This window comes from Mytilus edulis, chromosome 2, assembly GCF_963676685.1.
Source record: "Mytilus edulis chromosome 2, xbMytEdul2.2, whole genome shotgun sequence".
NCBI lineage: Eukaryota > Metazoa > Mollusca > Bivalvia > Mytilida > Mytilidae > Mytilus > Mytilus edulis.
Genome location: NC_092345.1, coordinates 51,830,537 through 51,895,953, shown reverse-complemented (window position 1 = coordinate 51,895,953; position 65,417 = coordinate 51,830,537). Strand labels below are relative to the sequence as shown.

The following is a 65,417-nucleotide window of genomic DNA, read 5'->3' as shown; positions in this document are numbered from 1 at the left end:
TTTTGAAAAAGTAAGTTCATTTGGGTAATTTTCAGCAATATATTGTAGACAATTTTGGATAAATTAACGAAACGATATCAGTAAAGAAACGGTAAGACTTAGTGTTGTTGAAATTAGCAATTGAATGGAATTAAGACGGTTCTTTACTGAGTTTAGCCATAAACTATGATTCATAACAGTACAGGAACGAGTCTGCTATTATATAGGCGTAATTGTTGCACATACAATGTAGGAATACCTATAACCTGTGGACAAACTTTATGGCCAAAATGTTCATATTGTTGCCAAGGATAAAATGTACAACTATTATCAACTCGTCACACATCCAGTAAATATATTTAGCATAATTATTTACCTTTATCATTTGAGAAAAAGGCTTATTATGAGTAGCGGCAAATAAGTTTGCAAATAGATTTATCAAGCAACCATTCGATTAAATGGGATAACTTTTGTTTGATAAGATTGTGTTGTAGCGTAGCATAAAGAGTGGAACGGTAAAAACTGTCAACTGAATCAAAGTACCTTAAAAACGTGTAACGTGTCTAAAACATCCAAATAATTGGTCACACTCCAACAATGGGTTAATTCGAATTCCACTATTTTCATATGTTTTATTACGAAAATATATATTCTTTGGTAGTAATGTTAAGTAACTCGGTCAACTCACCAAAAAATTAGAGCCCGAGATGAAACAATATTTTACTGTTTTTGTTGTGTAGTTTAGGTAACTTAGAAGGGACCGTCAAATGTCCAGAGAAGGCCTTAAGCTGAGATGTGGTAGTGACTTGGTTATTTTGCCTTTTCCACTTGTTTCATTGTCAAATCAATTCTGTGGAAAAAATGAAAGAGTATAAATTAGATAGGCGACAACAGATTCAACGTACCCAATTCGACCGGACGTGGCTGCGTTTTTGTACATCCACCACATCCTAGTCGACGGACATCCTTTGCACTGAATCGTAAGCAGACATGAGATCGGACTTTTCTTTACTCGTGCAACCTTCGCAGTATTGACTTGTTTGCGTATAACACAAGCTTACAGTCATTTTACAAGGAAATAACAATCGAAATCATATGAAACTAGAGGCTCTAAAGAGCCTGTGTCGCTCACCTTGGGCTATGTGAATATTAAACAATCATGGACACAGATGGATTCATGACAAAATAGTGTTTTGGTGATGGTGATGTGTTTGTAGATCTTACTTTACTAAACATTCTTGCTGCCTACAATTATCTCTATCTATAACAGTACTTTCTGTGGAAAATGTTATTGAAAGTCTTCAAATTTTAAGGAAATTGTTAAAAATTGACTATGAAGGGCAATAACTCCTTAGGGGGTCAATTGACTATTTTGGTCATAGTGACTTGTTTTTAGTTCTTACTTTGCTGTTCATTGTTGCTGTTAACAGTTTATCTCTATCTATAATAATATTCAAGATAACAAAAAAAACAGCAAAATTTCCTCAAAATTACCAACCTAACAACCGATTATCCGATTCATCTGAAAATTCCAGGGCAGATAGATCGTGACCTAATCAACAATTTTACTTCCTGTCAGATTTGCTCTTAATGCTTTGGTTTTTGAGTTATAAGCCAAAAACTGCATTTTACTCCCATGTTCTATTTTTAGCCATGGCGGCCATCTTGGTTTGTTGGCCGAGTTACCGGACACATTTAATTAACTAGATACCCCAATTATGGCTAAGTTTGGTTAAATTTGGCCCAGTAGTTTCAGAGGAGAAGATTTTTCTAAAAGATTACTAAGATTTACGAAAAATGGTTAAAAATTGACTATAAAGGGCAATAACTCCTAAAGTGGTCAACTGACCATTTTGGTCATGTTGACTTATTTGTAGATCTTACTTTGCTGAACATTATTGCTGTTTACAGTTTATCTCTATCTATAATAATTTTCAAGATAATAACCAAAAACAGCACAATTTCCTTAAAATTACCATTTCAGGGGCAGTAACTCAACAACGGAATGTCTGATTCATCTGAAAATTTAAGGGCAGATAGATCTTGACCTGATAAACAATTGTTATCCTTGTCAGATTTGCTCTTAATGCTTTGGTTTTTGAGGTATAAGCCAAAAACTGCATTTTACCCCTATGTTCTATTTTTAGCCATGGCGGCCATCTTGGTTTGTTGGCCGAGTTACCGGACACATTTTTTAACTAGATACCCCAATTATGGCTAAGCTTGGTTAAATTTGGCCCAGTAGTTTCAGAGGAGAAGATTTTTCTAAAAGATTACTAAGATTTACGAATAATGGTTAAAAATTGACTATAAAGGGCAATAACTCCTAAAGTGGTCAACTGACCATTTTGGTCATGTTGACTTATTTGTAGATCTTACTTTGCTGAACATTATTGTTGTTTACAGTTTATCTCTATCTATAATAATATTCAAGATAATAACCAAAAACAGCAAAATTTCCTTAAAATTATCCATTCAGCGGCAGCAACCCAACAATTAGTTGTTCGATTCATCTGAAAATTTCAGGGCAGATAGATCTTGACCTGATGAACAATATTACCTCGTCAGATTTGCTCTAAATGCTTTGGTTTTTGAGTTATAAGCCAAAAACTGCATTTTACCCCTATGTTCTATTTTTAGCCATGGCGGCCATCTTGGTTGGTTGGCCGGGTCACGCCACACATTTTTAAACTAGATACCCCAATGATGATTGTGGCCAAGTTTGGATTAATTTGTCCCAGTAGTTTCAGAGGAGAAGATTTTTGTAAAAGATAACTAAGATTTACGAAAAATTGTTAAAAATGGACTAAAAAGGGCAATAACTCCTAAAGGGGTCAACTGACCATTTCAGTCGTGTTGACTTATTTGTAAATCTTACTTTGCTGAACATTATTGCTGTTTACAGTTTATCTCTATCTATAATAATATTCAAGATAATAACCAAAAACAGCAAAATTTCCTTAAAATTATCAATTCAGGGGCAGCAACCAAACAACAGGTTGTCCGATTCATCTGAAAATTTCAGGGCAGATAGATCTTGACCTGATAAACAATTTTACCCCATGTCAGATTTGCTCTAAATGCTTCGGTTTTTGAGTTACAAGCCAAAAACTGCATTTTACCCCTATGTTCTATTTTTAGCCATGGCGGCCATCTTGGTTGGTAGGCGGGGTCACGCCACACATTTTTTAAACTAGATACCCCAATGATGATTGTGGCCAAGTTTTGTTTAATTTGGCCCAGCAGTTTCAGAGGAGAAGATTTTTGTAAAAGTTAACGACGACGGACGACGACGGACGACGACGATGAAGGACGCCGGACGCAAAGTGATGGGAAAAGCTCACTTGGCCCTTCGGGCCAGGTGAGCTAAAAAAAGGGACTAGAGACAAAACAAAAAAATGGACAAGGTTACGTATACACTGCTGTAAATGAGTCAGAATACATATGGTAAAAAGTGCATTAGTACATATAAGCCTTAGCTTATTTTTCTCTTGTCAGTGTCATCGAGTGGATTTCTGTTTATACTATCATTTCTTCCTAATTATTTAATTGGTGTTTATCTGTAGGGATATCTTCTTTTAATTTCCTGTTATTCAAACATTTCTTTGGATAAAAAGATTGTTTGAAGATACATATTTGTCAACAATTCATTTGTTTAGTCGTTAATAGCCTTGTCACAAGACACATGTGTGTTATGTTTTGGTTACCGCAAATAATTCAGGATAAAGAGTGCGACTAGATATTTAGGATCATAGATACTTTAATAGGATAGGGTTTGGCGTATCTTAATTTTTCTCTAGTGCATAAATGTTTTTAAGCTGAATGACCGTATTTACTTTAAAGGTATGTCATTCAGAACGAAAATCTATGTTCAATGCAACTATTCATCATTCTCCTACGATGAAAAAAATTAGAAACATACAGAATAACATTTATTAAAGAAATTTGGAGTTGTCGTTGACACAGTATACTCACAGTAAAGCCATTACAAAAACTTTTTATAAAACGACAACGAATTGCTTTGACCATTGTTTCGAATTATTAAAAAAGGGGAATCATAACAATCTATAATATACTTAAAACAAAACAAGCTCATTCAAACTTCTTGGTATATAAAAATAAGGAGATGTGGTATGATTGCCATTAAAACAACTATCCACCAAAGTTCAAATAAAGTGACTGTAAGCAATTATAGGCAATCGTACAATTGCCTTCAACCCATACTGTATAACCGCCTGTTAAAGGCCCCGACACAAAAATAATGAAAATTCGATCGAGGAAAACTTGCGACACCACTGGGTCGATGTCACTGCTGGTGGACGTTTCGTCCCCGAGGGTATCACCAGCCCAGTAGTCAGCACTTCGGTGTTGACATGAATATCAATTATTTGGTCACATTTATAAATTTACTGGTTGCAAAAGTATAAATTATTCGAAAATACTAAGGCTGTTCTTATGCCAGGCATAGATTACCTCAGCCGTATTTGGTACAACTGTTTGGAATTTTGGGTTCTCAATGCTCTTCAACTTGTACTTGTTTGGCTTTCAAACTTTTTTTTATCTTAGCGTCACTGATGAGTCTTGTGTAGACGAAACGCGCGTCTAGCGTATAAAATTATAAGACAGGTACCTTTGATAACTTTTACGGTCTAAAGTATAACAACAAAAAATACGAAAAACAAATATGACAGACATGATCCAACGACAACCACTAAACTAGAGGCTCCTGACTTAGGACATGCACATAAAGAATGTGGCGGGATTAAACATGTTTGTGAGTGTTCAACCCTACCTCTTACCTGGGACAGTGGTGTAACAGTACAACTTAAGAAAAAAACTAGAAAAAAACGTTGCAAAATGTTTAACTCATCAAATGAATATAAATAGAAATGCATACCACAAAAACCCCAGAGTAAACGTGGATGGGTACCCAAAAACAAAAGACACTAAGTATAGATCTGAGAGTATTCCAAGTTACTGACAGCTAATAACAACTTTTGTTTATTTCGGTAGGCTGTATAATAAGATACATGTCATTGTGTACAATTGGAACATTTCCTTATTTTTACACATACGTATCTCTTCCTATTTTGATAATCTCAATGCTAGACTTTATCACTGAAAAGTTCTTGACGTACACTATATTGTAGTATATGGATAATATGTCTACTTATTGACTTCAATATGAAGTTTCGATTTAAGGTTTGTTTCTATGTCAGGTGTCTTTCTTATAGTTGAGTATATCCGTTTTTTTCTTCTTAGTCCTAAGTTGATTGACTATATATCTATGTGCTTATATTGCATAATGTCCTGACATCTATGTGCATAAAAACTACTATAAGAAATGGCACGTGCTTTCGATCGTGGGCGACTTATCTTATCCAGGGCGACAATCGGAGGTGTCCTACTGCACTTTTGATTTTTGTTATTGTCTAGAACACACGTCTTAGTTAATTATTAAGAATTTTACAATTATGTATTTAAGAATTATTCTCAGTCTACTAGTTATTGGAAATGTCGAATCAGGTAAGAGTTTAGCTTAACTGTATGAGAACTTATCTTAAACATTTTATTATCTATCTATACATGTATAAACATAGTTAACCATTGTTCCATTATAAATTTATTTCAGTACGAGGAATATGTAAATTATTCCACATTGACGGAACAATTAAAATTCAAATCTTGAAACATTCATTATAACTAATGCAAACATAGTCTAGTATATGAATATGACATTTGAAAAATGAGTATTGGTAACTTTGAGAAATGTTTGTTCATAGATAAAAGTATCAACATGGTTATTTCAATTAACTAATTCGCGGCTCGATCGAGCGGAAAACCAGTCGCCAATTTCAAGAAGCACTGTTATTTCTAAGTCTTACACCCATTTTCCACTCTTCATTGATTGATAAATAGTAGTTCTCGTTTTAATATAAAAGATACTACAACCTTGTTTGAAATTATGCAATCATTTGTCAGACTATTTTAAAAAACATGTTTTGCAGAGAAAAAATAATATTTATGATAAAAGCTCATTAATCGATTCACAAAGATGTGGAATTTGTCCATATTTTCAAACTTCGGGTAGTTGTACTTTGAAAATATAAAATTGAGAATGGAAATGGGGAATGTGTCAAAGAGACAACAACCCGACCATAGAGCGGACAATAGCAGAAGGTCACCAACATGTCTTCAATGACTACTTAGCAGGTTTTCCATTAATTTTCAAAAATGCGAAATGCTTTGATGTAAAGCAAATTAAGAGACAATGTGATATTTCACATATTTTGAATGCTTTCGAATTTCGGATTCAAGGAGTCCAAAAGAGTGATCTTAAATTAATTTCTTATCACTTCAGTTTTATTCGTTTACATACACTTCCCCAATTTAACAAAAAATTGGACACACCAAGTCAGTCGTTATTGTTGTATTTTTCAATGCACATTTGAAGTGTGATGGACTTCTATCATATAATTCCGCTCAAATCTATCGTCTTAAACTTGCAGTGAGGTGATAGCTTTAATATCATATTAAAGGCTTCTCTGTGATTTTGGGGTGAAGAACAGCAACAAAAGTTATGTCATTTAGCTTTGGATGTAACTCGAATAGTTCAAGGCCTTTCCGTGTCCGATTTTCTACCACACGATCAGCGGAATATAACGACTGAATTATTCGGGTTACTTTGGATGTTCATGATTGCGTATTTATTTGTGCCTTTTCTATTAAGAATTACTTTTCCATTAAAATAATCTCTACTATATTCATGCAAACACTACCGTGAAAGGATTGTTCGCTGTTGTATCTCATATTACTTTTTTTGTTAATGTTGAAAACTGTTGTATCATTTTAGCATACCGTAGGGTCTGTTATCATACAAACTGGTCGCAGTATAGAACCTCCGCTGGAAAATTCACACCAACAAACATAGGTCCGAACTTATGTACACATCTTATATACTCCTTTGCCAAATTACAGGGGAACAAACTACACTCGTTTGAATGGAATGATGAAAGTACTCCCTGGATGAAAGGAATGTAAGGCTTTTCACGTCATATTTTCAAGCAAACTGATCACTTGAAGTTATGCATATACTGTATGCATAATATTTACATTGAAATCAGAAATCACTGGCATACATCAAACAAAAATTAAGTGTATTATGATATTATGATCCAACAACTAAGGATTCAACTTCATCAGGCAAATTTTTCTTTGACCGATTTAAAATTGTAATGTATCGGTCATTCAGGTTCGTATGCTCTCTATGTTTTATAGTAATGGGTATATATTTTTTTGCTACAAGCATATCTGGTGAAAGTTATTTCAGAAACATGTAGTTTGCTCATAGACATTTTATTTTTATATGATTTTCTATTGAAACATACTATGATAATTGAGGTACATTTTGTCAATATAATTTGTATAAGCTATTATCACATAACGTATTCGTCATCTTCTTAACATAGGAAGTTTTTTGCGCATGTTGCTTTTGGCTGGAACATATTTAAAACACTTTATGTTGTTTTAGGTATGCTAAATTTAATGATTTAAAGACTCAGAACCCAAATTTAAAAACTCTTATTGCCGTTGGAGGGTGGACATTGGGTTCAAAACCGTTTAGCAAAATGGTTGCTACTGACGCAAACAGACGGGAATTCGTCAAAACAAGTATTGCATTTCTGAGAAAACATGATTTCGATGGTTTAGATATTGATTGGGAATATCCAACCAGACGAACTGGATCAACAGCAGCAGACAGGAACAACTACATCGAATTACTGAAGGTATATCTAGACTTTACCACTCATTTACATTATACACAAAAGATAATGTGGTGTGATTGCTAATGAGACAGTTCTTCACAAGAGACAAAATGACACAGAAATTAACAACTATAGGTCACCGTACGGCCTTCAACAATGAGCAAAGCCCATACCGCATAGTCAGCTGTAAAAAGCTAGTAATGACAAATGTAAAATAATTCAAACGAGAAAACTAACAGGCGTATTTATGTACATGTGTACAAAAGAATGAACGAAAAACAAATATGTAACACAGCAACAAACGACAATCACTGATTACAGGCTCCTGACTTGGGACAGGCACATACATACAGAATGTTTTTTTTTCTCCATATATCTATTTAATAACTTCTTCGATTTTTAAAAAAAGGGAAAAATGAAACGAGTCTTTAGATTGATAGATATTTTGTAGACTTTAAAGCAAGAATTTGACACAGAAACGAAAACGACTGGAAAACCAAGACTGATTTTGTCTGCTGCTGTTCCCGCAGGCAAAAGTAATATGGGTGGCTACAATATACCGGAGATGGCAAAGTGAGTAATATTATTTGAGGGAAGTATTGTCATATATTACCAGTTACCATGTTATTAAATCGAACGCCTTGTTTGGAAATGAGTATTGGATTCAAAGGACTTATACATGACAAAATGTGAAACACTTAATTATAAAACAACAACAAAAACAACAACAAAAACTGCATGATTTAAGACAAAACAAAAAACGATAACAAATATAGCAGGAAACAAAGACAAGCACTGAATAACAGGTTCCTGACTTGGAACAGGCCACACATATAGAATGTACGGACGTTAAACATGTCTTTTGATTAAGTTAAGCCATTCCGATTGATATTTTATAGTGTGTCTTTCTATGTCGTGATGTAACACTGTTTTTTCAGATAATGGTGAATGTTTGGTACCATCAAAACGTTTAAACCCGCTGCAATTGTTTGCACCTGTCATAAGTCAGGAATCTGATGTTCAGTAGTTGTCGTTTGTTGATATTGTTCATAAGTGTTTCTTGTTTCTCGTTTTTATATAGATTAGACCGTTGGTTTTCCCGTTTGAATGGTTTTACACTAGTTATATTTTTAGGCCGTTTATATCTTGCTGTTCGGTGTGAGTCAAAGCTCTGTGTTGAAGACCGAACCTTGACCTATAATAGTTTACTTTTATGAATTGAATAACAGGCTCCTGACTTGGAACAGACCACACATATAGAATGTAGGGACTTTAAACATGTCTTTTGATTGAGTTAAGCAATTCTGAATAATATGTTTTAGTGTGTCTTTCTATGTTGTGATGTTACACTATTTTTTTCATGTAAGGTTGAAGATTTTGTTCCATTAAAACGTTTAAACCCGCTGCAATTGTATGTACCTGTCATAAGTCAGGAATCTGATGTTCAGTAGTTGTCGTTTGTTGATATGGTTCATATGTTTCTTAATTTCGTTTTTTGTATAGATGAGATCGTTGGTTTTCCCGTTTGAATGGTTCTATACTTGTAATATTTTAGGCCCTTTATAGCCTGCTGTTCGGTGTGAGCCAAAGCTCGGTGTTGAAGGTGGTACCTTGATCTATAATGGTTTACTTTTATAAATTGTGACTTGGATTGAGAGCTGTCTATTTGGCACTCATACCACATCTTTCTATATCTATTGACAGTGAGTGCTCAATCAATCCTTTCTCCGACAAGAGACAGTGGTTTAACAACACAACATAAGAACGAATTGTAGAAAACAGATGGAAATGACATGCATCATAAGTTCGAAGTTTGTGTTATCAAACACACAAATTGACGCAATTGTTGATAATAAAAAAAAAGTTAACTATTTACGAACAGTTATTCATGAAATACGCCTATTTGGCAAGTTTAGTCTATGATATAACGCTTGTCAAGACGGACAAAGTTTCAATAACACGATGAACGCATAAAAGAATTTTGGATCCTGAATGCTCTTCAACTTTGTACTTGTTTTGCTTTTTACTATTTTGGTGAGCCAGCTAGCTACTGATGATTCTTATGTAGACGAAACGCGCGACAGTCGTATTAAATTATTAGCCTGGTACCTTTGATACCTAAATAAACGTCAATTTAGAATTCAGTCATTTGACTGTCATCAAGTGTAAAGATTATGTTCTTTTATCTGACAACTCGTACAGATAATATATCTACCAGACTTCCTACAACAAATTACGTCAGTCCTGATTAGAAAGTTTACTTCTAGGTCTTATGTACAACATACACAGAGAAATTATTTTCTTTTTTAATTTATTTAAGACGAGAAAAAAGCTTACCAAATTAAAATGATTTGTTTACCCAGATTGATTGCATGTCAAAAAGCCCAAGCTCACAACGTATAAAATAGCGAAAATACAAAGCACAAGCAAATGTGAATTTTGATATTACTCATACGAAAGGAAATAAAAGTTGTCCCCCTTCCTACAGAAAATCGGCGAATCAGACCTAGTGCTTGTAGAAAATTCCTTTGAGTTGATAAATAATGTTTTGAATTTTTAGCTCACCTTGCCCGAAGGGCCAAGTGAGGTTTTCTCATCACTTTGCGTCCGTCGTCCGTCGTCGTTAACTTTTACAAAAATCTTCTCCTCTGAAACTACTTTGCCAAATTCAACCAAACTTGGCCAAAATCATCATTAGGTTACATGTGTCCGGTAACCCGGCCATCAAATCAAGATGGCCGTTACGGCTAAAAATAGAACATAGGGGTAAAATGCAGTTTTTGGCTTATAACTCAAAAACCAAAGCATTTAGAGCAAATCTGACATGAGGTAAAATTGTTTATCAGGTCAAGATCTATCTGCCCTGACATTTGGGTTGTTGCCCCTGAATTGGTAATTTTAAGGAAATTTTGCTGTTTTTGGTTATTATTTGGAATATTATTATAGGTAGAGATAAACTGTAAACAGCAATAATGTTCAGCAAAGTAACATTTACAAATAAGTCAACATGACCGAAATGGTCCATCGACCCCCTAAGGAGTTATAATAATTGTCCTTTATAGTCAATTTTAAACAATTTTCATAAAATTTGTAAATTTTTATAACATTTTCCACTGAAACTACTGGGCCAAGTTCATTATAGATAGAGATAATTGTAAGCAACAAGACTGTTTAGTTAAGTAAGATGTACAAACACATCACCAAAACACAATTTTGTCATGAATCCATCTGCTTCCTTTGTTTAATATTCACATAGACCAAGGTGAGCGACACATGCTCTTTAGAGCCTCTAGTTAATATGAATCAGAAAAAGAAGAAAGTAACAGTTAGCCAAGTGAATGGTTTAGCTAGCTATAAAACCAGGTTCAATCCACCATTTTCTACATAAGGAAATGTCTGTACTAAGTCAGGAATATGACAGTTCGGTGTTTTACATTCCTTGATGTGTTTGAGCTTTCGATTTTGCTATTTGATTAGGGACTTTCCGATCCAAATATTTTCTCGTAGTTCAGTATTTTTGTGATTTTTTTAATTTTGAAGATATACCCAAAACATAACTAAAAGTAGAAATGGAGTCTACTGTTTGCAGGAAATTGGTCATTCATTTGACCTTGAAAAAATATTTGATTAACTAGTTTTTTTTTTTTTATTAATTCCACTATAAATCGACAATAAATCATAAACTGTAAATAAGAAAGTTGTATTTCTGTCATCCAGATATTTAGATATGGTCAATCTTATGACGTATGATTTACATGGTAGCTGGGAAACCAAAACTGGTCACCAAAGCGGTTTATTTAAACACAATGGAGAAACAGGAGATGCTGCAACGATGAACTTGGTAAGTTGACGTGCAGCTATGTACACGAGTTTAATACAAATGTATGTCGAACCGTGGTCTATCAAGCCGGGTATATATTGTGCAAGGCTACTATATCTCAGTAGAATGAGTTCGAATCCCGGCCAAGGAAGATAGACTCGAATCCCCATATGGAATTTACTGACCCCATACATATCGTATTAGGTCACTAGCACACCATGAAACGATTTTATCTTACCGGCTATCTTAACATTTGGTATAAAGACTAGCGGTCTATTAAAGGGATTAAGTCTTCAATACTTAGTATTAAGAATCTTCTACCATTTATAAAAAAAGAAGATGTGGTATGATTGCCAATGAGACAACTGTCCACAAGAGACCAAAATGACACAGACATTAACAACTATAGGTCACCGTAAGGCCTTCAACAATGAGGAAAGCCCATACCGCATAGTCAGCAATAAAAGGCCCCGATAAGACAATGTAAAACAATTCAAACGAGAAAACTAACGGCCTTATTTATATAAAAAAAAAATGAACGAAAAACAAATATGTAACACATAAACAAACGACAACCACTGAATTACAGGCTCCTGACTTGGGACAGGCACATACTTAAATAATGTGGCGGGGGTTAAACATGTTAGCGGGATCCCAACCCTCCCCCTAACCTGGGACAGTGGTATAACAGTACAACATCAATACGAACTATAAAAATCAGTTGAAAAAGGCTTAACTCATCAGATGGACAAACATACAAGTGGACTTGTACATCCCGACAAAAAAAAGACACTAGGAACAGATCTGAGAGTACTCGCAGTTATCCGATTTGTCCATATACAAAAAAACAAATGCCAACAATTACAACTTGTTAGTTTCAATTTTTTTTTATTAATTAATTTCAATCGTTCAATACAGGTATTGACATGTATTGACTGACCTAAAGGGCCCCGCTCCAGTCATGCTTCAATGATCCCCTACATAACCAACCAAATTTTTCAAACGAAAAGGGGGGCTCAGGCTAGTTACCCGGTACTCTAAATATCAGCTCTACAATCATGTAAAAAATGCAAATTTGCGGAAGCTTATTCTTTCGTTTCTTCGTCGGGATTCGAATTCATGTTATTGGGATATATACTTTGCTTGGGTTATATTCCAACAAATGCATAGACATTATTTAACATGTTTAACCATTATTTTATTTCGCATAGTTCAATGCATTGTAGTATGAAAGGAAACTATGTTGACTCATCAGTCCTGTGTCTGCAAACAGCATTTCAAACCTTTTACAAAAATGTGATATACAAATTGTTTATGAGGACATTGTACTTGCAATTGTGTCATTTTGCTTTTAAGCTAGCATGTGCTTTATATAAAATCAATAATTCAACCAAAATTTTAAAAACAAACACAGCTGCAATAATAAATGTATTATAAAATTGATGTTTTCTCAGGATTGGGCCGCTAATTATTGGGTCAACGGAGGTATGCCAGCATCTATGATAAATGTAGGGTTGGCTATGTATGGGAGAGGATTCACTCTACAAAACCCAGGCAATCATGATTTAGACTCAACTTCCAGAAGTCCAAGTAATGCTGGACCTTTCACTGGAGAAAAGGGTTTCATGGCATATTATGAGGTATTATACTTCTGCTATAGTTTAACATGTGTTTAGTAGTTGAATTTGTTCATGCTTAGTCGCATTATAGATAATGTTATTCATACAAGTTGCTCGACATTTTCTTCCGCTATATTTCTTTAAGGTAACTAATTCATATTTCATTTTCTAGATTTTGTTGTTTTCGAATTTAACATTAAAAATTCTAACACATAAAGTTACACAATGGAGGAGATTACATGGTAAAATCAATAGAGCAAAGTAGTTTTTTTTCGAAATTAATGATAACTTGGTTCGTTTGCAATTAGAACATTGATTGTACAACCTATTCGACATTGTAGTGTATATGAAATATTGAATCCTTTAACTTCAAAAATATGGTTTCAACGAAAATATTGTAATGCAAATAATCTAACTTGTTTTCTTTAATGTTAACAGGCCTCGTTGGCTTATCAACATTAATCACTAGCCTGTCAGCTCTGAGGGTAGTGAATTCGGACCCAATTCATGAATAAGCAATCATTGCCAGTTGTCTTTCTAGGGTGGACGGTTCTCCCTGGGTATCCCTGCAATCCTTAACCAATAAAAACAGGTAGCCATGATATAGCCATGGTCGAAAGTGGTAATAAACACTTACAAACAAACACACATCATTAGAGTTGCAATGAAATGATTAACGAAACTCAACTTTTCATAGTTTGTTCAGTTACAAGAAATTTTACCACTTTGAATAGCAAGAATCTGCTTTTTAAAAAAAATAATAACTAGCTTCATATAGAATCTACAACTTGCTGTTGCATTTCTATAGGCAGAAATAGTAAATGCACTGGTAAACAAAAGCTCATATTTAAACGTTTTGTAATTGAATTACGAATAATCTTTGTGTCATTTTGTTCAATAAGATTTGTGAACTATTGAAAACTGGTGGAACAAGACACTATCTTGCTGATCAAATGGTCCCCTATGTTGTGAAAGGATCACAATGGATTGGATATGAAGATGTTGATAGTATTAAAATAAAGGTATCTAAAATGGACGTTTAGTGTGACTCAAGAACTTAACATAAAAACACACAAAATGTGTTTTAATACACTAATTATTTACACCAGTAATTTATAGCTTGCTGTTCGGTGTGATCCAATGCTCCATGTTTAAGGCCGTACATTGACCTATAATGGTTTACTTACAATTTGAAATATTTTAAAATCATTGACGGAAACATTTTGGAGTAGGAAACTTTTTTGCCTTTCTCAAATTATGAGAGCCAATAATATACAGGCAAGATATTTCCATCCTTTCTGGAGAAAATTGAATGTTATCTTATTTAGTATGTTTAATTCATTTGTCTGAACATCATCACATGCTTTCTTTTTGTCAGCTTTTTCTTGATCTCTGAATTCAAATTAACTGACTAATCAGACAAACTTAGGGAAAAGTATGATAGAAATATCCATTACACTTACTCTTATGATTTTCTTTGAAACAGGTGCAGTACATCAAACAACATGGTTTTGGTGGAACTATGGTCTGGGCTCTAGATCTAGATGATTTCCATGGTAACTGTGGGCAAGGGAAATTTCCTTTGGTAAATGCAATAAAAGATGAACTTAAGAGAAGTGGAGGTCCTGTCATAAAGCCGTAAGTTAAAATCAATTCACTGCTTACTTTATTACTTTTTTACTTTACATCGAAAAAGAGGGGTATTGGTATTTCTAGTGTTTGGCACAGTTATAAGAGTTGACGAAATTTAATATAGAATCTGAATATTGGAAATTCTAAATGAAAAACTTAAAACGATTTTACAACAACTTTTCATAGTTAAGCCCCAAAAAGTCGAATATTATTTTGAAAGTGCAATACGCTGCTGTTGAGGGGAGATTTGATATAGATTATTTATCAAAACTATTCTTTTTATGTACATATAAGACGAAAATAAAACTGTTATGTTTGTTAAATTGTTTTGCTTTGTTATGATTATTTTCTCATTTGAATTATTCCATATTTGGCTATATGTTGGAGCTCTTAATCGCTGACTATACGATGTTGATTTTATTCATTGTTGTAATCCGTATGGCGAATCTGTTGGATAGTTGTCTACTTGGCACTGCAATGGGAGCCCGCTGTCAAGTATGCAACGGTTGTATTAACACAAAAAGCTAAGTTGAAGATAGTTTTGACAAGTCTTAAAGGGTTCCGTTGGTGTTGTATTGCAAGGTCTAATTCACGTGTTATCCGTCTCAAGCTAAGAGGATAAATTGAAGTTCACCTGAATATGGATTCAATGAGGTCGAATTATTCACTTGCAAGTGAATAATTCATAATCAATGTTTTTTAGCTTATTTTGACAAAACTGAACCATACATGATACTGGCTGCTAAAATCAAATCATTATTTCACTTTGCATTTCATTAAATGATTGAGCAAAACAATTTATTAGATTTTTTATATATCTCGTAGCTAGTGCCCCTTTAAAGAGCGCTCTCATTTCTAGTAGCTTTTTGTAAGCGTTGACCAGGGCGGGATTCGAATGAGTTCCACTCTTTTAAATGTAATTTATCTATTCATGTATTTAAAGAGTACAACAACAGTCTACACCCCAAGTGAGTTCACAGACTACAACTCAGCACTTGACAACAACAAGTACAACGCTCAAACCAAAAGTTATAAATACAACAAAAGGAGGTATGATTTGTGTAAGAATAATTTTGTATTCCTTATATGGTTTGCTTTAGTGGGTTAGTTCCCTATCATTTCTTTTTGTAAGAGCTGTCAGACATTTACAAATTGATGTTACTGGTCTTTCAATAACCATAACAATAACATTTAAAAAAAAATCATCATACAGAAAAAAATACAAACGATTCCCAGAAATTTATTTATTTGATTGAATGTTTTTTTATTCGATTTAACTGACACATCAATAATGATTATCTAATCTAAAGTTTAAAGTTGAACTGCAGTTGTTTCAGTGACGCATATTCCATATCTTTTAATATTAATTTATTACTGAATTATACCCTTAAATCAAATTGATTTTAAAAAAAACAGATACAGTTTATTTTTTTAAGAAAATGACAAACTTTTTATATTCTGTAATATGAAATGTAGTATTGACTTTTACAGTGCATTCTACTCGACAACTTGGAGTACCTGCCATATTCAGTTGTAAGGGAATGCGGGATGGATTTTATCCCAACCCATCATCTTGCGATTCTTATTATATTTGTGCTAGTGGTTCGCCATTTTTAGCCCATTGTGCAAGTGGTCTGCAGTACAACTCAAAGACCAGATATTGCGATTGGCCAAGGAACGCTAACTGTACAAACCCTTCGCAACCAAACCAACCGTCACAGACCGGTACTACAGCAAGCCCTTTAAACACGAATGGACCCACTAAACTTTTAGTGTTTTCAAATGCTCCAAATACAAACACGCCGTCTAATACTAATTCTCCAACAAAATTATTAGCGTTTACGAATAGTCCTTGGAAGACAAATTCACCTACAAGGAATCCTGTCGGTACAAATATGCCAACCAAGCTTTTAAATTACACACCTGCACCAACTACTGGTCCAACGTACCGACCTGCACCAACTAATGGTCCAACTTATGTACCCCCACCAACATCTACACCATCTCCTATTCAAACAAATGCTCCAACTAAACTATTAGTCTTTACCAACGCACCTGCTTTTACGAACGCACCGGTACAAACCAATGCACCCACGCAGTCACCAACAAATGCACCTGTTACCAGCTCTCCTAATTTTAATAGTAAGTATGGCAATAATGATATTTTTTCTGTATCCTCATAATAAATTCCCTCTCATCAAGTTATTTATGAATTTCATAGTCTTTAACACAAAACTATGCATTTGATGCGTCGTCTTCTGGCAAAATGATTATATGATCGGGAATTAGCAGAACATTATTTTTAAACGTAATTATGTTTCACAATATCGAAGTTTCAGCTTTCTTAAATTACAGAAGCTGTTATGAAGAAAAAAATACAAACACTTAAATAATGCTTTAAAATATGTGTAGGAATAAACATTTGAAAACTGACTCGTACTATAAGTTAAACAAATTGAAATTTCATCGAAATAAGCCTTTTATTACTACATACGTACCGATTATCAGGTTATCTGCATGTCGATATCGTAAAATATCAGCTGCGAGACATAATATGAAGCTTTTTGTCGAGTAAGGCCGGGTCAACGTATTTGACGTCACAAAGACATGATACGGAATAATATTTAAAGAGCTGAACAGAGTGATATAGACAGTGGGACGACCATTTATTACAATTATAGAATTAGAAATGACATACAGACTCCAACGACGGACATATTTCTATATGGCATATCGGTCTCTGATAAGTCGTAAGTCTTGGCAACATGTGAAGACAAACACAGAATTGTAATATGTGACAAATGCTTTAAAAGGGCTCCACCGAAAACAAAAACATACAAGAATATAACAGGATCATAATAATGAATTAAACAAATCATCAAATATGGTTGAGGGATGGGGCAACCACGGAAGATGAGTTTATGTTTACATAAACGATTAAAACAAAGATATGACTTGCCTTTGTAAACTTTACACAATAAATTATAACAATTGCTGACACCACCCACATAACATTTAAAAAACTAACTTGTCGAAGACTAGCCAAATCGCGAAACTGATTCAGAACTATTCGTTTACGAAAATGTACAACTGATGTTTTAACCGATTTGTCTACTGTAAAACAACCATTAAATGTTTTCTTCTGTAAAAACTTTGTAGCAAACTTTTGTCGTACTAAATCCGATGGATTATACAGTGATGCTAGTGACTGTGGATCGTACTACCAATGTTCCTTCGGACTTACCTTTCATGAACCGTGTGCTCCAGGAACAGCATTCAATCCAAAACAAGACGCATGCGATTATCCATTCAATGTTCCAGCATGTATGAACTACAGAGGATAAATTCATAGAATATCCGGAAGATTAACGCAAAATCATAAAATATTAATAAATCTTATAATCTAACACTGTTTAGTTCTTTGATTCAAACACACTCTAATATTCCGTCCTAAACCTGCCCCACCCTGTATGTGCCTGTGACAAGTCATGAGCCTATAGTTCGATAGTCGTCGTTTGTTAATGTCTGTTCAATTTTTGTTTCCTAAATTGTTTTATTAAAATTTAGGCCATTAGCTGGTTTTTTTTTCACTGTTGAAGGTCATGTTATTGCATACAACTGCATTCACCTACTTCATTTGAACTTTCATGGATATTGTCCCATTTGCAACCATACCACATCACCTTATGTTTGTGTCAATATAGAATGAACCAACTGAAAAGGATATGAATAGTGGTGTATTTCAATTAGTTGTCGAATTTCTATTGATTAATTTGATGTAACAAACTGAATAGGATATGAATAGTGGTATATTTCAATTAGTTGTCGAATTTCTATTGATGTAACAAATATGTTTTAATGGTAGTATCTTGTCCTCCTCGACTTAAAAAATAACATCAAATTTTGAATTTTCGTGTTGCGTTCAGCGAAATTATCAAAAACAGAGTACACTTAATGGCTGGAAAGGTAATCCAGGCCAAGGGGTGAGTGAAAAAATATTCTATTTTCTTATCATGGTCAGTATTACAAGTTACACCGCAAAATTGGCCTGACTGTATAATTTATATAAAAACGAACAACTTGGAACAGTTCGGGTTTTGGATGGTGATCGAGGAGAACAAGAAAGAACATTGCATCAATGTTACATGAATCAGTTATCATTAAAAATTACAATACGTTTTTGTATCTTTTAACAACTGACAGTTGAAGAATAGAATAAATAGATGTATTTCTAGGCACTTTATTCAAACAAACACGTATAAATTAGATGCATCTTACACGTCATTTGGACTTTTACAACTCTGGAAGGAATTTTCATTCTTCTAAGATCCTTCTTTGGTTTTTAAAATGTTTGTTTGAAATACACCCTGACTTAATTTATCACCTAGTTTCAATAAAATCAAAAAGTAACACGTTCAAGATCAAGATAGCTAAATATTATACCTATACACATAAGACCATTTACGTCCCTACATTCTATCGATACCTGTATTTTGGCATTGCACAAAATCCCTTTTTTTTCTAAATATCAATCACTTTTTTACACTTAATCTGTTATACGATATATTTGTTCTGATTGAAAGTCTTAGATACCAGATTGTTTTATCACTCGTCATTGACGTCGAAAAGTCATAAATCGATTGAGAGAAAACAAATCCAGGTTACAATCTGAAACCGAGGGAAACACGTTAACCATAAGAGGAAATTAACGAAACAGCAGCAACAGCAGGAACACTTACGTGAAACAAATATAAAATGTATACATACAAAGAAACAGACTTTTGTCAACGTACTTTTATTCGTGGGGAACCAATTTTGTTGTTTTCGAGGACTGCTTTCTTCAGGAATTTAAGTGTCAAATGAAATATAACATCTTTTGTCTAAATTAGAGACATATGTACAAATAAATCACCATGTATGTTTGACTACATGGATACGAGCATTGTTGATTATTTAATCTATAAAATGCACCTAATATTAGCAAACACACTATAAATATTATATGAAACTTTTGAGACGATTTATTCTATTTAATCCTGAAATAAACCTGAATTGTCGACTTTCAACCATTAATATCTTACCAAAGTTATAGTTCTGATCAATAAGAGTCAGATTGCTTGTGATGATCTGCCTGATGATATATTGAAGTGCTAAATATTCTCATACGGAAAACAAAATCATGTTGGGCTTTTTTTTTAATTTCAACAAAATATTAATTTCTACAATTCGAAGTACAATTGTAGTACTTGTTCATGTTACCTTTTTATTTAGTTTATGGCCAAATTAACACCATTGATGATTGTCTATCTGTTAATCTCACCAGACCCAAGCTGGCAGCCACATTTATTGGCCAATCAAGATAGCAGCCACTTTTTTTCCAGCAGCAAATTTTGACGATATGTCTAAAAAATAAAAAATAAAACTGCATGAGACTCAAACGTTCAAAAAATCGCTAAATCTTAGTTAAATATAATTTAACAGCGGAATTCGACAACTTCGCGGCTTGTACTGATTTTAAAAGCATTTCATTACGTTTTGAATATTTAGTGAAGCAAGCTGCCGGTTAGCTATTCGATATTTGATATTCAATATGCAACCGGCTGCTACAATGTAGCAGTCAGTTCAATATTAAAATTTAGTTGAAAATCATTAAAAAGTATGATTTTCATAGTTAACAGGAGTAAAAAATTACGCTGCAGTTAGTTTTATGACCCCTTCAAGCTGTCGTAAATTCTCGTTGTCTTGTCTACGAATATAAACCCTTATATATAAGTTGCAGATTTGTCTTTTAACACAGTAATATAGATTTTTATCAACAAAACGACATCAAAGATTCATCAAAGATCCAATTAAATATATAATATATAAAACTAAAACTAAAGCCGGCCACTCCAAAAACATTCAGAAATATCCATGGAAAGCGGAAAAAAAGAATAAATATATTGTGCAAACCTACCGGAGACCGCTCAGATGACGGTGAGACCCCCTGGTATTTCAATGTCCCAAATTCGACGATATTATAGACTCTGTAGTATATAAAATTTCCAACCATTTGTCTTCGTTCCGTTTCATTGATGATGTTGACATTAAATGGATTGAATCCCAACAAAAACTGAATGATTTCATCAGACATGCAAACAACGCCCACCATTCAATTAAATTTACGTATGAAATTTCCGACTCTAAGATATCTTTCGTAGACACAACCACATCTATAAAGGACGGTGTCATATCAACAGACCTCTACTGTAAACCCACAGATAAACATCAGTACCTTTCTCCCCAAAACTGTCACCCCAAACACTGTACGAAAAGTATCCCGTACAGTCAAGCTCTGAGAGTCAAGCAGATTTGCTCCTCTGAGGAGGCTGTCACGAAACGGTTTTTGACTAAACGAGGTTATAAGAAATTGGACATATATAAGGGGTTTGCGCGCGCCAACAATAACAGCCGCAATAACCTCTTACAGTACAAACGGAAGAGGCACTGCAAAATAGTCCCATTTGTTCTAACATACAATCCAGCCTTAACTAACCTTTCACGTTTGATCCGTGCCAATTGGCAAACTATTGCCTAACACCCTAAATTACCCAAGATCTTTCCCAATCCTCCTGTCTTAGCTTTTCGGAGACCAGCAAGTCTCAAAGACGTATTTGTTAGAGCAGACGTCTCATCAAATAAAAGCTGTTCAATTGCAGGAATGTGGTAACAGGCGCTGTCTGACTTGTCAACAAATACTTAATACTCAAACATGTACTTGCCACTCGGCTGGGTCTGTGTACACTATATTTTGCAATGTAACTTGCAAAACCCAGAATGTTGTATAACTCCTTCAGTGTCGATGTGGCATGCAGTATGTTGGCGAGACATAGCAGCCATTCAACAAACGCATGAATGGTCATCGAAGTGACCACACTTGCAAGCCCAACCTACCCGTATGTCGTCATTTGAGATCACCTGGGCACACACAAGCTGATCTCAAAAACCTTGCCATCACAATCATAGACCACAACGAAGGTTGGTCGAGGGTCGACAGAGTCGATCGGGAAAGATTTTGGATAAGAAAGTTACGGACAGTCTCCCCAGAGGGCATATATGAAAAAACATAGAATGAGTCCCTCATTTTCCTGTCTTCACTTATTTCCAGTAACTCCGGCTTTACAGTTCGAAATTCTTTTTAAAATACCAGTTTAAATTACAGGGCTTCATTCATTCGGGATGGATGTATAAGTACGTAGCCACGTTCAATTATTTTACCTCATTAGATCAAACTTATTTTTCTAATCGTTATTAGACTGCTATACGTTTGGGAGGCTTAAATATGTAGTTACTGTTGCAATTGCCCAACCGTTGTAAAATTTGAAATATTCTTCAAACTTGGATCGGTTAGGACATTTTTTGATTTTTTTGTTTGAGGACTGCCCTCAATGCAGTTATAACATCTAAACTGTCACAACCTTTGGAAATTTAAAATTGTCCAGTACACATCGAAAATAACTATTTACATTTGGCATATCTTTGTAACCTTTGAGCCGTGTTTGGAAATTTTAAAATTGTATCAGTGTCTGTGGTGTTCGCTTAAATTGTATAAACGAGATTTAGAAAAAGTTTCTCAGTTTGAATATTTTTACATAATTCATTTGACATCGTGCTATTATTGAATAAGGATATCAGTTATCCGAAATATCTAATATTTGTTCATTTTATAGTTATTCAATGGTGATGTTGTACCCTTTTTGACTTGCTATATAAAATTTGGTGTAGATACACTAGTGACTAAAAGGATTTTGGGGTATTGAAAATACGTAAATGGGCAACTTTGAATCTTGAGGTGGCCAGACGGGCCCGGATCCAAGAAAAATATTTAAGTGGGGAATAGCTTGGGTCAATACCTTTAAAATGAGCTAGGTTCGGTTCGGAACCTTGCCGTGGGGATATGCCAAGAAGTACCGAATGTGTGGTTAATATGGAAAATACGTAAATGGGCAACTTTGAACCATTGTGGTTGCCAGACGGAGCCGGATCCCAGAAAAATATTTAAGTGGAGAATAGCTGGGGTCAATACCTTTAAAATGAGCTAGGTCCGATTCGGAACTTTGCCGTGGGGATACTATTATGTTGAAGAGTATTGAATGTGTGTTTTTTATGAAAAATACGTAAATGGGCAACTTTGAACCTCTGTGGCGGCAACTTATTCAACGAGACATAGCTAAGGAACCTGTTATTAAGGTGAAAGATGGTAGAAAAGAACTACAGTGATCATTGAACCATTTGTTAATTCATTTTTAAGGCAAGTCGAAGTGCTTTACATACATTGATTAGTAAAATTTCAGATGCACAAAAATTAAAGTAGGCATCGAAGGTACAATACGTGCTTCTGTACAATATGGTACAGTTGGTAAAAACAAACTCAGCAACAGGTGACAGTGATTCCACTTTTTAGGTCAACTCAAGTTAGTAAATCAACCAACTAAGACAATGAACTACTAGTAACAGTAATGATAAAAAAGACAAAAGAAAGCATAAACACTTGCATGCGTGATGAATGTGAGTGAACGTTAGTCATATTGTAGAAATACACCTTCATATGGATAAATTGTATCCCTGAAGTGTAAGTCTAACCTACGCCTTTCAGTAAAACTAGCACAGAAAAAGGCTATTATTAACGTGAGCTGTGTTCTCAAAATCACATCATAAAGAGGAGGTGGATCAGAAAAGTACACACCGAGTAAGTCAATACAAAAAAAGGAAAACGAGTTGAACAAAAAAGGGGGGCTAGCTATTGTCGTTGAAACATATTCACCACATTTGACAGGCTAAATACTACCTTGTATACTTTACGTGTTTGGGTATGGTGTTGAAATAAACAACAACTATTTAGAAAATTTGAAGTGTATCCGTTAAGAATTCAAAGAACATCAAAAAGGATAGAACTCACACAAACATGTTGTATGTAACCAATGCTACTAAACAACATTACTATTGGATAAAAAGTTTATCACATTTGTTAAGTCCCCAAGTGTCATCCTACGATGGTAAAGTATTTTTGTCGAAGATGTATAATCCACTGTTGAAGTGAGGACTTTTTAGACGAACGTTTAGTGTATTGTGATAGAATGGAGTGAAAATCGAGATTCCAGAAGATTGACTGATTGTTGGTTGCTTAACATCCAGTGGCAAATATTTCATGCATATTCAGGACGAGATTCAAGAAGAAGATACCATTACAATATCTTACAACTTAGTACAAACGTAAAATGCGATTTCCTTATGTTATTTATGCTGACATTCAATGTAACTTAGAACAGATAGACACTTGCCAACCTGACAAATTAAAAGCTTACACGGATGTTAACCAACAAAATACACTTTCTGGTTTTACTACCGTATCAAGTATGCTCATGGGGAATACAAAGAAATCAAAGTGTACTCAGGGGAAGACATTGTTAAGAGATTTGTGCCTTGTATGGCAGAGATAGTGAAGGATATTGCAGACATGTACATGGATAAAAATACTTGTAGATGACTGAAGAAGATCCCCCAATGTTTTACAGCGAGTTAACATTGTCACATGTGCGATGATGAATTATCGGAAGACAAAGTGCGTGATCACGACCACTTGACAGGTAAGCATCGTGGTGCGACACATAAAACAATGTAACTTAAACTTTCAACAATCTACCTTTGTTCCCATTGTGTTAACTTAACAGGGTATGACTCCCACTTGTTAGTAAAGGCGTTGAGTTTACCAATGTTGAAGTGAATTGCATACCCAACACTGATGAAAAGAACATATTCTTTTTTTAAGAAAGTGGATGGGTAAGAAATGCTTTGCATTGATTCGTGTAGGTTTATGTTAAATTCGTTTGACACCTTATATATTTAGCTATGAATTTAAAGTTGAACCAATTTAAGGTATGAAAATCGTGATTTGTGTAGCATTATGATTTAATGATAAAAAAAATGTTTATCTTACGATTTCATTATTACACGTCAACAGGGCTAGCTTACGATGTGGCGTTGAAAATAAGCAAAGTTAGATTAGAATTGTTAAACGACCCAGACATGTTACTATTTTTATTAATAAGCCACACGAAGAGAGGGGATGCTAAAATAAGCAATCGCCATGGGCTGGTCAACAAAAAGTACATTAGTGAGTACGACCCTTCACAACCAACGACTTTCTTGGAATACTTAGGTACTAACAATATGTATTTGTTGGTCATGTCGGTACCCAACAGGGGTTTTGAATGCGTGGACGACTTTGAAGACATTGACATGTGAAAATATGAGGAGGAGGTTGGAAACATAATTGAATGTGATTTGGATTACCCAGCAGACAATACGATAGTCATAAAGACTAACCATTTTTACATGAAAACATAAAAATGAACAAGGTTCATAAGTTGGTACCGCATTTAGATTAAAACAAACGTGTAAAGTATGTTCTTCATCATAGAAATTTGAAACAGTTTTGTTCCCACGGGTTGGTATTAACCAAAGTGCATCGTGTGTCAAAATTTTAACAATCAATTTGGCTTAAAATTTTCATTGACCTGAACATTAACCTTAAAATCATAGCCAGCATCGTGTCTGAAAAGTATTCTTTTAAACCGATTATCAACGTAATGTTTGAAAATACCATGGAAAACACGTTAACGGGTGAATATAACATTAATGACTACTGATAAGCAACCCTTTAAACTAATAGCTAAACCCAACTGTGACCAATTCGTGGTGTATAACGAGTCCATGGTAGTAGTAAACATAAAGAAAACAAAACTCAAGTTTGACAAGCCTGTGTACTTGCAATTGGGAACATGAATCTTAGACATTTCAAAGATTTTAAATGTACGCCATTCAGTTGGACTAAATGAGTAAAAACAACAGGAACAAAGATCGACTATTGTTTACCGACACTGATAGTTAAGCCTATTAAATTCAAACCGACGATAGTTAAGCCTATTAAATTCAAACCGACGACTTTTACAAAAACATAACTCACATTCAAAACAAGCTTGACACATCAAACTATTGTATGGACAACCCGTTTTGGAATTCCTACCAACGTCAACACAAAAATAATTGGTATGCATGTGGTGGTCAAATGATTGTAGGGCTTCTTACAAGATATGATGTTATCGAATGGGTGATGGTCAACACACCAGGAAAGATAAAGGAACGAAGAAACACGTCAATTGACAGAACATTACATTTAACGATTACAAAACGTGTTTGATGACCCAGTAAAGATGTCATTGAAAAATAAACGTCATTCGCAATAACCTTCACAACGTGGTTACTGTAGAAATTAACACAATATGACAAACGTTACATTTTAAAAGATGGAATCAGTACCTTGGCACATAGACATTACAAAATTGAACAAAACATACTTTAAGGAATTGTGGTAAAAGAAGCAACAATGCCTTGATTCATTAAACCTTTTAAAAAATTATTATATGAAGAACGACAACATTTGTCATATGTAAACAGAATATGGATATTATCAAATGACGATTGCAACTTCGCGCCCGTTTGAAATAAGTGATACGTGCACACAACATTCTACTTCCCAACAAGCTTCTATCAATCGGAGAGTAAAATAAATGATACGTGTACACAACATTCTATTTTCCAACACGTCTCTATCAAACGGAATGTTGGAGAGAACATTTAAAACTCTTCAGATATTCCAGTTTCGAGGTGTATAAATGCAGGGTACCCTACCTTCAAACCCTGTTAACCCTTCCATTTTAGGACCTGGAACCCATTGGACGTGTTAGTTTAAGACGACAACCAGCAAAGTGTATTTTGATTCTTGCGGACTTTCATCCCCCTTACGTAATGGTAAATTACTTGAAACTTAAGAGCTACTACATCACCGATGAACTTCAGATAAGAGCACCAGTGGTCTGTGAACACTTTTGTTTGTATGTATCACAATTGTTGTCTGAAGGCAAACCTTGATGAAGTTGCGTTTCAATGCATTTTATGGAAATGGAGAAATAAATAGGAGTCAATTGCTTCAAGAATTAAACATGAAGACAATTAATCGTATCACTAACATTAAATCTCCGAATAATAATACGGATGCTGCAACAAAACGATGAGTCATGCGTCAATTGAAATACTATACGAAACAAATAGAATTACAATTACAATCCGCGTGTAACCAGATGAAGATATAAAACGACTAGAGAAAGGATATGATACAACGATTAAAGAACTCAAGAAAAAAGTAGATGAGTTTAAGACCACTCTTCAGATTAAAAACTCGACACATAAAACATTGATGAACTCTTGTAACTTTCGTTGTCAATAGAAGCTTAAGAGCAAAACAAGGCGAGTGCGAGGATGTGTATTCTATTGAAACATGCTGGCGGGAGATTAAAAGCCGTTAGTGGTTTATTATTTGGTAAAGACGTAGCCCAGATGTTTAAGCCTTCACCACCATATTTGCATAAGAAAGTATCCTTTACAATTTTTGGCGAATTGTCAAAGACTACACTTGCTAAAAGGTTCGTACTGCATATCTGATTATTTGAATCAAGAGTTTAAGGACTAAGGTTTTTGCCTATTTACGTATTTTCTCGGTCCTCCTTTTTTAATATTCTTTTCTTTAAAGTTTTAAAACTGTGTCCGTCCCCTACTTTAACTTTAACCTGTTTTAATGGAAAACGGTTACCATACAAGTTCCGTACACTTTATGTTCGTGTTCCTTTTGCCTAGCATAAATAGAAGCCGTCTTAATTGATCTATACTTGGAGGTGTTGTACTGATGAAAGATATTGTCCACTATAGGGATTCAAAGGTGTTTTTTAACGTACTTTTCATATTTACCATACATGCTTTCGATATTCCTAGGCTTATCTCTACGGCAAAAGCTCCAAACCAGACCAAGCTCATTTCAAAGGTGTTGACCCTGGTCAATCCCCACTTAAACATTTTTCTGGGATCGCGGCCCGTCTGGCCACAACAGAGGTTCAAAGTTGTCCATTTAGGAATTTTCCATATCAACCACACATTCGGTACTCTTCGGCATATCCCTACTGTAAAGTTCCGAACTGTACCTAGCTCATTTCAAAGGTATTGACCCAAGCTATTCCCCACTTAAATATTTTTCTGGGATCAGGGCCCATCTGGCCACCACAGAGGGTCAAATTTGCTCATTTACGTATTTTCATATCAGCCATACATTCGGTACTCTTCGGCATATCCCTACGGCAAAGTTCCGAACCGGACCTAGCTCATTTCAAAGGTGTTGACCCAGGCTATTCCCCATTTTAATATTTTTCTGGGATCCGAGCCAGTCTGGCCACCACAGAGGTTCAAAGTTGCCAATTTACGTATTTTTAATACCCATAACACAAGATCCTTTTAGTAACGTTTGTATTTACACCCAATTTTATATATTACAGAGTTTTTATAATATCGTCGAATTTGGGACATTGAAAGACCAGGGGTCTCACCGTATCTGAGGGGTCTCCGGTAGGTTTTTCACTAGATATTTCTTCTTTCTTTTTGGGGCTTTCCAAAGATATTTCTATTTATATTTCTGAATGTTTTAGAGTGGCCGGCTTTAGTTTTAGTTTTATATATTATATATTAAATTCAATAGTTGATGAATCTTTGATGTCGTTTTTTTTTTTATAAAAATCTATATTACATAAGCAATATGCAACTTATATAAGGGTGTATATTCGAGGACAACAATAATTTACGACAGATTGAAGGGGTCATAAAACTATTTTCGGCGTATCCTTTCACTCCTGTTAACTATGAAAATGATACTTTTTAAATTTTAATATTGAAAATTCCTCTGTTTAATTATATTTAAGTGCCAGTCTGCCTCAGAATCAAGCAGTGGTGAAAACATGACCAAAAAACCCCACCCTATTTGATATTATTTTCAGTTCATAATATGTAGTTATGCACAAAAATGACATTCATTTCCATTTACTGTTCTGGTAATAGAAGATACAATTTGGTTGAAATGCACTAGAAATTAACAAATAAGGGAAGATAACTCTGTAATTTGCTATCATTCTAACCAATTTTCTAACCAAGTTATTTGATATTACAAGACAAACACAAACGAAAGACTAATACTTTTTAACTCAGGATGATGGTTAGTATTAAATAGCATGATTAGCACGGTGGGTTTTTTCTAATCATGTTTTAATTTTGACCTAAATTGCCTGATTCTTACAAAGACTGACACTTAACTAAGATATAGCGATTTTTGGAACGTTTGAGTCTTATGCAGTTTTTGGTTTTTAGACATATCGTCAAAATTGACTGCTGGAAAAGTGGCTGCTATCTCGATTGGGCGATAAAAGTGGCTGCCAGACTGAGTCTAGTAACATTATGTTTATTAGTGTTATCACTTCTAATTGCACGCATGCATTATTTAAAATATATTCTTTGCAGTATCGTTCAATCGAGACCATTGAACGCATTGCTAATGGTAATACCTGAAAGCAATTATTTTATAAATTTTATAATAAAATCTTTCGGTTGGGACAATTTGAAATCACAGCTTATTAAATATTTAATGAATGTTGTCTTTAATGAAAGTGAGCGTGAAGGAACACTATGGTATGCAATATGCCATAAACCAATATAAAACAACAATTTATTTTTTTCATGAAGATAATTTCTGATGGCTTCTAATGTCTTCTAATTTTTTGGTCATATTTTGTTCTTTGGAAAAACTTAATTCCACGAATTTAAGAACCCGTGAACGTATAGCTTTTGGTCAAACCACGAACATTGGCACTAACGAATAACAATACGTTTATAGTATTTAATTGCAATTGCCATATTTCTGACATGATAGAGGACATTTTAAGAAAAAAAGGTGGGTTGGAGTCAAATATTTGTTCAATAAATAAACTCATCTAGATACCCGGACTAAAAGCTTGTACGCTACACGCACAATTATTCTATAATAATTTACGAAGTGGAAAAGTATTTCTTTCATGAATGTGACCTACAGAATTAGACTATTTACCGGATTTGTTTTAACATAAGCAACACCACGACGGGTGCCACATCTGGAGCAGGATCTGCTTACCCTTCCAGAGCACATGGGAATACCCCTAGTTTTTGGTGGGGTTAGTGTTGTTTAATCTTTAGTTTTCTATGTTGTGTCATGTGTACTTTTGTTTGTCTGTTTGTCCTTTTCATTTATAGCCATGGCGTTTTCAGTTTGTTTTCGGTTTGTGAGTTTGACTGTCACTCTGGTATCTTTCATCCCTCCTTTAAGGGCCTACAATTCCTATTGATTTTGTTAAATAAAGCTTAGTAATGTAATCTGATCATTCAGGTAGAACATTCTTATTAAAAAAACAGTTTTGTAAACTGTGGATTTATAATCATGATCATATTAATATAAGTCATGTGAACTCTGGGGTTCTTACTTCTAGGTTAGTGAGTAACACTTATGTGAATCATTAGTCTTGTTATGATGTCATTTTAATAGTAACATGGGGTGTGATGTATGTATACAAACATATGGCGAACCGAAAATTGTTGTTGTATAAAAAGTTACCCTAACATCTTCTAATAAAAAGTAAAATCACAAAAATACAGAACTCCGAAGAAAATTCAAAAGAAAAGTTCCTAATCAAGTGGCAACATCAAAAGCTCAAACACATCAAACTAATGGATGACAACTGCCATATTCCTGACTTGGTACAGACAATGGTGGATTAAACCTGGTTTTAAACCTAGCTTAACCTCTCACATGCACGACTGGGGAACAGCAGTCAACATTGTTTTATAATCTTCATCACTATAAAAATAAACAAATATGTAATTAAGAAGCATAAAAAGGAATATAGACATAGCGTATTAGTAAAACATTAAGACAAGAATACACAAATTTAGCGTAGCACAATAACACAACTCAATTATCTTTGTACTTTTCAATGCAGAACAATTTTAGACTTATGCAACAACAGTTGTCTTTTCGAAACATACGGGGCTTTTGTTCTCAGAATGTGTGCTAGAAACGAAAATTGTAGCATTTTTATTGGTTGACTTCTGAGGCTGAGTACGATAATTGTGCTCAAAATTTATGGGGCGTTGTTATCGTAGTGAAATAACTAAGATACGAGAATTCATTTTTATTTTCATCAAATTGCGAATATACTAATCATCTAAAATAATATAAGATCATTAAAAATACTAGTTAAACACATTGAAAGATCTTCAAGTTTCTCAAAGAACCACACAAATTCCTCGTTTAAAGTCTCGATTATCTCGGAAACTAACACTGCTATTTAGATATGTAGCAATTTTGCATTAGCATCTCACTGTTGATATATCTATAATAACATATACCGTATTTCAAAGTTCTGTGTTTTGTGATGTGAAAATGTATCAACTGCGTATAAATTGTTATTCGAGTAATATGAATAATCGATGAACGCTAATGATATAGACAAGTTCTAGAACACGCTTGATGCACTTACAATAATTGAATAATATTACATAAGATTATCAACTTTTCTTAAATGGTTTTACCTGATATCAAACACTATACCTACTGCATATGAGATCATTGAATTTAAAATATTTTCGTGTTTAAAAAGACAACTGAAAGATACTTATAAATATTAGACCTTTTCAACATCTCTCGACACCGACTAATGACACCTACAGTTTACAGGTCAAATGGATGGGTCGTCTCAAAGACAAAAACCATCATGATTATCAATACGTAACATATTGGATTGGTGGTTTTATACTGTCTTGACTATATAGCTTCAGAATATATATCAACCAAATAAATAAATAAATATATGTCTCTGTCATATTTGATTAAAACAAATACAGCAACCATTCTGCATCCTGATCCGCTTTCTCTTCAATTTTATGATTAGACGAGTCTTTTGCCAAATATTTGCCGCATGTAAATAACGACTAATTTGTTGGTGTAAAAGCTTTTATGAAATTTTCCATTGATGAAAAATACTTACTGGACTGTCCGTACGTCCATATCACAATTGTGAACACGACCAAATTGGTATTTTTCAACCGATCTTTGTCTTAGTTGATGTACATATTCAATTTCTAGAGGGATAACCACATATTGATTTTGAAGGTCTTAGGAAATTAAATATCACATCTATTTTTTTATCAACGGCGGACTTCTCTAGAGTTGATGTTTTTCGTGATGAATTTTTTTAAAACAGTATAGCTGACTTCTCGTTTTAATGTTACAACATCTAAGCAGTGCATTTTTTCTAACATACCTGCGTATGGAATTTATATTTCAAGTTGTTAGTTCTTACTATAGAGCTTGTTGACATTGCAAAATCAAAATGGACATTGCTAATCAGTGGTTTGGAGACCAACGGCTGATGTCCCGAAAATAACATACCTTGTCCCTTCGTCATTGTGTCCTTGAAAATGACCTTTGGGTTTCTTACAAGAAATTTCGTTGATTTTATTCATTCACTGTCATTTCTATATTTTGTTTTCACCGGGTCAGAATTTGTTTCTCTATATCCAATTTAAGGAACAAGTTTTGTACCTTTTTCAATTTTTTTCGTACTTTAGATTTTTCTATCTCATCTGTGAATATACATACAAAAGGTTTTGGATCAAAATACGGAGAAATGATTCGCTGCATTTTCAGGAGGACTGTGTTCTCCTTAGAGACATAGTTTATCCAAATCGTCATCCTTTAGTTACACCATTTACAACACCTCAAATTAATCGTAAAGCATAACATTTGAGAGAAAGAGCAGACAATTTAATCGCGTGATTGGTGAATACAGAATTCAAGTTGAACACCAAATTGGTGAATTGAAAATATACAAAGTATTGAGTACATTATGGAGGCACCCAAAGCCAAAACTAACAGACATTGTGGAAATATGTGCCGCTCTTGTCAACAGACATATTGATGATAAAACATTGATTAATTAAATATCAACTACAATTAAACATGCTTTGTTCTTTTCATTTCCCAAATTCCACCAGGACAGCTAGAAGCTCAACGTCTAAAAAGATGAAATGTGACTTTCTCATTTTCTTTATAATACATTTAAAAAATCCATGTTATTTGGACTCTGTAGGAAAGCTGTATCATTGTCAATGAAAGCAATAAAATCAATGATGATTTCATTTTTTCTAAGTTTTGAGACGACCCCTCACATTTTACCTGTCGTAGTTGTTCTCAACTGTAGGTGTCGAGAGGAGTTGAAAAAGTCTCATAGGACTCTCGTATGTTAATTGTCTCGTTTTATAGTATAACAGCGAAAACATTTCTTATTGTTGTAGCAACAAACAACCAATCAGTCGTTGATGTCATTCGTTCGATGTGTTTGAGCTTTTGATTTTGCCATTTGATTAGGGACTTTACTTTTAAAACTTTCCACGGAGTTCAGTATTTTTGTGATTTTACTTTTTACTTTATACGAACAATCTATCTTATTATTATTCTTGTTGGATTTCGAAATGATACTCACAAGATATATTCCATGGTTGGTAGTTTCCGTCAAAACAGCTCTGTCTATTATGACTACCAAGTACGTATTGAAATATGATCAGAAACAATTCCAGGTGTTTGACTCAAAAATTACTGCACCATCAGCCGTGTCTTGTGCTGTTATGTGCCAATTTGCTAAAATATGTACTTATTACAGCTATAACTCTCTTCAGAAGATATGTTTGATCCACTCAAACTCTGAAGGGGATTTAACACCTATACAAGCTTCAAAATGGCGGATATACCAGCCCTCATGTAAGTTTGATCAGTCATTTTCATTTCCATTTACATGCTATTAATTCTTTATATAACACAATGAGAGGATCACGACAGATCTACTTTAACATGAAATATTCAAAGTCAATGGACCATCACTGAAGGAACATTGCCAATTGATCTCCATGGTAATGAGATATGACAAAGGTAATACAGCTGCATACAAAGTATTATTGGCCTTCCAAGAAACATTTTATAAGTTGTGTCCCTCCAATGCGATTTTGTAGATATACCTCAACCTGTAACTCTCAAATATAAACATTCCAAAAGCCATTTATGCGCAAATACGCTGAAAGGCTTGGAAGTATTTGATTGAAAAGTACCTAATCAGAACAACCAATTCCTCTTAAGTTAAATTTGGCCCTAGGTAGTAGAAAACTTTATTTTTTAAGTTTTGAACAAGAAATTTTAATTGAGCTTATTTATAAATCATGTCAGTACCTTAGCACTGACTACTGAGCTGATGATACACTCGGGGACTTACGGTCCACACACAGATACCCTTTAGAATATTTCAATGAAAACGCGTAAATGTCCATTGATTTTCGGGACAGGAAACATAGAACTTATGCGGCGACAAAAAGATCTTTTAAGATAATGTTTGTTATAACGTTTTACATACTAGTATCTGACTTGAAAAAAATAATTGTCGACGCCTGCGCTCTATATTACCTAGGCATATAGTTGTTTGAAATATATACATGATTTTGTCAAATATCGCAAAATCTCCATTTTTTTACTATGTGAGATGTACAAATCAACGCTTTAAAATAAAACTTTGACAATATTTGGTAGATTTGTCTTTTCATCAACATTATCAATTGTTATCTTGAAACTTTTAAAAACTAATTATAGGGGCGAAATATTGCCATTACCGAACTTTCTCCTTTAAAACAACATTTTTATCCTTCACATGTGTATATGCTTTTGATAATTAAAAATCAGTCAGTGTGTGACGTATGTGATTTGTTTTAAATTATTTAGTGTTGATAAATATTTAATATCTTCTGTTTTTGTCGTTTTTTTATTATTATTTTTACTTTGTTTGATCGAGGATGTACATATTAGACCTAAGTATGTCGACGTACATACCTATCCTCTCTTTTCTTGCATTCAGTATTCATAAATAATAGTAAAATAAACTAACAAGATTTCAAGATTAAACATGAAATTCTGACTTAATTTTAGTGATTATAAAGTCAGATGATCGATTCGTTTGATGAATTTGAGCTTTTCATGTTGCCATTTATTATTAAAGAGACTTTCCGTTTGAAATTTTCCTTGGAGTTCGGTATTCGATATGAGCGTCACTGATGAGTATTGTGTAGACGAAACGCGCGTCTGGCGTACTAAATTATAATCCTGGTACCTTTGATAACTATAAATTCATGTTATTTTACTTGTTATGATTCACGGTTTTAACATAAGAATAGTAATGTTCATGATAAGATAAATGCAGGTATTATTTAAACATTCAAAGCCAATAACGAAAGTCCGAAATGAAGAAAGAAAAAACGACCATCAAATTCAATGCGAACTAGTTTCAACACTTTTTATTTTCAGGTATATTTTTTTCTATATAATTCCGAAAGAAACAGATGAAAATGTATGCTGTATATAAACAATATTGTCATAGATATTTTTCTGTTAATGTTTTATGTTACAGACTCAAAGAAATGTCCTACCGATTGGATGCTATTTATGGACTACTGTTATTTGATCGTTTATGAAAAGACGACATGGGAAAATGCTGAAGTAATATATTACTTTACACCATAGACTGGCAGCTTCTGCAATATAAAATATGATTAAATCTTAATTAAAAGGATATGATTTGTAATAGTTATGTTCAGGTCATGTCTTCGAAAGTTTTGCAGACACCATCACGACTAGGTTGATAATTACAGTAAAATGAAAAAAAGGTTTCATTCTTTAGTCTTCGATTAAAATTTTTAGGACATAAAGTGCAGACTAATGATTAGCTATGATTCCCTCTTCATAAAATGTCTCTTAGTGTTTGTTGGTGTTTCAAGTGATGTTTTGTAAATTAAATTGTTCCCTTATTTAGCAGTTAAAATGTTATTTAAAACTAGGAAAAATAAGTACTCATATGTAATTTTCGAAAGGTAGTAAATAACTAAATTTCATGAAAACGTGTATACTCAGAGACTTTCGTAAACAGTCGAATGCCAATTATTGAAACATCATGATGTAGATGATTTATGTATGTCTTCATTTGATTGTCTTAATGATCATAATATGTAGTCTTTTTTTTCGGACCATTTTTGATAACCATTATTCACTATCCTATTATTTTTTTTTTCCTTTCTTGATTGGTTATATGTTATCAATTTTTCATTTTATTAAATTTTTTGCTAAATTCTAAAATTGTAATCAAAATCTAGACAATCTGGTATTACGACATGAACGAGGCTGGCATTTTTAGTTTTTACAAAAGTTTACAAAAGGGTAAGGGTCTGGTCATTTCTGTATATTGTAATTGTTTATGCCAAATGTTTTCTATTTTTTATTTTTGTTTTATATACAATTTATATTAGAAACCTGAAAATTCGCTATAATTTAATTTGTTTAGTCTTTTTTCTATTCTTTATATTTTGGCCCATTATACTCTCTTCTTTAAATCCCATACACCTTCTTATGTAGTTCCGCGCTATTAAAAGGCAAAGAATAAATTGAACACCCTTTTTGACTAATATGCTGAAAAATATCATCGACGTTATTATCATACCTTGTCTTTCACTAATAAATCAACCCTTAGAAAAGAGGGTCGAAAGATACCAAAGGGACAGTCAAACTCATAGATCAAAAACAAACTGACAACGCCATGGTTAAAAAAAAGAAAAAGATAAATACAAACAGACAAATAATAGTACACAAGACACAGCATAGAAAACTAAAGACTAAGTAACACGTACCCCATAAAAAATCAGGGGGTGATCTCAGGTGCTCCGGAAGGGTAAGCATCAGAATTAACCCTCTAATCCGTATATTAATATCAGTTCATTTGTAAATATCAAGTTTCTTTTGTTATTGTACTGAAAATTGTAACTCCATCATACAAGGCTGACCTTCCAAAGTGTTGGCCTTTCAAACCACACTCATAACCATTTGTTCTCAATATACTATGTATTTCTTCTACATTTGTTCTCGCGTGTTCTTTAGAAAAAAATCATGAAAAAATCTGTGAGCGTGTTTTGAAATTATCTTAAATTTTACTAAACAACTGACATAATAGAAAGTCATTTTATCAACATGTCCTGTCATAGAAATGTTTTGAATTTTACTCAGTAGTTTTGTTTTTTTTTTATTTTACTTTTTTTCTAACGTTTTACATTTATTTGTAGGCTGAATGTCAAAAGGAATATGGATCCTTAGTTAACATTGAAAATAAGGAAGAGAACACCTGGTTGAAATCTTTAATCACAGGTGATAACATTCATATCCTATCACTGGCTATCACTATGCCACATAAAAATTGAGACTTAAATCAATTTGGTTTTTTTTCAATAGTGTTTAATAGCATATTTCGATCTGTGTTATTATTTTCCTTATTTTCTTTACCTATAACATGAAATCAAACAGACATGGAAAAAATCCAATTACACGAGGTCGCTATCAATTTATATTCATGTTTATTTTATATCGTGTTATATGACCGTCGGCAGTTTTCTGAGGTATCTCGATAGTTTATTAGATGGTGCCTAGAAAAAAAACCCACGAAATTCTAATTTTTATTATCTGGTATATGCATAATTGACTGTTTATTTATTTCTGTTTTATTGTAATTTTGATATGTGTTGTAGTACGTTATATTTAAAAATTTGAGAATTTAAGTCGAATCGGTGAACATCATTTTGACAGCTAGTGCCCCTTTAATTTCCCCAATTTAAAACATAAAAAACTGTAGTGTTAGGAACCACCTTAAATCGTTCCACTCGCACTATTATGAAGTTTTTATTGAAACCAACCGAACATATACATGTTTTATGAATATCATACAGAACATTGCGGGAACAACTTAATATGTAAAAATAATATCTATCGACATGCCATCAGCCGTACGAAAACACCAAACGAATATTTTGTAAGTGAAACGTATCGGATGTATTATAGATAAGTCGCAGTTCAGAGTTGTGGCATACAAATATTCAGCCAGGATAGACTTGTAAACATGCAAATGTGCTTTTGACGTCAAACTTTTGTGCTATTTTACGTGTGAAGTTGACTTACAACAAAAAATTCTGCTCGACATAACACTTCTATCTCCCCATTGTGAACAAGAGGCAAATGACTGACAGAATGTGTATGTCCAATTAAAGGCTTCCAACTTTTCATAATTTAGATGTGAAATGATGATGAGCATGGATTCCACAAACAAGCTCCGTTCGAAGATTAGCCATACTACTATTTCACATCAATTTTTAAAACAGAATGATAAAGTACTAATATAAATCATAACTGTTTGACCAGGATTTTATTGTAAAAAGTGCTATATCGCCTATGCAAGAATAAATTCTATCGTTTTCACTGTATCGGACCCGATAGAAATATCGATAGAGTTCAATTCCGATTCTGATCTTACGAACAGTATTTTTTCTCCTTTTCGTGTTTTGTTTCTAATAATATACTAGCCAAAAAAAGAAACGATACCCAACATTTTTTCATAATAATAACAAAATATTATTGATTGCGACTAGTTATATGTTCGAAAAGAGTCATAAGTCTGTAGGTTACTGCACTTTTGTTTTTGTTTTACCGGAAAATAACGTTATTTTAGCGATTGACTGCTGTTATCAACGCAAGAGGTGGCCATACGCGATATTAACTCTTCAACTTTTGGTTTTGACAACAATATCTTCAAACAGTCCGTGCAATAAGGAAAATTTATTGTGATTTGTTATCTTTGTTATAAAGTTTGTATGCTTTTATGTTATTGTTTCATAAAATACAAAACTAAAATAATATTGTTGAAAAATAAAGTAGATATTTTTGATAAAATCTGGATATCGTTTCTTTTTGTGGCTAGTATATAACTCATTTATACGGAGCCCCGCTAGGGACATGCAAAGAAAAAAAAATATATTGTGCGCACAACATAATATAGTGTGCGCACAACATAATTATATTGTGTGCACAAAATAATATATTGTGCGCACAACTTAAATATATTGTGCGCACAACTTAAATATATTGTGCGCACAATTAAATATATTGTGCGCACAATTTAAATATATTGTGCGCACAACTTAAACATATTGTGCGCACAATATGATATTGTGTGCGCCCAAAATTTGGAAAACAGTTTTAACTTGACCATGAACTCATTTTATTGATCATTCAACAAGGTTAAATGTTCGTGGTGTAGACGAAATCTCATATACCAAATGCAATAGTTCTTCTATATTCGGTTGTATGAAACGATTTTAATGTCTAAATGTAAACTTGACAGTAGTCATCTGACCTTGACCTGATTTTCAGGGTTAAGTGGTCCGGCAAAGTAATGTTTTTGTGTTTAGGTGTATTTCTCGGATACTATAATCATTTAGCTAGATATATTTGATGTACGGAATGTTTGTATGGTGTAATTGTCTATCTTGCAGTAATATTAATCTGACCTTGATTTTATATTTCATGGTTCGTGTTATTTGTTTCTTGTTTGGTCTGTTTTTCAGATACTATAAGGAATATGTGAATTTTATTTGTTTTGTGGAATGATTGTAATGTATATATATTTGTCTGACCTTGACTTTATTTTCATGGTTTATTGGTCAATTTTAAATATCTCAGAATTGGTCTATTTTTTAGATACGATAATAAAGGTATAGTTTTACTGTATTTAATGTACAAAATAATTATAAGACGGTTTGTTTCTCAGATACATTTGGTTCTTCAATACAGCAAGAAAATATCGCACCCAAGGCGCGCTTCAGCTGGCCCATAAACAAAAATATGTACTAGTTCAGCGATAATGGACGTCATACTAAATTGTGTTTCTCGTTTCTCGTTTTTTATATAAATTAGGCCGTTGGTTTTCCGGTTTGAATGGTTTTACACTATTAATTTCGGGGACCCTTTAGAGCTTGCTGTTTGTGAGCCTAAGCTACGTGTCAAAGATCGTACCTTGACCAATAATGGTTTACTTTAATAAATAGTGACTTGGATGGAGAGTTGTCTCATTGGCACTCATATCACATCTTCCTTTATTTATCCAAAATATATAAAAGAAACTAAAATTAAACTTCATAGAAGATCAACACAAAGGCCAGAGGCTCCTGACCTTGGACGGACACAAAAATGCGGCGGAGTTAAACATGTTTTGTGAGATCTCAACCCTATTTTTGTACCTCTAGCCAATGCAGATACAAAAAAAAAACAGCAATACCGACAGTAAAACTCAGTTCCATCATACTTTATTTCCTCCTAAAGGAGATTGACAAAATGCATATAAATTATGTACAATTACAAAGTTTTGATATTAGATAATAGAATTAATGTCACTAAATATTTTGAATTCAAGAGTATTTACAGTCTACAGTATTTAAGATAGGAAAATCCTTCGTTAAAGACGTCTAAACAATGCTCTGGTGTTAAAAAGTCCAATAGAGCTTCGTGATTGCCAAGCAGAAAACAGGACACGTACTCGTCTGATTTTGAAAGCAGTGTGTATAAGAAATTGTCACTAGTCATTTCTGATAATCTTTTATATAGCAAGTGTCTTTGTGTTTGCATTGAAGTTCTGTGCACATTCTAATTTAATGGTAAAGTGTATCTTGAACAAAGTGTCCACACAAGTTGCAGTTTTCGCTAGTCGGGGGAGTAGACCAAAGTTTAGCTACATGTTTAGCGGTTCGAAGTCTGCTAGTATATTTTGCATATTGCCATATAAAATCATAGCCATTGTTCTCAGACAATCTTAGAAATCGTGTAAAATCGTTGTAACTACGCATTCGCTCTTCCTTTTGATGTTTCTCATCCAGGTTGATCGCACTATTGACAATGTTTTTCCACTGTAATTTGGTTGGGAAACAGCCGGTAAAAATATAGCTTTTCAAAAAATTCAAAAGAAACTTAAATTATGAAACTTAATAAAATGACAATGATACATAAATTAACAAAGGACTACTATGGTGCCTATAGCAGTTACTGACATACCAGCTCCACACCTTAATTTAACTGATTGAAAGATTATGACCGTCTTAATTATTTGAATATCAAGCACAATCACTCCCGTTAGGGGTTGCGTACCATACCATCATAAAATATATGAGAAGAATATAACCCGTATTTGTATGAGCTATCATGGTGTATATGTATTATGTTGTCTCATTGGTACTCGCATTGATCGCGATCAATCGGGCCACAAGTTTATGAACAAATGATGCCCCAAAACGGACCATATTTGGAAACATTGAATCATAATTGTTTCGTTTGTTTTCAAAAAACATCACTGAGGAATACTTTTTCATTGACTATTCCTAGATTGCTTCGTAACATTTCAGTTTCATAATGAATACGAACAATATTCTGTAAAATTGTACATGTATAATGAAATCGATCAAAAATAGATACTATCAGTGACCTCTTGCCCTCTTTTCTTTTAATCAGAATGAATCTATAACTTGGCCTGAAACATTTGTACACAACTCTTAAAAAAATTCTAAATCATAATTAACATACTGTTCTATGTCGGAAACATGTTATTCAGTGGTATTCTGTTTATTGGTGTGGTTCATATATGTTTATCGTTTTGTTACAGTTATTTTGGGACTTTTATAGTTTGCTGTTAGGTGTGAGCCAACGCTACGTAATGAAAACCGTACTATAACCAATAATTTTTCACTTTTCATAAATTATGACTTGGATGGAGAGCTGTCTCATTGGCACTCATATTGCATCTTTTGATTTATATATGTTCTCAGTTTTATCTCTATTTGATCACAATTTCATGGTGAATTTCTTAGACTGAACACACCGTCACATTTCAATAACGAACAGTACATTTTGGGTAAAAATCGTACTTAATCATGAACAAACAAAGTCAGTCAGACACAAAAACTTCATCATAAACTATAACCAAATCATTTACCATAAACAGAGACGAACGGACGAACGGACGGACGTAAAGACTTTTAAATATAATGGCCATTTCTATCGTCGACGGAGCATAACAAAATCCAAGTCGTGAATTGAGGAACATGTCAGTCTTGTGCCAATCAAAACCAAATCTTGAGATTTTCAGAAATAAAGTATAATGCATTATAAGTGCAAATAGTAGTTGTATATTTGTTACAAGAAAGTCTACATAGGTTCGAAAGTGTCCTCGCTCTATTGCCAACTCTGTTTCATTCCGTTCCAATAAACTCTGATATGAAGTGGAGGCTTCCGATGCATCTGTTGGTAAACCAAGTCAGTTTCAGACGAAATAAACGTTATTTATTCCGTATTCATGTCAGGAGTCGTTACAAATGCACTGACGATTTTTTGCTAGAGTATTTCCATGTAATCTAGCCCCATTTCAAAAGAAAACCTTATGCATTTCTCCATTCTGTCACTTTAAAAAGGAGACACTGAAGCCCCTACCATGTGTAAGGTCAAAGAATTTAACGCACACTACATGTATATTATGTTGTCAGCACAATATATTTAATTGTGCGCACAATATGTCTAAGTTGTGCGCACAATATATTTAAGTTGTGCGCACAATATATTTAAGTTGTGCGCACAATATATTTAAATTGTGCGCACACTATATTATTTTGTGCGCACAATATATTTAAATTGTGCGCACAATATATTATTTTGTGCGCACACTATATTTAAGTTGTGCGCACAATATATTTAAATTGTGCGCACAATTTATTTAAGTTGTGCGCACAATATATTTTTTTTTTCTTTGCATGTCCCTAGCGGGGCTCCGTATTACGGCATTTAGGCCATTAAATCTTGATTCCGCTATAAATGAAAAATTGTTAACATAGACAATACATGTGTTTCCAAAATTGTCATCAATTTATATGAAAATATCATGGTTTTGAACAACAAAAAATTTAAATAGAAAATTTTTCTTCAAATATTTTGTAAAGAACATTGTAACATGAATGGTAAATTTTCCTTTAATCTTCGGGTGAGTTAACTCGGTTATTTTTAGTAGAGTGCGTTAACTGAATGTTTTTTTTTAGTTATTTCACTCTCCAATCCCACCGTAGAGAACTTCTCGTTTGAAAGCAAAAAATGGGAGGAGCTTAAACCAGTGCATTAACTTCCATCTCAAAAATTGACACTGTAGCTCCGCCTCCTTCGGTTAGTAATAAGGGAGCAACAATTTGAATTTCAAGGGGATATGTTTTTTTTTGGTCTCAGTCGGAAATTTGTTTTCGCACAAAGAGCGATCAGTCTTATTTAGTTTTTCAACGCTATCAATCAAATTATTTTTTTTCAATATTTAACACTATAGGATAAGGTATGGGGAAAATCTGGATTCAGAATTATTTTTTGTCATCTGCTTGACCAGAATAAAAAAAAAACTTTTCATCAAATTGGGGATCATAATATCTTTTTAGAAGAATAGAAAACATACACCCCCCCCCCCCCCCCCCCACACACACACATAAAGTTCTATTTTCGTGTATTGAATAGGCTTCAAAAATTTGTCCCTGGACCTTACATGAATTCAACACACATTCAATAAACCGATCTTCCCACGTTTCGGGGAATGAAAGAACTTTTTGATTTACCTTCATAATTGGTATTAGGGATATGTTTCCTTTTTATCACAACGTCCTCTTTGAAACTACAAGTCTTTTTTTTATGTTTTGATGGCAAATAATCATGGAATAAACTTTTGTACCCCCCCCCCCTTTAAAGAACTTTTGGGAAGAATAAATAAATGTCTATCGAGTATGAATCAAACGGCATCTATTCTTTGAATTTTAAACGTACCTTTATCGGTCAAACAAATCCAACTGACATTAATTTTCTGAAATCAGATATAGTATAAAAAAATTCACGCCACTATTTGATTGCCGTATCTAAAACAGAAAAGTTTTATTGGTTAGGGTTTAACCTTTAACATGTGTCATAGCAAATAAATGTTACAAATCATATATATAGACACGCCTTACTCATTATTGATTAACATATTTAATCCACTCAAAGCTACGCTTTTCGTGAATTAAATAAGTTATAAGGCCGTACGGTGACCTTTAGTTGTTAATGTCTGTGCATTTTGGTCTCTAAAGGAGAGTTGTCTCATTGGCAATCATACCACATCTTCTTTTTTTATAATTCGTAAAAGGCGTGCTATATATATAACTTATGTTTCAGATGATGCATGGATTGGTTTAAAATATCCCTCCACGATTGGGTCGTGGGTATGGAGTTATGACAATGCTAAAATCACGTTTGAGAACTGGGGCCCAAAAGAACCAGATGGCGATGGCTATTGTGCATGTTTCTGTACAGAAATATGTAACTGGAATGAAATTTACTGGAACGACAGACCATGTGATTATCCAACAGGATACATCTGTAAAAAAGCATCGTTAATTGAAGTGGGCAAAATATAATGCAATCTTTTCAAACATTGATAGAAAGTGGCAGTTTTTAATAAGTCAATGTTATATGTTAAATAATATCAAATGAAATCGTTTCAGCAGATATATAACCAAGGTTAATATACCTATTTGACATTTGTTATTTTAGTTACTAAGTAACCGGTTTGTTGACATTATTTCTAACGATTTATCAACTCCTAACGGGAGGGATTGGGCCTGCTATTCATATGATGAAGACATAATCTTTCAATCAGTTTAATTGAGGTCTGTTGCTGGCATGTCAGTAGTAGTCTGTTGTTATTTATGTATTAATGTCATTTTGTTTATTATCTTTTGTTACCTCCTCTGACATCGGACTAGAGGTATAGGGGGAGGGTTGAGATCTCAAAAAACATGTTGAACCCTGCAGCATTTTTGCGCCTGTGCCAAGTGAGGAGACTCTGGTATTTGTTAGTTTTGTATGATTAATAATTTTAGTTTCTTGTGTATAATTCGGAGTTTAGTATGACGTCCATTATCAATGAACTAGAATATATATTTGTTTTGGGACCAGCTGAAGGACGCCTCCGGGTGCAGGAGTTTCTCGCTGCATTGAAGACCCTTTGGTGGCATTCGACTGTTGTCTGCTCTATGGTCGGATTGTTGTCTCTTTGAAACATTCACCATTTCCATTCTCAATTTTACTATCTAGCAAGTGTAATATCTTTGTTTTTTATCATCGGTCGTAATAATGTTAGATTGTATTCGCTAATCACTTCTAGATTTTGTAAAATTATCAAAAATATATAAAATTGGTTGTATAGAGAAGACGTTCTGCATAGTGATGACGAAGCGGACTTGTTGTGATTGATTGGTGCTTGGCTAATGTCCAGTTGCCACTTCTTTTTTATGCATATTCAGGATGAGAAACGATTACCATTTCATATAATGGGTAGGTTCTGCAGAGTAGCCCCCACTCCGGATGAAGGGTAACTTATTTGGTCTGCCACTGCAAACGAGGGTATGTTGGATATCGGGCAATAAATTAAGCCTTGCAAATAAACACATCATAGATACCGGAGGAGAAACAAATATACCACGAGGCCCTCTTTCAACGAGTCATCCGAAAGGTTGGTGTGAAAATCCATATTCCAAATATGATATTAGTATGCCAGGGTGACATTTTTAATTATCATACTTTACGATAAAATGCCAGATTTGGATTGGTTCATACGAGGAAGACAGTTTACTCTATCCCATGACTCAGCGGGAGAATTATTTTCGAATGTCACCGTCTCGTATGGACCAATAAAAATTATAACTTCAAAAGGCAATGCATGCATTTACTTCAATGATACTAAAGACACAGCGAGAATTAAACGGGTTTTTTTTATTGATTGTCACTTTAAATAATAAAAAAATACTTCTTGCTTCACTTTTGTTATATTTGCACAAGTTGAATCCAGTGGCGTAGCTTGCATGTATGCTCAGATGCTCAAGCATCCACATCATTTTGACACCCCAAAAAAAAATGATAAAAAAAATATTTTATAGGGCTTTACTAATAGACAACTTTCCAGTTCGATGCATTTCCGTCAAAAACTCTGGTTTTAGTGAACGTCATTTGTGCGTTTAGGGGCGTCGTCACTTTCATTCCAATGTTGAGCCGGGTTGGAAAACTTTAATTTTATATTGTACGAATTATTCGGCAAATTGAATTCTCAAATTTGACAATTAGCACTGCTGTCATTAGGGCATTGTCATTAATTACCTACAGAACACCCATTATTTCTATTTAATCCTGCACAATGACGATCACTAAGACGCTTGATGAACGTAAATAGTGCAGGGATACAGGCCACCATCTCTATCTGGTAAATGATGTCATAAAGGCGCGTATAATTGACGAGTTTTTTCCGGTGATGGATGAACTCGAAAGAGGTCTATTGCATATGATGTTCCCAGCCGATCAACTCGGAGGTCTCTGAGTGTAACAGGTAATGATGTAAGGAAAACGCAAAATAATTTCCGAAGCATGTGCATGGTCGGTCCGTGTTCGATCTTCAGTTGGTTTATGTAAACAAGAGGGTAAGTCGCAGAAAAGTGTTCGTGATTTTTTTCATAAAAAAATCTACGTCGTCGGTTACGGCAAGCGCAAAGGATGCTGATTCGCAGATCCGCGGACAAGGCTCGTCTGAAATTGAGCTAAGCGGCGCGATGGCCTCTACATCTGACGCAACAGCAACGTTACCATCAAATAAACCACCATATCCTGATATCGCTTCCTGCGACATGAAAGATGAAATGATTAAAACTCAACTTGTGACAGAGTGTGATCATTCCTGGGCTTTAAAAATATATTTATTAAAGGTACAAGTATGGACACAGACGCAAATTGTCAGTGGGGTTAAAGGTCGTTACAAATGTATTGAAAGCTAGACTTGAAATGTGTATTAACAAATTGAGTTGATGTGTACATGTCTTCATTCAAATGCGTTGACTGATAAAAAAAAAGGGGGCTTCAACTTCCACCCCTCTCTATGAATTAGTTGTTTGAGTGTTTGAATATGGAGTTTGTTAATAAATAGCTGCACTGTAAGCGCATGGTATGTCTTGATTCCTTTTAAGCTTGCTTAAAGGTTGAACTATTTTGTTTTGTACAATTATTAGTCTATTTGTTTTCTCATTTCATTTGTTTTATATTTGTCATTTTAAGGTCTTTTATAGCTGACTGTGCTGTATGAGCTTTTGTCATCGTTGAAGGCTATTTGGGCACCTGTAGTTGTTAATCTTGTTTTAAATTTTGGAATGTAGCTGAAGTCAACAGACATAGACAATTCACCCAAGTTTTATAAAATGATGTGGAAGTGTTTGTGTGAATAATTGAGATGGGAAATAAGGAAAGTGTCAAAGTGACAACAACCCAACCATAGAGTAGACAACAGCTGAAGGCCTCCAATGGGTTTTCAATGTAGCCAGAAACTCCTGCACTTATAGGTGTCCAAAAACTATAAAATCCCTTCTTTTTTTTAGCATATATAAAAATTCATAACACAGAAATGTATAATCTGAAATTTATTTAATTCAAAAGGGACCTTAGGTCAATAGTGTAAACAATTCACCAAAGTTTAATTAAAGGTGATGGATGCATTTTTGTGTTATTGTTCAAAATTGGAAAATTCTCTCTTTTTTAAGGATAAAATCTCTCTTCATAACATGGAAATGAAAATTCTAAAATTTATAAAATCGATGTGGAGCTAATGTCAATAGATATAAACATTTCAACAAAGTTTCTTGAAAGTAGGGGGAAGTGTTTTCTAGTTATTGTCTGAAGTGTGGATGATGGACTGATAGACAACAGTATACTATAATATGTTGTGTGTGAGACATTGGTATAATAAAATGGTTTTGAATGAATAATGATTAGAAACTGTTTAATGCAGTTATTGAGGGAATGACAGTGAAGAAATTGCTGAGATCAATGCGTTTGAATCCTAAGAATTCAATTTTTGTTGAAATGAAACAAAGTTCAAATTTTGACCCTTTGGATCTTAATGTAGACCAATTTGAAAACGGGACAATCCTGTGCAATTGAATATTTCTGGCTATTGGCAATACTGTGCAATTGAAAATTTCTTGCTATTGCGCAATATTGTGCAATTAGATATTTCTTGCTATTGTGCAATACTGTGCAATTAAAAATTTCTTGCTATTGCACAATACTGTGCAATTGGAGATGTCTTGCTATTGTGCAGTACTGTGCAATTGAACATTTCTTGCTATTGAACAATACTGTGCAATTGAAGATTTCTTGCTATTGCAGAATACTGCGCAATTGAAAATTTCTTGCTATTGCACAATACTAAATATAATAATTTTTGACCCCGATTTGGACCAACTTGAAAACTGGGCCCATAATCAAAAATCTAAGTACATTTTAAGACTCACCATATCAAAGAACCCCAAGAATTCAATTTTTATTAACATCAAGCTTATTTTAATTTCGTACCTTTGGACTTTAATGTAGACCAATTAGAAAACAGGACCTGAGAAATGCTTATTTGGGTCTGTTTTTGGCCCCTAAATCCTACACTGTTGGAACTAAAATTACCAAAATCTATCCCAACCCTCCTTATGAGGCAATAGACCTTATGTTAAAAATATCATAGATTTTTGTTTACCAATACTTAAGTTATAGAGCAAAAACCAAGAACAATGCTAATTTGGCCCCTTATTCCTAAACTGTTGAGACCAAAATACCCCAAATCAATCGCACCCTTCCTTTCATGGTCATAAATCTTGTGTCTAAATTTCATATATTTCTATTTTACTTTTACTGAAGTTAGAGTGCGAAAACCGAATGTCTTTGGATGAAGACGATGATGCCAACGTGATACCAATGTACAACCAAAAAGTTTTCAATTTTTGCGGTTGTATAAAAATGATCTCAAATCAAATTTTTAATGGAGTTTGCAACAGTAATTATTCAACTACTCATTTTAATACATCATAAAGTATTAAAGTGTAAATGTCATACAGTCATGGTGATGATGCCTCCGCTAGCATATAACGTTATAAAGGTACATAAATCAAGAACTGGAAAAGTGAAGGTTCTAAAAAATTTTATTAAAGGTATTAGTCACATGACGTTGTAACGGTCAAGTGATTGTTTACTATAAACACGTGTGAGTGTTTACATCAAGCACATGGTGTGTGTTTATGTTCAATTTGATTGGATGGCATATACCCGTAATTCTGGTTTCACGGGTATATACGCTCATGATTTTTGTGTAAAGTATGATTAAGTATTACTTAAGGGGTTAGTTTGAGAAAATAAAGTTATTCGAAGTTTGCCTATAGTTCAACGTAGCAGCATTCGTTATTATGTTTACCCACTCACCCACCCTTTTATGAGATGGTTATCGTAAATGGGGGTATATGCATTTATAACATTATATTAATATGAATTTTTCCTCTTTTGTAGATAGTTTTTGATTGTGTTACTGTATATTACTGTGCTATTGTATGATTGGAATAGTAGTATGCCTGAATTTATAGTGAAGGACTTTAGTTTGAGAATCATATTGAATGTAAATTAATATTAAAGGCTGCTACAGCTGTAGGCACACTTATCCTATTTATGAGTTGTTTTATTTATTAAATAATTTATATTCGTTTGAGCTGGCGAATTAGAATATAATACCAGTTTCCATCTAGGTACAATTATTAAATTTTACTTTCAATAAAATATGCCTCTTATGTTTTACCAGATAAATATATAAATTTTGTACAAATACGCACAAACAATGTCGTCGCAGGCAGCCTTCCTGATTGCCATAACATTTGATGCTCTCATGTGATTACATGAGCAAAACGACGGGTGCAACATGTGGAGCAGGATCTATTTACCCTACTGGAGCACCTGAGATCACACCCAAATTTTAGTGTGGTTCGTGTTGCTTAGTCTTTAGATTTTTTCCTGTTGTGTCTTGTTATACTATTATTTGTCTGTTTGCCTTTTTCGTTAATATATACGGCCGTTAACGGGACATATTATGGTGTACCGTTGTCTGTCCATCCGTCCGTCCGCGTCCGTCTGTCCGTCTTCAACATGTCCGACATTAACCAATTTGCATAAAACTTTGGAGAATTGTTTAAATCTATTGACGTAATCTCCTTTCGATTTTTATTAATTTCTGATATGACATTATTCTTTGAAAACGCGACGGTCGTATCATGCGCTCGTGGCGCTGCTGTTTATTAGCCATGGCATTGTCAGTTTTTTTCGATCTATAAGTTTGAATGTCTATCTGGTATCGTTCACCGGCCTATTATTCCAAAATTCCTGTAAATAGAAGTGCAACTTAGTGTATTGGACCTTTTTTGAGCTGTCAAATATAGGTTTGGTAGAGAAACCTTTACATTTAATATATTTATGAATTGAATGATGGTAGTTTCGAGAAAAACAATAAAAATGTAACTGGAAATATATGAATTGGTGGTAATATTGAAATTCAAAGCAACACAATCTCAGGTATACCAAATATAATATAGAAGTGACCCCCATGCTTAAAGGAAATTGGCTTAGGGGAATGCGAGAATCATGCATTGAGCTTTGCTTTGTTTTAAATTCCAGTCTCCTTTGTGTTTGTATTTAAAATGCGGAATAAAATAAATAATGGTACGATCCATGTTTTAAAAATTTGGTTAAATTGTAGGGTTATCTATGGTCGGGAGAGAAAACTGAATGCAATCTGGTTTAAAGAGCATCCATGGCTAAGATATTCGATATCTACGGACGCACTTTATTGCGGAAGTTGTACCGTCTTCGCGGATAAAGGTGCCAAAGATAAACTGTTTATTAATCCGATTACTGATTGGTTTAATCTTTCTAGATATGTTACTCGTCACTAAAAAGAGGGGTCGTGCCATGCCTTGTCGGAAGTTGCGGCCGAAAATTTTAAGAGTGTGAAATCGGGAAAAACAGAATCGATCATAAGTATGTTATCTTCGTCGAAAAAAGAAAAAGTTCTAAGAAACCATCATATCCTTGATAAAATTATTCGAGCATTACTACTGTGTGGTAAACAGAACATTGCTATTAGGGGTCATACCGAAGAAAGAAGTAATTTCATGTCAATCCTACGTGAATTCACGGAAGATGATCAAGTGTTAAAAGAACACATTCAGAGTACTACTGCAAGGTACAAATATACTTCCCCGACGTTCAGAATGAACTTTTAAAAATATGCGGGGAAAAGATTTCTGATAAAATAGTCGAAGATTGTAATGAAGCTGGTTTCTTTTCTGTACGTGGCGATGAATATACGGATAAGTCAACAAAAGAACAAATGTCTATTTGTTTAAGATTTATAGATCCTGGGATCAAAGATGTTAGGGAAGATTTTCTTTGTTTTTTGGAACCCGAAAACACAAAGGGCGATACAATCGCTAGATGCTTATTAGGCACATTAGAAAAAGAAGGCGTCGTCATCGACAGAATGAGAGGACAGGGTTACGATGGTGCCGCTAACATGTTCGGCAAATTTCGAGGCGTCCAGGCAATAGTCAGGGAACGAGTGTCTACAGCAACACACGAACATTGCAAGGCCCACCAACTTAACCTGGCTCTAATTCATTCTTCAAAAGAACCGTGTGTTCGCAATATGATGGGGATTGTTCATGATATTGCATTTGCGTTTGACTATTCAGCAAAGAGACTCAATGCCTTTGCAACTGAGCTTAGTAATTGTGATGAAAACGTCAAAGAAGCCATGGAAAAACGCTCCACGCTAACAACGTTATGCGAAACTAGATGGTCAGCTCGGGCAGATTCTTTGTTCACATTTAAGTCGGCCTTCCCCGTAGTTGTTCATGCCTTAGAATATCTCCGTGATAATCGAGATGAAAAAGCTGGTGCTTACTTAACTGCATCAGTGATAAAGTTACATTTACCAATAAATAATTTGAAGCTTAATATCTTTAAAATGGTTACAACAATGCATTGAGTTATTATATGATTTTAACATATAGTGTATATGACAAACATCTTTTGACTTTTTTGCTCGGGTTAATCAACCTAATAAAATACTCCGTTGGTGTTTTGTTTTTTTTAAATTTGCTGAGGTTTTTTTTCAGTTAATTTACATCCTAGTACATATTGTTAATCTTGTTATTTTCGTTGATATGTCATGTGCCACTCGGATTTGAAAAATAATATTATTCAGCATGCCATTATACGTCACTCATTCTCGAGATAGATGTAAATATGTTTCGCAGAGATTACTGATGTTATGATTTTGTATCTAAGATAATACAGTTTATCGTTGTTGCAGTTCGGAAGAAGCCGTATTATGAATATGGATATACTTAGATAAAGCATAGAAGGGAACAAGCTATTTATCAGATACACATTAGGTCAGGTCAAACGTGAAGGGATGTTCCAGAATATTTTTTTTTAAAACGAGTAATGAAAAAGCTGAGGACACCCATCCTTCAAGACTTGTACGGCTTTCATAGTGGTATATAAGCAGGTCCAATTTGTTGCCTATTGTCATTTTGTCGTCAGTTTGCTACAATTTTATCAAGAATAGATTAGTGACTGCTATGAACTTACGTTAAAGGCTTGTAGGGTACATAATTTTATATATATTTGAGATATAATCGTTATAAATAGTTCATTATAGAGCGTAAATAGCAGTTATAATAAAATTGAGAATGGAAATAGGGAATGTGTCAAAGAGACAACAACCCGACCATAGAAAAGACAACAGCAGAAGGTCACCAACAGGTCTTCAATGTAGCGAGAAATTCCCGCACCCGGAGGCGTCCTTCAGCTGGCCCCTAAACAAATATATATACTAGTTCAAAGATAATGAATATTTATGATCATTGATGTCAGTTTATGAAAAAGTTAACTTGTTAGCTAATTAGTAAACAGTGATTTCAGACCCAGTATAAAACTGGTACGGGTCATAACAGAATCATCACCATTCACGTCTCAGTCATTACAGCTGAACGGACGTGCTGGGCCATCTCTCCTTTACCCGCTATCTTCGATGGGGGTTTACAGTTAGATGTCCAACGACTTACTACTTAAGATGGCAGAAACCAATCCATGCCGTACAGATAGACATAGTAGTTGGCGTACCCGCGTTAACATGCACTCCAAAACCATTGTATCATGGGGAGTGGTATGCCGATTAACGTCCGAGGGCTGTATCCTAGGCGTTGGGTGATACGACCTACGTTTCACTGCCTCACGGCTTTGGTCCTGATAACGCTTCCTGTCATCTTTAGAACTACGTCCACGATTCATCTACCAGTACTCCATCATCGAGGCTAGCGGGCTGCCAAGCTGACCAAACTGGCCCTGAAAGCAGCCGTTTGTGATGAATTAACAACAAAATAGTCAACAAACCAAAAACAACTCATCAAAACCAAGATGGCGGCCTACATATTGCGACCTCCACTACTTGTTCCTGACCCACTGCATCAAAATATGTTAAAGCTCACCAAACGCCTTCGGGCACCGAGCCGACCGTGCGAGGGCTAAAAAGCCAGTCAAGGTCGTTAAACACGTCCTTATATATACATAACAGAAATAAAAACGCTTGCCCTCTGTACACGTCACATTTACATCTGAAGCCAATGAGAAGTAAAACCAACAACATTAAAACAAATAAACAAAAAGATTTACGATATTATTACGTCATATATGCCTTTTTGTTAAGTTTTTGTTTGTTTTTATTCTGATTAAGATACTTGTGGTACTTGTACATCCTGTCATTATGTTAATGTTTATGATAATTCTCGTATTCTGGTCTGTCGTTTTTGCTAATTCGCTTTGTCTGTATGCCTTACTTAATGTTAATTCGATACATAAAGCGTGGCTCTGTACTAATATATCCCGTTATTGTGCTTTAGTGAAACCAGTGTGTATGCTTGTCTTTCGTGGTCTTTTATGCCTTTTTATGTTTCTTTTATACATATTTGACGTGGCTCTGTACTTATACATCACATCATTGTGTTAATGTACTATGGTAAATTTGTGTATTCTTGCAAATATGCTTTGTCTATATGCCATTTTTTGCTTCTTTGTTACATATTTGTTTTTTTTTTTTTTTAGTGATTCAGATTATAACACAATGGAGACTGTTGTACCTATTATGTCTATTTGTTTTGTTAACATCGTATTCAATATAATGGAATTTGATGCGACTTTCATACAAGTGAGAGGTTTAGCTAGCAATAAAACCAGATTCAATCCCCCATTTATTACATTAGAAAATTCCTGTACCAAGTCAGGAATACGACAGTTGTTATCCATCCGTTTGATGTGATTGTGCTTTGGTTTTTGCCATTTGATTAGGGACTTTCCGTTTAGAATTTTCCTCAGATTTCATTATTTTTGAGATTTTACTTTTTAAACCATACACAAGTGCATATTGCATATGTCAAACGTGAAATCGCCCCGAGGCTTGATTAACTGTGATTAGTTGCAGAGACAACATATAAGATATGTCATTTTCACAAAAGTACTGAACGAAAAGAAAAACACTTAATATAACTAAATACATTCATGAAAACGGTTCTCTTTTATTTTTTAGACAAACGTGGTTTAAAACCTCTAAGAGTCGTAAGAAAGAGTAACTAGCCAAGTGCTTTTCTTATATTCAGATATAATGTCCGGTCACTCAATAAGCAAGATTTCAACAAGTAATTTCAAAAAAGCAAATTCTAATCGGAGAGTCTTTTGTCAAATGGCAAAATCAAAAGTTCAAAAGTTCAAACAAATAAAACGATTAGAAAACAACTGTCATATATATGAATTCTTATGTAGAAAACGGTGGATTGAACTTGGTTTAATGACTATCAACGTACTGGACATTACACAAAGGATACGACCGAAACTAGAATGTCTGCTTTATATCTTGATCTTTTCTTGAATAAAATCGACGACAAACTTGACGATTCGAGTTTATAATACATTATGATTTAAAAACTTCATATCTATTCTCTAATGCTATTATCAAGAATACGGGACTAATGTTGCATTGTTCTGATATGTCATACATCATTTATTGAAGAAGACATCATTTCACATACAAATAGTTATCAAAGGTACCAGGATTATAATTTAGTACGCCAGACAAAATGTTATGGAATTACTGCAGCAAACAATATTGAATGTAAAATATTGTCCCATAAGGTTTGATATGAATAATTCATTAAAATAGTATAAATATTAAAATTCGATACGGTTTCCTAATCTTCTAGATGTTTGGCCTGTATTATCCTAAACACCTCTTTGATCACTGTAAAGTAAAATGAATGAATATAACATTTTTTAAAAGAACGTATTACAAATGTATGAAAATTTATTTGGTATTGACACCAAATAATTCAAGGCCGTAGCATCCATTGACGTAAGTGAGGCAAATGCCTCACTAAAAAAATGACCAAGTATGGTATTGATGTTTAAAAAAAATCATTTATATATCCAAATAATGAGCGATGACCTAAACTAATCTTAAAAGACGACGGGTACGTTATTTGATTGCAATCATCGTATATAGCCCGGTAAATTAATTGATTCTGAATATCCCGAAAATTCTAATCGTGTCCGGAATTTATCAGTGGCGCGCTCGTGTGGATACTCTGACTAACCTAATTACTAACTACAGTTCTATTCAAAATGCAGTTTCAAAGATAGAAAATAAAAGTTCTGGGGTAGCTAAATCCAAAGCAGGTGGACATAGGCGACTCCTAGATGATCCAGAGTTTATTGTGGCTTTGTGTGTAATGCAATTTGTTCTGTCCTACTTGAATTGTTTAACGAAATCTCTTCAAAATAAAGATTGTGATATGGTTCTTGCATATGACGATGCAGCTAATAAATACATTAAAGACCTTAAGAAAGTTGAAAACAGATGAACACTTTAGAAAAGTATATAAGAGAACACAGGCAATTGCTGCTAAGCAGGAGATTCCACTTGTTCCCAGGCGCAGAACAGGCAGACAGGTCCATATAGATAACCTAACTGTTGATTCAGCCGAACAATTGTGGAGGACAACTATCTTAATGATACCATACAAGACGAATTACTTCAAGTTTATTCCCCGGATCTGCCAGATGTAAATACATGGGAACAAGAAGTGACAAGGTGGAAGGTTAAATTTTCTGACATCCCTAAGACCAAATTACCAGGTACACTCAAATCTTCTTTGAAACAGGCACATCAAGACTTTTATCCAAATATCAGACGGATATTTGTGCTACTGTTGACAATGCCTGTCACCAGCGTTTGTTGTAAAAGATCCTTTTCAGGACTTCGTAGACTGAAGACGTGGAAAAGATCCACAATGGGCGAGGAACGCCTTTGTGGACTGGCAATGCTTCACACTCACAGGGACAAGGATGTTTCACGGGATGATATTCTACTAAGATTCGATAGAACTGGACACAGATGGATTGGAAAGCTGACATTTGACTAGAAGATTTCACTTAAATGAAATATAAGCCCTTATAAATGTGTGAAATTTTGATTTTACACATGAAACAGTTTAATGACCACAAGTCTTGTCTTTATTTTATTTATCTTTTTTCTCTGACAGTTTTTCTATTTGCCATAATCGCCGATAATATCTACATATGACATAAAAATGCACATAACCGCGCATTTGTAAACAGTACCACATTTATAATTTACCAGATAAAGAGGTTCCAATTTATTCATTTTACACAAAAGTAACCATATCTCCCCCTCCCTTTCAAGAAAAAAAATGTTTTATCACTTTTATGGCACATGAAACCCATATGATCGATATCACTAATATAGGCCCAGGAAACGCCCAGGTAGCAGGATTTTGCACCATTTACCCAAGAGCTTCTGCATGGGGGCCTTGAGCGGCCCCAGACCCCCTGCCAAATTTTTGTCGCCTCGCTCCGCTCGGCAAAAGTATCTTGCCTCACTATTTAAAAGACCCTAGCTACGGCCTTGTAATTTCAACAAATATACCGACTAGCTTGTGCTACCTCCAGAGGAACGATACTCTTTATGTAATCGAATGGATAATTCTTTTATCTATGATACTGCAAGTTAAGATGTAGTAGAGGGTGAAATAAAAGAACTAAACTAAAATATATAATCGTCGTGTTACTAAAGTGAAAGTCCGTTGATGAACTGTTCTTCTATTTCCTAACCGTAAGACATCACCTCATGACTAATAAAAAATTGGTAAGTTCGAAATATTAAACCCTCAAACTATTACGAACGTGACTGAATAGAAACACTGTTTTGGCCGAACAAAGGACAGACAAGAAAGTTACATATAGAAACAACACTAAAATTGAAAAATACATCTTACAAATTTGATACAGAAACATTAAATTATGGTAACACGAACAAATTTAAAATAAAAAGACGGTAAATTAAGGTTAACACGAGGTACCCGTTACTGCACAATTTTTTTTTTAAATTATTTGCTCGACTATGATCCCAAAACTCTCATAATAATCCTTATGTATAATCTTGTCTTTCGGAACGGTCAGTCGATTTATTTTATACATCTACAATTGTATGTATGTCTTTTGTCCCGTAGTGTTGGTTAGATTTTTTCGTATTAAATATTTAAAAGAATCATTAATACTGTTATTACAACCTATTTATTGAAAAAAATACAGTCCAGCATTCAGGTCAGTCATTTGTTTTCCATGCCTCTTTTACAGTTTAGTTGACCTATTGCCTGAATAAATTCAGCGTGAATCATAACACCATTAATTTCATCGACAAAAATATTTTTGTTGTCCCCTTTAACTTTTGACTTTTTAACCCTGCATACCATCATTTCCCATTTGAAATTATAATTGTTTTGAGTATACATTGAATCACAACATTTCTTCCTATGTGACGTTTACATTTTCTGACGGCAAACACGCGAAACTATTTGATAGATGCTTTTTTGTAAATGTTTGTTTGTTTTGAGATTGTAACACAATAATGACTGCTGTAACCATATTTTGACTATGTTACCGATTATGTCTGTTTTGTTCATACATCGTTGTTATATAACGGAATTAGATGCGATTGTCATACAAGTGAGAGGTTTAGCGCTACAAAACCAGGTTCAATCCACCATTTTCTACATTTGAAAATGCCTGTACCAAGTCAGAAATATGACAGTTATTGTCTATTCGTTTGATGTGTTTTAACATTTGATTTTGCCATTTGATTAGGGACTTTCCGTTTTGAATTTTTCTCGGAGTTCAGTATGTTTGTGATTTAACTTTTTGTCAAATTTACCATTTACCACAAATGTTGACGTCATTTTTTAATTTCATAATTTGTACGCTTGTTTGAATATTTTACACTACATATACTACGATATTTGTTTATACAGTTTTGACTGCTGTATCCAGCTTGTTAGTGAACAAACTAAGAAACAAACAAAGAATTGTGAATGGAAACGGGGAATGTGTCAATTATGTCAGCTTGGATTGCTCACTCAATTTTGACAATATAACGGTCCTTTAAAAACTGTCATACAAGTGGTATTGGCTACATTTAAAATCAGGTTTGGGTAACTTTAACCCACCATTTCCTTCGGGAAATGCTTGTTCCAAGTCAGGAAAATTACAACTATTTAAACTAGGTCTATTGTTTATAACTTTTGATTTTTTTAAAGGATTTACTCTTTTTGTATTTACATTGGAGTTCGATAAGTTTTTTAAACTTTTTTAATTCATTTAATTATCGTCTTTGCGATATTTCATATTATATATATTAAGGACCATATGTCACTTCAAATTAAAAAAAACAACAATTATGTATATTTTTTTATAACTAATGGGTAGTTTGTATTATTAAACTTTGTATATTTACTTTTTTTCCTAAGAAAATTTTTTAATTTGTCCTCATTCAAAAGATTTTTTTTAATTGTTTGCTTCCAGTAAACAAATCGCCAACATGTTTTACGTGTGCAGTGCACTAAGTGTGACCTTTCTCGTAAAAATCCACTGATCGCAATACGCATGGGTCTTTCATTGAAATAAACTTTTATCTTATTGAACATGTTATACACGTGCTCAATATCCAAGTTTCTTTGTTGTTTTTTTACTATATGGTGAAAATCAGTAAAATAAGGCTTCAAAACACGACAATTAATAAGCTGTCATATTTTCACATCATAACAGACGAGAGGATTTTTTTTTGACGATTATACGATTCGTTATAAATTATAAATTCTTGCACATAAGACTAAGTTTATGATATATACATGCATTGGTGGAAGAATTGAATAAACATCATTTTTCACATTTCATATGACATAAAACGCGCGTCTGGCGTATACAATTATAATCCTGGTACTTTTGATAACTATTTAATCACTAAGACACAAAAGTTTGGTACACGTTAAGCATCAATTTTTAGTACTATCTGCCAAACTTCCAAATAGTTCAGTATTCCGGCATTAACACTTTAAACATACACGTCTCCTCGCCTTTATTGACATTCATCGCTGATGGATAACGTTACGATAAAGATATAACAAGATTTGAATTAAGTTGTGAAACTAATACGTGTTGTCCTTTTGGTATTTTTCTCATCTTCTCGGTGTAATTTCAGTTTACACCATCGAGCAAATTGACTTGAATCATTTGAAAAGAATGCAAACAGTTGTTCTCCAATTCTGCTACGTGCTCTTTTTACAACTTCCTGAGGTTCATATACATTGTATTCCTCGGAATACGTTATTACAAACATTGAACCATCCAATGGTATCGGTAGTGGATCCTCTTGTATTGTTCGATGCTTCCAAAAACCACAAAACGCATAGTGCGCTATTTTACACCGAACCTCCTTTTCTGTAGTTTCGATTATTTCTAATACGACAGCACAGTGCCACAAATTATAATAGCTATACATTATAATTTCCCCAATTTGAACATGATTTTTATTCTGAATTGTCGTTTTCTCTGCACAAAGTAATTGTTTATTTCTTTCATAACATTTTTTACAGAGCATACCACTCTTGAATTCTTTTTCATTTCGTTGATTTTCGTCGCTTATTCCTCGAAATCCGTTTCTAAAAAACATTTTCACAATCATACCGACTTTTCTCACTTGCAAACTTAATTTTTGACCGGTAACGCACCAGGTAGCAAAATGCTCACAGTTATTTACAAAAAGATCATACACAAATTCACCTTTTCCTCCTTCGGCATCTGCATCTGCTTCAGCAATGGCTCTTTTTATAATCTCCTCTGGATTAAAGTGTTTAATAGTATTCTGGTATACATAAATCATGACTTTACTTTTTGTAAGATCTACTTCTTCTTTCATCTTTCTTAACTTTGCTTTATTGCCAAATGGATGGAAGCTAGCCATGAAAGCCTTAGTTGCCGTATTTGTTGCATGAACCAATTCAAGACATACTTTAGTTTCATCCGCTTCATTTATTGGATACTTGTGAACTACTATAGCGTGATGGTCGTATATTCTACCTGCAAAGATGATATGGTCCCCTGGATAAATGTCTTTCCATGAAAGAGCTGGAATTGGCGTTATGCATTGTATGCATGCTTCTGAAGTCTCGCCTTCGTTTTTGTTTGTTTCTATCGGTGCTGACTCTTGGTTTGTCGTAGTTGTAATTTGTTGTTCACGAAAACTTGATCTAACAGTTGCGGACGATGGTGGTCGTTGAAAGAAATTTGGATTAAACTTTTCCAGCCGTCTTGTTATTTCATCTATATCCTCTTCGTTGCTGTCAAAAAATATTAATATTCAAAATGTTAAATGAAAACCATAGGAAAGCATAAGCAAATGCCGTATATCATTGGTGAGAAAATTAGCAAAACTAAAGAACTAGTAATGAGCAATTTGGAACAGTTTATTCCTTTGGTAGATTAAAACGAGGTATGGAAATCACTTAAGCACGACTTATTAAACATTTGATATCATCTCAATTGTTTGATGTGCAACTACAAACATCCAGGGATTTTAATATTTCTTTCAGCTCACATAGACTACTTTGTTTGAAAAATATATAACAACAGTTTAATGGCTATCGTTAATACTTCTTCCTGGAGTTTTGAAAAAGGGGCCAATCGAACAATTTGGCATCACGAATCAAAACAAAATGTATCAAAAATACATATTTTCGGCTACAAAGTGTAAATAAATTGTCATCTCTTTGACAACGTAATGCTGTATAATGATTAGGACGAGAGAAATGGTATTTTTCAGAAATTATCTATTTCCTTAGATTTTCGTTTGACTGCTAGGGAAATTATGCCACAAACGAATGATAACAACTATCATTTTCCATACTTGGTAGGGGAGACCGGGGTTGAATGAGACACTTTTTATGTTCTTGTCTATATATACTAATCAATTATACGCAGCTTTCTCACTAGACCTAGCAAACTAGACAAACATCTCGTGTACATTTTAAAAAGGATTTGAATCCACTAAAGCTATTTCTTAAGTCACATCTGACGATTTAATGGGGGTTGTCGCATGTCACTACCTACCCCGTGTGCGGGGTACGTTGAGACAGAGGTTGGGGTAAGTTGTGACATACATATAGTACTGGTAGTCCTGTTTACATGTTCAGATGTACATGCTTTGTCACAATTTCAGAAGGTGGAAGACCTACTAGATGGGTCATACCTTGTATTGCGCGTCGTGAAATACGATATGGTAAGAGCTTTTCCGTCAGTCATGTATTCTTTGTCCTCGACCTCATTTTTATGGTCAAGGAACTGTTTTGTCAAATGAAATACCGCACTTATATTTAGTTAATAGTATGATAATTTCTATGTTTGGTATTTTGTATATTGGATTCTTGCAAGGTGTACATGTCATTCAGACAGTGTTAACCGACAACCTCATTTCGTGGATCAGTTATCATGTCCGGATCACAGATGCCCATAGAAATATATGCAATAGTCTACTGTATTCGGTGTATGAATGAAGCACTCACACCACTTCTTCCTTTATCTATATATGAATGAAATTCAATTCTAATGAAAGCAGGCGAGACATTTCAGACATGGTAATGCCATATAGTGAATGTCTTAGCAGTGGCTATCTTTTACGATGTTCGAAAAAAAAATATACTATTAATATTAATAATACTTTGTAAAATAATCAAGATATATATGAACGAAGATTAAAAAAAAAAAGGAACCGTTTGTGCTGTCATATAAAACTCCATTACATAATTGTAAAAGTATATAAAAACTAGCAGATGCTGCTCAAATACAACCATACTTCTATGTAATGTTGGACTGAAAGGGTATTACTCTTTAAAAATTATTTTGTTTAAGATGAATGAAAAAGCTTACAGGACATATAAATGCTGACTTTTAAGTATATATATATAATGCCATATATACATAATGCAGTTAAATGATATACTGATGCGTTGGTATGTGATTGAGTGTGGTTTGCATTGCCATTTGTGGATAAGGTTTTATATAGCAGATGCTGCTCAAATGAAAATATCATTTTGTGTTACATTGTATTTATGTTGCATTATTTCATAACTTTTCCTCACTGTCCAATTGAACGTCTTTTTGACTGAACAGTCTAGTTTTCTCCTACGTTGAAACAAAAACACCGGAAACAAAAGTGTTTTACGTCAGATGTTGTTTGAGTATATCCCTTATTTGGATTGAAAATAATTCTTATTGGAATTAATGGGCGAAAAGACTCACAATATACTTGTCTGAGGTTGTCACAACCTGCCCCGTTTGTGCTGTATCAACCTGCCCCTATGAAGTTTGGTCACGTGGCGATCAGGCGTGGAGAAACTTATTGTACTTGGATTTTATATGATATCACACGTTGAGCCCCGGATTTTTATCTTCATTTATATATCTTGATTATTTACAAGGTATCATTAATATCAATAGCATAAAAAACATTTCGAAGATCGTAAAAAATACTTACGGCTTAGATTTTCAGTATTTACTTCATAAAATCTTCAAAAACGCTTCTATGGCATAACCATTTCTATCTCGTTGCAATTTGAAAAAGACTTCACGAAAACTTTCTAAATATGCCATAATTTCTTCTCTAAAGGAAGATTTACAGTCACTGTCTCATTCAACCCGTGTCACATTCAACCCCAGTCTCCCTACTGATTTATTAACTTTATATGATATCTTGAAATTATTCACTTATATCTAAAATCGGGCTTCTACTATCAACCCGGTTTTTATCCAGGTAATACATATAGTATGTACACAGTTGACCCATATTTTATTTTATAAACATATAGTGTTGAATTAAAGTTCCGTTTGAAGTGTTTTATCCCTTACCGCCTACATATAAAATGGATGTTTACTTCTTGTAATATTTCTCGTTAAGTCTGAGTCAAATATCTCCTTACTTCGTTTTTCGAACCGTTTTTGTAAGATTTATATTTCGATACCTCCCATGATTTGTGTTGTGAAATACGCAAGAATAAATATTCGTCCCTATATAGTCTTCAACAGAAGGAAGTACAAAAACCCAATAAAGCGGAAATTAGTTATATATTTACTAAAAGTTCCTATATAGAACAACAATAGTATTAAAAATGAAAAATGTCTCATATCTTACCTCATTTTCCTCAATCATGTTAATGTTGATAATGTTTATATAAAATTAGTCTGTATGATCTGTACCATGAAGTTCAACTATATATACACACACACACTACTTACTAATTATATAGACTAATAATAAAAATATACCAATAAATTATCTGTTCCTTTTAGACTGAGTTATGAATTGGTAAGGGATAAGTGAGTGGAGTAAAATTGTACAAAAGATTATTAAGAACCCTATAGCATCTGCAAACCCCAGGCGCGGCTTTGATCAATGTTAAGAACAAATACGACCAGCAAAACTCGTGGATTTTAGGATAAAAGCAGAATATTTGAAAATAGTATAAAGTTCAACATGTCACTATCCTACATGTGCCAATCTAAACAAATAAGGGATTATTAATTAGTATCATGAACAATTATTCTTATGTTAAATGCATGTATTGAAGCGGTTTTTTCCCATTAATAATTTAAATAAAGAGAGAGATTTGAATGTGTCAGAATTTTTTTGTGGGTAGACATGTTCTAGTTATTTTGATTTACAGTCATCTCCCTTCCGCCACTAAATGCCCATTAAATGAATAGATTTTTGTCAAAATGAGTATGAGCAAAAGCTATACGAAAAGAAAATTTGCACAGTCTTTGTTCATTTTGTAGCAAAACTATCTTGTTTGGTGAAGCTGTTACTCATATCTAAATATCAAAGATTGTGAGTACAGTTTCTTTTGATCGATATTTAATGTCACCTGCCTTTTTTTGTTATTTTTGATTTTGGCTGAGTATCGATCTGATCGATCCAGTCCTTTCCATTCAAAACTTTGAATAGTTTGCTTCTATGTTGGGTTGACATATCACTGTTCCGGGTTAATGCGGGGTTCACACATTGCCGATTATTTCTCCCGTTTGAGATCAGACAGCGATACGACACGAAAAGTGAAAAAGTCGGATTAGTATCCTCAATTATCTGGAATGTCTTATTATTGTCTGAACGCAGTCTTTTTAGTTCGTAACAGATTCCTTCTGGTCGGGAAGGGTCCGAATAGTTCGGCAAAGCATCCCGACAGTTAGGTGCGTCCCGTAACATTCGGGGAAAGTCAGCCGATTTTGTCTAGTCGGATAACAATCGTTCCTATGTCGTGACAGATTCTGCTGTATAGGATCGAATTCCTAACAATGTTCTGTGTATTCGGGACGGTGTCCTGTGGAACGGGAATGATCTGGAGAAATTTGTCCAGATTGCATCCAGATCTTGTCGATTGCGAACCGTTTTTGCCGAAACCGTTCCGAAACAGTCCCGTTATTAATTCTAAATTCGTAAATGATACCCACGTCAGAGTCCCGACAATTACAGAATACAATACGACTGAGACCAGACAAAGCCGTTTGCAATGCGATAGAGCGTACCGTGATAGGATTACGTTCCGACAGTACCTGATCATCCCGAGTATGCCGACAGTTTTCGAACGGATAACTTCCGTCAGCGTCGGTTCACTATCTTGTCACTATCTGATCTCTGTCGGATTACATTCGGTAGAATCGGGACGCAGTCGTGACAGACTCGGTCGAATTTTACCCGGCGGAAGATACAAATCGGATTAGAAGCGGATTTAGAACGGGATTATCGGGATAAATTCGCTTGGAAACAGTTGAAGATCGACGCTTCCTGAACAATATCTGATTGTTGTCGTGATTAATTTTTTTTTTTACAAATTTTAATTAAAGTTTGAACTTCCATCCACGATTCATAGGATCTTGATCAGACTTTAAATAAATTTTAATCGGAAATGGTCCTGTCAAGGACGGCAGTAAAAATCGTGAATGTGTGACCCCAGCTTAAAAGAGGTTTAAACGCTAACGAGTATTATTAACCCTCTCTATTATTTACATGCTTGGTTCAAGCCAGAAGATTGAAATCAAGTGGATGTCATTGGGTTCTGTAGTGGATAGTTTTTGCTATATTCTTATTGTTATAGCAAATGTAAGACCGTTGTTATTCTTATTTGAAATATCTGTTTTCATTAGGGGACCTTGTTAAATGCATATGTTTTGCTCATTGTTACATATATATAAGGTGCGCTCTTCTAATATGTTCACATTTTACCCTTTGGTCTTAAATGGATGATTGTCTTATTTGCTTTCCTTATTGAATATTCGTAAATATATTGTTG

At 34.0% G+C, this 65,417-nt stretch overlaps 4 protein-coding genes across 4 annotated transcripts; 3 read left to right on the top strand and 1 right to left on the bottom strand.

The window, feature by feature from the left end:
• Positions 1-5,344: 5,344 nt before the first annotated feature.
• LOC139512413 (chitinase-3-like protein 1) lies at positions 5,345-18,223 on the top strand. Its single transcript, XM_071300022.1, has 11 exons — positions 5,345-5,505; positions 6,833-7,016; positions 7,511-7,766; positions 8,197-8,318; positions 11,463-11,586; positions 13,020-13,205; positions 14,087-14,206; positions 14,671-14,822; positions 15,760-15,866; positions 16,308-16,958; positions 17,976-18,223. Exons 1-11 carry the CDS (start codon positions 5,454-5,456, stop codon positions 18,158-18,160), a joined length of 2,139 nt encoding a protein of 712 aa, XP_071156123.1. The 5' UTR covers positions 5,345-5,453; the 3' UTR covers positions 18,161-18,223.
• A 14,762-nt stretch (positions 18,224-32,985) lies between these two features.
• On the top strand, positions 32,986-49,287 carry LOC139512404 (type-2 ice-structuring protein-like). The gene is made up of 5 exons (XM_071300012.1): positions 32,986-33,576; positions 35,264-35,352; positions 36,963-37,044; positions 43,942-46,520; positions 48,783-49,287. The coding sequence occupies exons 1-4, from the start codon at positions 33,291-33,293 to the stop codon at positions 44,181-44,183; spliced, it is 699 nt and encodes a 232-aa protein (XP_071156113.1). The 5' UTR covers positions 32,986-33,290; the 3' UTR covers positions 44,184-46,520; positions 48,783-49,287.
• Positions 49,288-51,151: 1,864 nt separating this feature from the next.
• On the top strand, positions 51,152-56,147 carry LOC139510902 (52 kDa repressor of the inhibitor of the protein kinase-like). Its single transcript, XM_071297450.1, has 4 exons — positions 51,152-51,594; positions 53,779-53,952; positions 55,337-55,447; positions 55,706-56,147. Exons 1-4 carry the CDS (start codon positions 51,152-51,154, stop codon positions 56,145-56,147), a joined length of 1,170 nt encoding a protein of 389 aa, XP_071153551.1.
• Positions 56,148-58,475: 2,328 nt separating this feature from the next.
• On the bottom strand, positions 58,476-63,365 carry LOC139512403 (uncharacterized). The gene is made up of 2 exons (XM_071300011.1): positions 63,263-63,365; positions 58,476-60,416 (listed from the first exon to the last, which is right to left on the bottom strand). Exons 1-2 carry the CDS (start codon positions 63,265-63,267, stop codon positions 59,213-59,215), a joined length of 1,209 nt encoding a protein of 402 aa, XP_071156112.1. The 5' UTR covers positions 63,268-63,365; the 3' UTR covers positions 58,476-59,212.
• Positions 63,366-65,417: the final 2,052 nt, after the last annotated feature.

Coding starts and splice junctions, on each gene's coding strand:
- LOC139512413 (XM_071300022.1), top strand. CDS start 5,454: ATGTATTTAAGAATTATTCTCAGTCTACTAGTTATTGGAAATGTCGAA. Junction 11,587..13,019: donor ATGCTGCAACGATGAACTTG/GTAAGTTGACGT, acceptor ATGTTTTCTCAG/GATTGGGCCGCTAATTATTG. Junction 14,207..14,670: donor TTGATAGTATTAAAATAAAG/GTATCTAAAATG, acceptor TCTTTGAAACAG/GTGCAGTACATCAAACAACA.
- LOC139512404 (XM_071300012.1), top strand. CDS start 33,291: ATGATACTCACAAGATATATTCCATGGTTGGTAGTTTCCGTCAAAACA. Junction 33,577..35,263: donor GCGGATATACCAGCCCTCAT/GTAAGTTTGATC, acceptor TTTATGTTACAG/ACTCAAAGAAATGTCCTACC. Junction 35,353..36,962: donor CGACATGGGAAAATGCTGAA/GTAATATATTAC, acceptor ATTTATTTGTAG/GCTGAATGTCAAAAGGAATA.
- LOC139510902 (XM_071297450.1), top strand. CDS start 51,152: ATGAGAGGACAGGGTTACGATGGTGCCGCTAACATGTTCGGCAAATTT. Junction 53,953..55,336: donor TTAGAAAATTCCTGTACCAA/GTCAGGAATACG, acceptor TACTAACTACAG/TTCTATTCAAAATGCAGTTT. Junction 55,448..55,705: donor CCAGAGTTTATTGTGGCTTT/GTGTGTAATGCA, acceptor CTGTTGATTCAG/CCGAACAATTGTGGAGGACA.